The sequence below is a fragment of the Rhinatrema bivittatum genome, chromosome 5 (genome assembly GCF_901001135.1).
Source record: "Rhinatrema bivittatum chromosome 5, aRhiBiv1.1, whole genome shotgun sequence".
Classification (NCBI taxonomy): Eukaryota; Metazoa; Chordata; class Amphibia; order Gymnophiona; family Rhinatrematidae; genus Rhinatrema; species Rhinatrema bivittatum.
The window spans coordinates 118,887,147-118,959,235 of NC_042619.1; positions in this window are offsets into that span (position 1 = coordinate 118,887,147).

Genomic DNA, 72,089 nt, shown 5'->3' on the forward strand with positions numbered 1-72,089 from the left:
AGGCATGGGGGTAGTTTGCGGGAATTACAGCTACTACCTGGAGATTAATACCCTTATTCAATAAACATACTCACTGTCAATGCAACTCCAGCATTACTCTATGCTTCAACAGCAAGAGAAAATGTGGAAACAAAGGATTTGCATTCACAAAAAAACCAGGGAGTAGCTTGCTTGTTGCGGCGGTTACTACTCCAAATCAAATAAGTCTGATACTTCACTTCATTGCATATCCATCATAGCTCTCTGCTTCAATGGCAGAGGGGAAAGACTGATACTTCACTTCAACGACAGGGGGAATAAAGAAAAGAGAAATTATATTCAGACAACAACTAACAAGGACTGAATGGCACAGGCTGGGTAAACAAATAAGCATGGCAGTAACTTGCTTATTGCAGCAGTTGCTACCCCTGACCAATTGAGCTGGATGCTTCGCTTGGATGCAGCTTCAGCACTGCTCTCTACATCGATGGCGGGGGTAAAGGGAAACTGGAACCAGGGGGTTGCTGATGGGGCCAAGAGTAACAGATAAGTATGAGAAAAAAAAGTGTGAAAGCTTGCTGGGCAGACTGGATGGGCCGTTTGGTCTTCTTCTGCTATCATTTCTATGTTTCTATGTTACCGAACTTTAATGGTACTTTTATAGATAGTATTAATATATACAACCTCCATAATTTTATATGTGCCTTTCTGTAAACCGTTGTGATGATATATAACTTAATGACGGTATAGAAAAGATTTTAAATAAATAAATAAATAAATACTTCAGGGACCGAAACAATCAATTGTTAGTTGCTTCTGCCCCCACCACTGTCGCTTTTTCAAATGGCACCAGCAGACCGAGGCCAGCACCATTATTACTTTCTTCTGTACAAAATGGTGCGAGTTGGACTCAGGAAGAAAATGGATTCAATTTTAATTTGTTTAGCCTCATCCAGTTTGCTGTAAATGTCAGACAGTGATTTCGATTGTCTTGTTTTTTGTCCCAGATGCATGCAAAGCTGGATGACATCTGCATGCGTACTACATGAAAAAGTCCATACCCAGACTTCTTAGCAATGTAGCCGGAGGCAGCATATAAACAAAATAGTAAACAAGGCCCAGAGACAGTAAAGTCCTCTGCGGGATATCAGAAGATAGTGATTGGGGTGGGAGCAGAAGTAGCGGTTGCCATTTCTCGTTTCCTGTTCTCCAGGAAGGAGATAAATCTCAATTTTAACAAGTCATTGAAATCCCAATCTCTTGAAGTCTCCTGCTCAAAATGAGATGATCCACTGTACTGAATGCTGCAGGTAGGTCCAGTGGACCACAGCAACATCCACACCCTTTATTCAGATCTATGAGTTGAGCAGGGCTACAAAGGTTGATTCCATTCCGTGATTAGCATAGAGCCCTGACTGGGTCTTGCCCAGGGTTCTGCTAACTCCAGAAATTGAGTCAGCTGTGTAAGCACAGCTTTTTCACAAGCCTCTGACAAAAAAAAAAAAGGAGCATTTGACGCTAGCTAAAAAATTTGCCAGGATCAAAGGGCCTAATGTTGGCTTTTCTTAAGAGAAGATTTATTCATGCTTCTTTCAAAGAGTCAGGGACAGAGCCATTTTTTAAGAAAGTATTAATAACCTTCCTCAGGAGATCACTTAACTACAACCTGGACTGTTTTAATATCCAGAACGAACAAGGATTGAGTTTACAGACTGTCATATCAGCAGTTCTATTTCAGCCTGAGTTAAGTTGAATAAAAAAAAAAACTGCAGCAAATGATGAGGACAAGAAGCCCCTGGGCTGAACAAGTCAGTGTTCTGTTTCTAGTCTTTTCTCACTTGGCTAGTCTCTGGAACAACAGGATCCAATATAGTTTCTTTTTTCCAACTCCTTTGAATAGCTAAAAGGTTGTCTGTAAAATACTCCTCAAACCCCTCACATTTAGATATGGGGATAATCTGTGCTTGTTTTAGACTATTGCCAAATATGACATTTCTTGCAGGTGAATGTTTTCAGTAAAATATTTAACCACATAATGATCAAAACAAGAAAAAAAGACCAAGCACTCCAATACTATGCAAAACATACTTCTTCTGCTAATCATATTTATTTTGCATCAGACATAATATTGGCTCTTTAGCAATTAAAGGCACTACAATGGAATGCAAAGCATAGCATGAATCCTTCTGGAGCTGTCACAAGACAAAAAGATCTCCAGTATCTCATGCTGTTATCTCCTGAATTAATCTTCCTAAATTTGATAACTACTGAAGGCTCTATCAAGGCAATTTCTGTTCTAGAGTCATGTGTAAAACATGCCAAGAAGCACAGAGTCATGCATCTGGGATGTGGTAATCCAAAAGAGCTGTATGTGATGGCGGGGGGGGGGGGGGGGCATGGATCCAGAGAGGGATCTTGGGATGACAGTGCCGTGGATCTGAAGATGGCGAAGCAATGTGACAAGGCGATAGCTAAAGCCAGAAGAATTCTGGGCTGCATAGAGAGAGGAATAACCAGTAAGAGAAAGGAGGTGATGATGCCCTTGTACAGATCCTTGGTGAGGTCTCACCTGAAGTATTGTGTTCAGTTCTGGAGCCCGTATCTCAAAAAGGATAGAGACAGGATGGAGGCAATCCAGAGAAGGGCAATGAAAATGGTGTGGGGTCTGTATAGGAAGACCTATGAGGAGAGGCTGAAGGATCTGAATATGTATACCCTGGAAGAGAGGAGATGCAGGGGAAATATGATGCAGACCTTCAGATACCTAAAAGGTTTCAATGATGTATGGACTTCGAACTTTTTCCATTGGAAAGAAAACAATAGAACTAGGGGTCACGAAATGAAACTCCAGGGGGGATGACTCAGAACTAACAACAGGAAATATTTCTTCATGGAGAGGGTAGTGGAGGCCTGGAATGCCCTTCTGGAGGAGATGGTGAAGAAAAAAAACAGTCAAAGAATTCAAAGGGGCATGGAATAAACACTGTGGATCTCTGAAGGCTAGAGAACAGAAATGAGATAAGCGTGCAGGGGGGTAACTTGCTGGTATGGCGGTTACTACCCTTAGCAGAAGGCATAGAGATTAGGGGTGTGCATTCGTTTCCTCCGTATTGGTAATCCTCAACGTATAGGACCATATTCGTTGTATTCGTGGGGAAGCGAAACGTATCGCGATTCCCCAAGAATACAACGAATCTTCACTGAATTCTACAGCCGTCTAAAGGAGTGAATTTAAACAAACCCCCCACCCTCCTGACCCTACCAAGACTTACCAAAACTCCCTGGTGGTTCAGCTTGGGGTCCGGGAGCCATCTCCTGCACTCACGCCCTTGGCTGCCAGTATTTAAAATAGCGCCGATAGCCTTTGACCTTACTATGTCACAGGGGCTACCGGTGCCATTGGTCAGCCCCTGTCACATGGTAGGAGCAATGGATGGCCGGCACCATCTTGTGCTCCTACCATGTGATAGGGCACCAGTAGCCCCTGTGACATAGTGAGGGCAAAGGCTATCAGCACCATTTTGAATACTGGCAGCCAACGGCTTGAGTGCAGGAGGTTGCTCCCGGACCCCCGCTGGACCACCAGGGACTTTTGGCAAGTCTTGTGGGGGTCAGGAGGGTCCCCCAAGACTTGCCAAAAGTCCCTGGTGGTCCAGCGGGGGTCTGGGAGCGATCTCCTGCACTTGGGCCGTCGGCTGCCAGTAATCAAAATGGCGCCGATAGCTTTTGCCCTTACTAAGTCACAGGGGCTACCGGTGCCATTGGTCAGCCCCTGTCACATGGGAGGAGCACAAGATGGTGCCGGCCATCCATTGCTCCTACCATGTGACAGGGGCTGACCAATGGCACCGGTAGCCCCTGTGACATAGTAAGGTCAAAGGCTATCGGCACCATTTTGAATACCGGCAGCCGATGGTGTGAGTGCAGGAGATGTCTCCCGGACCCCCCGCTGGACCACCAGGGAGTTTTAGTAAGTCTTGGGAGGGTCAGGAGGGTTGTAGTTAATTCAATTTTAGCTGGGAAACAAATAAGAATTAACGCATGAACGTATCGGGGGCCCCCCTTACAGAATGCAACGTATCTGCCCACCGACGAATACGAATCCCGAATGCAACGTATGGCATCCCTCTGCACATCCCTAATGGAGATTACTACCCTTAACCAATATGCTTTGATGCTTTTAATGCAACACCAGGTATGGTGATTTATAACATTAATATGAAACGTTCCTGTCATTCACAAAAAACATTTTTCGTGTTTTGGTGAGAGTTTTGACCATTTTTGAATAGAATAAAAATGTTAGCACATCCGTTTAGGAGACATTTAGCTTTTCTTGATGGTTAAAGAGTTGTTGAAATAATTTCTATTAAGAGGTGATATTTTCTCTATTTTTGGTTTAATGCAACTACAACATTGTTCCCCATTTAAACGGGAGGGGGATAAGATGAATTTGATTCAGATGCCAACTGAAGGCCCCGACTTCCATGGTCTGGGATACTGTTATACGGACATAAGGGAAAAAGGACAGGACTGCTTCTATGGCCAAGTCCTAAAGGAAACGAAGAAAGTGTGTATGGGAATAACTTGCTGGTGCGGTGGTTGCTACCCTTAACCAAATAAACCTTGATACTTTTGATGCAACTCCAACATTGCTCTCTGCTTCAATGGCAGGGGAAAAGGGGAATTGGATTCAGACAGCGACCATCAAGGGCCCCGACTTTTACAGTCTGCGAAAGTGCTGAGCATGGGGGTAACCGGTACAGTGCTGCAGTTACTACCGTTAAAAGAAGCATGAGATTACTACCCTTAACCAATAAGCTTTAGTGCTTTTGATGCAACTGCAACATTGCTGTCTGCATCTAAGAAGTGGGGTGTGGGCTGAAAGGAAATAGAAATTTGGATTCAGAGACAACAATCAAGAACCATTATTTTTTTACAGTCTGGGGTCCTGATGCTCAGTCATTAAGAAAAAACATAGGACTGCTCCTCAGCCAAGTCAAATAAGCAAAGCATGTCAAGCAAAACTGACTAATACATGGGGGTAACCTGCACGGCATGGCAGATACTACCATGGGAAGCTTGCTGGGCGCACTGGATAGACCATCGGTCTATCCCCAGTGGAGGGGAATTAGGGCTGGAGGGTACTGGAAGCCAATAGTAACAGGTGGGAGAGAAAAAAAGGGGAAAAGAATGGATAAAGTGCTTAGCTTGCTGGGCAGACTGGATAGGCCGTTTGGTCTTCTTCTGCCGTCATTTCTATGTTTCTATGTTTTCTGCCATCATTTCTGTTTCTAGTTTTCTTCCTGCTTCTGTCCTTCAGCCTTGCAGTAACAGCTGCAAAACGGTCCTGGGTGATCTCAAAACCTGCAAAGAATTCAGTTTTCTTCAAGATCAATATGGCTTCCAGTATTCTGCACACCTGAAGATTAGTAACACATTTTACCATGGCTTAATTAATTAGTTTAAAAAAATCATTTTAATCAGAACATGAATAAATGTGACTGAGATGTCACATGAAGTGGAAAACGAAGAAAAGAAAACTGAAAATCTCTTGTTTGGAAAGTGATTTTTTAGCATTAGAGAACTACTGAAACAAACCCCTTCGCTTTTTAAAAAATAATTGTTCTTCTAGTCTCTTGTTTCAGGACTGTACAGACTACTTTATAACTCTAAAAGCCAAATCCAGCTTCAGAGAATGGGCTGCAGAAAATATGGAACTTGGTTTTTTCACAGTCAGTAAGCCTGACAGAGCGCTAAATTTAGAGCCATTTTTGCATGTGCTTGCATGACTAGTTGGACCTAGTCTGCCAAAACTCATTTCACTTCTGACCCTTTACAGCTAGCAGAGAAAGAGGTTCATTGTTTTCTTTGTATTAGGAAGATGAAAACAGTCTCAGAAACTGAACAGACAACCAATGGATGCATTATCTGAGACAGAAGAGAAGGCTCTTCCATTTTACACAAATACTGATCAGACTTTCTGCTTATTTCATGTAAGAGGCAAACCATAAAAAAAAAAAAGATTTTCCCATTTTTAGGTCCAAATTAAACAACTTATTTTTTTATACTAAGCTCTGTCAAATGTATGTGGGGAAAATCTATCACATCACAGCCTCAGAACAGCAGGTCTTAGTGACAAGGAAGTAGTGTGCACCATTAAAACATGTATTTGAACTGTTTTATGCTCTAATGCATCAGTATTTTATCTCAATTGCTCAGAACATCAGGGAACCTTTTTTACTGTTTGTTTCCTCTTTTTTAATTTCTATAATTGCTTTCCTTTTTGTCGTAATACATTTCATTTCATATCATTTAACAGATTTTGGGATAAAGGGTGCATGTGAAACTGGTTACCACATGCTCAAACCCCAAAATGAAGCAAACTGTTTTTGGGGGGAGGAAAGAAGATGGGCATCTGTCTTGCAAATGCCACAAAATAAAGCACCAAATGTCGTTGATGTTTTCGTGCCATTTTCTAGTAATAGCAGATCCCTAAAATTTACATCTAAAATATATTTCCTAAGTTTGGCAGATAAAAATAATTGCACCCCATGTGTACAGAACTAGGCTCCGGGTCCTTAAGTGTGTCGGAAAATAAACAAAAACCCCTTTGTACACCGTTTCTTGCTGGGGCGGACACACAGAATCACATGCTACACAGTTACCTTCATTATAATATGCATTAAACTTATTACTCCCAGTTATAAGTCACTTTCCTGACATCACCAACATCTGGAATTGGGCAACAAATTTATTTGGATGTGATCTCATCTTCATGCCCACTAAAGATAAAGGCAAGAAGTGATAGATGTTTGCCCACACTTTCAATCACCACATTGCGTCTTTTAAACACAATCCAAACTACTTCCATAGCTCAGCTCATTAAGAATCAAGTGAGGAATCAAAAAAGCATAGACAATAAAACAGATACCTAAGTGATAGGAAATTATGTAGAATTTATAGGAGTTAAACAAGCTCATATATAGGGGTAAATTTTCAAAATGTTCAGCACATGAAACTTAGCATGTACACGTGTAATTGGCCTCTAATCATGTATTCTGTATTTTCACTTTCGCTTGCACATATATGTGTGTACAGAGGGATGGGCTGGGGCATTCAAGGACAGGGCCAACAGTCGTGCACGTATGTTGCTATTTTAAAAGACACTTATGTGTGTACATTTGCCAACTTATTTACATATTTTTACACCTGCTAATTATCTATCATAAGTGATGTAAAATGTGTTTATTTATTTAATTCTTTATTGTAAATTACTTGCAGCCCACACCCTCCAAAGTTTGGAGCAGGTTATAGTTGAACATACATAATAAAAGGCATTAAAACAATTAACAAATAAACAACATAAAATACAAAAAACTTTGCAATCTGCATTTTGTTGGAACTTTTCATAATGAACTTTTTAAGGCTGCCTGGTCCTGTGAAGTACCAGGCAGTGAGAGGTCTGGGTGAACTGAGGGGAGTTCAGGCTGAAGAACCAAGAAGGACTGGGTGGACTAATTGGTAAACTAGTTAATTTCATTTATGCGCATGTTTTAAAATTGACCAATTTATATGCATAAATCAGAACTTATGTAAGTCGTATTTTACTTTTGCATGGAAAATATATGCATGTATATCTTTATAATAGGTAGAAAAAGTGCTTGTGTTCAATACATTGCTATCGCCATCTCCGACAACAAAGCCACCAGTAAATGTGAAGAACTTGCCCTAATTTTCCACAAAAAAATAGCAAACATCCTCCTAAGATTCCCCGTCACCTCACTTCCCATGCCCATCATCCCCAGCAATGCTAATACCAGTCTTAACTCCCTCGACCTTACCTCATCCAAAGAAATTGAATCCATCCTCAAAAAAATTAAACCAGCATCCCACCCCACAGACACCATCCCCACAAAAGCACTCCTAACCATTCCCAACACCATCGCTAAACCCATAGCTGATATCATCAACTGCTCCATATCCATTGGCATAATCCCTGACACCCTCAAGCATGCAGTTGTCAAACCCCTCATCAAAAAACCCTCCCTGGACCCAAAAGACACCGAGAATTACCGTCCCATTTCCAACCTTCCTTTTATCGCAAAAATCATGGAAAAGGTTATCAACACACAACTAACAGATTACCTAGACAACAACAACATACTCCACCCCGCTCAATTTGGTTTTCGTAAACACCTAAGTACAGAAAACCTCCTACTCACTCTCACTGACACCCTCCTCATAGGCCTTGATAAAGGTCACAGCTACATCCTCGCCCTCCTTGATATCTCCGCAGCGTTTGACACAATAAACCACAACCTCCTTCTATCTCGTCTCACCTACATTGGCATTTCTGACACAGCCCTCCTTTGGTTTACATCATACCTTGCCAACAGAAAATTCTCCATCAAAATAGACAACTCAGAATCCACGCACTACTCCCTCACCTAAGGAGTTCCGCAAGGCTCATCCCTCTCCTCCACCCTATTCAACATATACTTCCTGCCACTCTGCCACCTCCTAACCGACTTGGGCCTCAAATTTTACATCTCGCTGATGATGTCCAAATCATCATACCGATACAAGATTCTATTTCAGAATCACTAAAATTCTGGGAGAAATGTCTCACCTCCATAAACTCCTTACTCGCAAATCTCCACCTTGCCCTTAACTCATCCAAGACTGAGCTGCTTCTCATATCCAACCATCAAAGCCCTAAGCCCTCCCTCTCAAGCGACCTAGTCTTCAATTCTATTGCCTTTCATCCCTGCGTATGAGACCTGGTGTTCTGATTGACCAGTCACTAAACATGAAAAAACACATCAAGAAAGTCCTAAAGGAAGGCTTCTATAAGATCAAAGTTATAAAAAAGCTCAAACCTCTCCTCCACCCCCATGACCTTTGCACAGTCATTCAGGCGACCCTCTCATCCAAATTGGACTACTGCAACTCTCTTTTTCTTGGCCTCCCCTATTCCACTATAAAATCGCTCCAAATGCTACAGAATGCTGTAGCTAGAACCATCACATATGCCCGCAAATCCGACCATATCACCCCCATCCTCAAAGACCTTCATTGGCTCCCCATCCTCTCACGTATCCTCTTCAAATCACTTACCATTATTCAGTGGAGAGCGCCATTTTGTTATACAGCAGTTAATTGAACTGCCTAGTTAAATGAACTGCCACACAACAAATTGGCACCCTCCACTGAGGAGGATGCACCAGAATTAATTTACTATGGTGCATCCCCAGCAGACAGAGCCATTTTAAGAAAGAAGACAGAAGACCTAAGAGGCCTGGGCACTTGCAGCTAGGTCTGGGCATGGGTCTAACCCTAAGGTGAGGTCCAGGTGTTGGGAACAGGCCTCTGGGTCAGACCCTGGCATCATGCCCAGTTGTCAGGTCCTGGTCTCCGGACTGGACCCTGGCATCAGGCCATGGCCTAGGCCCAGGTGTCGGGACAAGGCTTCTAAGCCTGGGCCTTGTGTAGGCCCTAGGTTGAAGTCATAGCAATCTACCACGGCCTAGGCCTCATCGGATTCCGGCTCCAGCATTTTTTTTGGGTGGGAGGGATGTGTGGTGGGAACAGAAGACCTTGGTAGGCCCTGTTTATTCCCCCCCCCCTTTTTTATGTATATTTCATTATTTTAAACTAAATTAACAAAATAGACATTAAATGAAATGAACTTCATGAGGAAACCCCACACAAAATGAAACGAAAAACAAAACTAAATTTCAACTTTTTCACTCTCCTATTGTTCATGAATTTTTAAATATGTTGAAGTAAGTCAATTAGGGTGGACGTAATATCTACCACCTGCATTTCTTATGTTGACTGCCCTTCTATCCAGTCAAGACAACCTGATAACCAATCAGCTTTGTGAACTGATATATATTTCTCCAGGGTACAATCCTTGGTCCATAATATCGTTTTCCCCATTACTTGACTGGCCATGACAGAAGCTGTAGAACCACAAGTTCTTTCCCTTGTTTTACAGGTTTATCCATCTGGGGCAATACTCATACCAGTAGTAATATTTTTCTGTTACTTTTATGTGTGAATGAGATTTTACATTATACACATTTTTGATCTGACTTATTTTTGAAAGGAAGTAATTGTTATGATTCTCCATGAGGAGTTAGCAATCTGTTATTGATCTGCGTGAGGAGTTAGCAATCTGTTATTGATCTGATGCCTGATGGGAGGAGCAATCAGATAGTTGAGGGTGGATCCTTGGACCAGTGGCAGATGACTACGCCCCCAGGGAATGATCCCGAGAGGGACCCTCGGTCAGGCTCAGAGTTAGGAGACAAACACACACTAGTTCTTTATTAGACAGTATACTGAACCACCAGAGATGGCAGTAGTGAGCTGGCAAGCCCGGCTGGGCTGTAGTCCCTCAGATACTGGAACAGTGATGCCTGGAGGCTGAGCTGAAGAGAGACTGAGATATAGTGAGTAGGCAGGTAATGCAGATGTAACACTCACACAATGTCCCAATGAAGCCCAGGAGCTGGAAAGAATAGGGCCTCGAGAAGCGAGTACCTGGTTCCAGGGAAAGCTCAGAGAGAGAACTATGGTAACTCACTGATGTAGCTGAGATAGTTGGTAGTGAAGACTTTCAGACAGAAGAGTATATGAAGTAAGTCTGGGATGAGGGCCCTCGAGGAGCGAGTACCGGTTCTAGACTGTCACCTGAAAAAACGAGACAGTGAGGCCCCCAAGGAGCGGGTACCTCTGGTAAGTCCGAGGAGGCAGAGTAGCTTAGACAGACAAAGCGAGTCCGTTGTCAATCCGTGTCCTTGCTAACTCAATGTGTTAGCAGATTCCAAGACCTTAAATATCCGTTGCGGGTGACGTCATCTTCGGGGGACGCCCCCGAGGTTCGCGCCAATGCTGGTACTTCAATTGGGGCCATGCCACACGTGCGCCCCTAGGCCTCCAGGAAACATGGCAGTTGCAGCTTTGAGCCGGTCCAGGAACACTCGAGGTCAAGTGGCAGGAGAACGCCACGGTAGCCAGTCTTACCGCGGATGGAGAGGGAGGCGCCAGAGAGGTAAGGAGGGCGGAGAAAGGGCGTCGGGCACCGACGGACACAACAGTACTCCCCTTCAAAGGGCGACTTCCTCTTCGGGTACCAGGCTTAGGTTTTGAAGGATGCGCGAGATGGAACTGACGAAGCATTTCTTTGACCAGGATATTGGTCTGAGACTCCCAAGAGTTTTCTTCGGGGCCAAAGCCTTCCCATTTTAGAAGGTATTCAAAAGTTTTGCCTCTCTTACAAACATCGAGGACCTCTTCGACTTTGCATTCCAAGTTGTCTTCTGCATTGATCACAGGTGGATCTTGAGTCTTGGAAGAAAATTCACTAAGTATGAGTTGTTATAGATAGCAGCGATGGATGAGCTGCTGGGGACGTCACTGAGATCTTCAGTGGAAGTAGCGAAGTTGGGGAACGTCCAAAGCCCACTTCACGATGTAACACAATAGTGGATCTTCTAATTTGATGAGGGGACTCCTCAGGTCTTCTACTAGACATCTGAGAATGAAGTTGCCTCCTGCCCCTGAGTCCACTAGGGCAGGAGTCTGAACCGTGATTGGTCCGTAAGTCAACGAAACTGGGAGAGAGAGCAGAGGAGATGTCGCGGTATGGCCTAAGAATAGTCCTCCTGTAGGACTTAGGCCTATTCGTTTTCCAGACGAATGGATCATGTGGAGACATTGTGGCCGGGCTGACCACAGTACATGCAAAGGCTGCACTTCTTCCGAAATCTTCTCTCTTTGGAGATCAAGCGATCGTGACCCAGTTGCATAGGTTCATCTGTATCAGCAGCAAGGGTTACTGGAACCATCCGAGGTGTAGAGGCAGCACTGGCCTGTTTCAACCCGGGTACCACCCTAGGACAGAGTTCCTTCACCTTGTCCCAGAGTCGTAGATCAATCCGAGTAGCTAAGGCTATTAATTCATCCAGCGAGTCAGGTGTCTGGCGAGCGGCCAGCTCGTCCTTCAAACGGTTATCCAGGCCTCTGCAGAAGAGAGTCTTGAAACATTTGGGGTCCCAGCAAAGTTCTGCCGCAAGAGTTTTGAACTCTTTGGCAAATTCAGCCAATGATCTGCTGCCTTGCTTCAAATCCACTAAAGCAGAACCGGCTACAGACATTCGAGCAGGGTCATCAAAAACGGATTTAAATAAGTCCATAAATCCTTCTATGTCCTGCAAAATGGAGTCCTTGCGTTCCCACAAGGTAGATGCCCAAGACAAAGCCCTACCATCCAGGTATGAAAGGATGTAGGTAGTCTTGGAGAGAGCGGTAGGAAATAGAGACGGCTGTAAGGCAAAGTGCATGCAGCACTGGTTCAAAAAGCCCCGGGTCTTCTGGATTTCTCCGGAAAAGCGGATTGGAACCACCAGTGGTACAGCAGTCTTCAAAGTTACCTCCGGTGACTGACTTTTTTGGTTGGAGGTTGTTCCTTGAACCTTCTATGTGTGTAGTTGATGAAACGCTGAAGTAAGCTTCTCCAAAGTGTCTTGCTGCTCCACAATGCATTGGGCCTGGCACTGAGTTGTGCCAGATCCATGGAGTTAGCAATCTGTTATGATTCTCCGTGAGGAGTTAGCAATCTGTTATTGATCTCCGTGAGGAGTTAGCAATCTGTTATTGATCTGATGCCTGACGGGAGGAATAATCAGATAGTTGAGGGTGGATCCTTGGACCAGTGGCAGATGACCACACCCCCGGGGAATGATCCCGAGAGGGACCACCGGTCAGGCTCAGAGTTAGGAGACAAACACATACTAGTTCTTTATTAGACAGTATACTGAACCACCAGAGATGGCAGTAGTGAGCTGGCAAGCCCGGCTGGGCTGTAGTCCCTCAGATACTGGAACAGCGATCCCTGGAGGCTGAGCTGAAGAGAGACTGAGATATAGTGAGTAGGCAGGTTATGCAGATGTAACACTCACACAATGTCCCAATCAAGCCCAGGAGCTGGAAAGAATAGGGCCTTGAGGAGCGAGTACCTGGTTCCAGGGAAAGCTCAGAGAGAACGATGGTAACTCACTGATGTAGCTGAGATAGTTGGTAGTGAAGACTTCCAGACAGAAGAGTATACGAAGGAAGTCTGGGATGAGGGCCCTCAAGGAGCGAGTACCGGTTCCAGACTGTCACCTGAAAAAACAAGGAGAGAGCGAGGCCCCCGAGGAGCAGATACCTCTGGTAAGTCCGAGGAGGCAGAGTAGCTTAGACAGACAAAGCGAGTCCATTGTCAATCTGTGTTTTTGCTAACAAGATGTGTTAGCAAATTCCCTTAAATATCCGTCGCGGGGGACGTCATCTTCGGGGGTCGGCCCCGAGGTTCACGCCAATGCCGGTACATTAATCGGGGCTGCGCCGCGCGCGCGCGCCCCTAGGCCTCCAGGAAACATGGCAGTTGCAGCGTCGAGCCAGTCCGGGAACGCCCGAGGACAAGTGGCAGGAGAACGCCGCGGTAGCCAGTCTTCCCGCGGGTGGAGAGGGAGGCGCCAGAGAGGTAAGGAGGATGGAGAGAGGGCGTCAGGCACCGACGGACACAACAGTAATGAATGTATAGCTAATGGGTTTTTCATTTATTATGGCATAAATGTTACATTTCTTTCTTTCTTCTTTCCTTGTTTTTCCAACAGACACAAGTGAAGTAAACACCCTTATGCTGGATTGGAGTATTGGTGCAAGCTCCCTCCTATTCCAATGCAGGGTGAATCAATTATAAGATGGGAGTATACATCCATGCTACAAGAGTGGTTGGAAATACCCTGCCCTGGGTGCACACATATATCATGTCCTTTCCTTCGTCCATGTGAGCACTTTTTAATTCTTTTCTCTTCTTTTTCTTTCCTTATAGATAGGGTCCTCTGTTTTCAGTTTAAACTGATTTCCACCCTAATTTTAGGCTGATTAAAGGGCAGTTCCAGTGCTGCAGATGCAGCGTCTCAAGGCCTGCATCAACTGATAGAAGCCAGTGAGGGCCAAAGCACCTGCAGCATTTCAAGTCCTGTCCCCGTCACTGATGTGGTGTTTCAAGACCTGTCTCCCACTTCAGCCAGGCAGCCAAAGTGCCTGCTGCTTGGTGCCACCAATGCAGAATTTGAAATGGGCCACACCCACCAGAAGCACTTCCTGGCAGGCTCCCTGTCATTGTACAAAGGCAGAAGGACAGTGCTGCAGAGGTCCCTACTTATAGCCCAGCAGTTTTTCTCCTGCTCTTTTGGGCGTCCATCTCACTGAGGACTGGCCTTCATTGGGCTACAGTGCCATGAGCTTTCATTTGAAACTCTCTAGGGATTTTTAGCTCTGTTTTCTATTCCACTCCTGCTTAATAGCTCAGCAGTGACTTTCCTTGACTGGGAATTATGTACTCTTTTAGGAATACTGCAACTATGGTTCCTGAGTCTGACTGTTAGGTGTCACCATTAAGTGATAGCTGGGGATCCCTCCCTCCCGGGGGCTGTGAATGCTGCCTCCACAGCATCCTGGGGAATGGAAACCTTGCCTAGGAATTAAACTCAGGTCTTTTGCATAGCAGAAATTAACACTGGGACCAGCCTTGGTCTACCAACACCACTTACAATAGCCATACTGATAAGGCAGGAGCAACTGGGGATTGCTTCTGCCCCATAAAGAAAGAATAAGAAGGTAAGAAGGTCCTGAGCGGAAGGGGCTGAGGGTGATGGAGAAGGCAAGGAGAGCCAGAGTTGGATTGATTGATTGATTGATTGATTTATTTATTTATTTATTTGCTGCTGCTGCTGCTGCAGCAGCAGTAGGCCCCCAACATTTTGTTTTCTTTACTTTTTCATTTCTTTGTATTATTTCCTTTGTTGTTGTTTTTTTTATTTTTGTTTTAAAGAAATGAAAAGAAATGAAACAAACAACAAATCAAACCAAAAATGAGAAAACGAAAACAAAATGAAAAAGAAAAGAAAACAAAAATATTATCTGTGCACACCCCTATTTTTAACCTTTAGATATTTAGCAAGGGATGGAGCAGTTTATATTAAAGATCAGATAAATGGGTTTAACCCAGGTAGTGTCCTGAAATCCTTTCAAGGCACACCATTAGCTGTAGCCTCGATTTTGAAGGCTCAGTTGAAGAGCACTAGAGAGTGCACATTTAGGGGCAGATTTTAAAACCTGCGTGCGGGCGCAGATTTGTTCGCGCAACCTGGCATGTTATAAAATCCAGGGACGGCGCGCTCAAGGGGGTGCACAATTGTGCAACTTGCGCGCGCCGAGCCGCACAGGCTGATTCCATTCCCTCCGAGGCCACTCCAAAATCGGAGCGGCCTCAGAGGGAACTTTTCAACCGCTCCCCCCCACCTTCCCCTCCCTTCCCCTATCTAACCCACCCCCAGCCCTAACTAAATCCCCCTGCCTACCTTTGTTTCAAAAGTTACGCCTGCTGGCGTGTGAACTTCCGGCACGGCCACAGTGCCGGAGGACTCGGGAACACACCCGGCCCGCCTCCATGCCCCCAGCCCCCGCCACGCCCCCGCCCCCGCCACGACCCTGCCCCCGCCCCCGGACCACCCATTTTTTTAAGCCCCGGGACATACGCGCCGCTGAGCCTATGCAAGATAGGCTCGGTGCGCGCAGGGGCAGCTTTTTAGGGGTTACAGAACAGGATTAATTGGTTTTCAGGAAGCTGGTAAAGACCATGTTATTTAGGAAAGCTTTTCACTGAAGATGCTACAATCCCATGAGGCTGTGTGATAGAGAAGGATAGTGGAAATCATATTATTTTGGCAGATTTTAATTTAGGAGGTAATTTTCAAAAGGATTTATTTATTTTATTTTTATTTCATAATTTTCTATATTGACGTTCGAAGCAGACATCACATCGGTTTACAAAGTATCATCAAATGCAATGAAAACATTCGACTTCCAAAAAGCTAAGAAAAATAAATTACATAAGATACTTAATAAAACATTTAAGATAAAAATACTTGCAGTCAATACAGTAAGAAAAAAAATGTTTTTTAAGGAATAAAACATCTAAAACATCTAAGAGCACCTATTAAATGAATTTAAGACTTAGAAAGGCATCTAAAGCTGTACTTAAAAATAATAAGATTTCTGCTGGGGGCTTATAGATTATGGCTCTGGAAAAGCTTCTTTAAATAATAACCAGGTTTTAAGTCCTTTTTTGAAGATTCTGGTTTCTGGTTCCAATCTTAAGTTTTAAGGTAGGGAGTTCCAGAGTTGTGGACTGGCAATAGAAAGTGATCTCTCTCTTACTGTATTAAGGTGAGCGGATTTTGGAGAAGGAATTGGCAGTGTTCCATTATTTGCTGATCTAGTAGATCTTTGAGGAGTATGAACGTGTAGGGCAGCAGAGAGCCATTCCATTTTCTCATTATACAGGGTTCTGTTAATTAGGGATAGTGCCTTAAATTGGATTTGAAAATTAATTGGTAGCCAGTGAAGTTCTTTTAATATTGGGGTAATGTGTTCCGATTTTTTTTGTATTGGTTAAGATTCTGGCTGCTGAATTTTGTAGAAGCTGTAGGGGTCTAGTTGAGGAGGTAGGTAGTCCTAGTAATAAGGCGTTACAATAATCAGTTTTTGAAAAAATTAGTGCTTGGAGGACTGTTCTGCGGTCTTGTTGATGTAACAGAGGTTTCAATCTCTTCAGGACATGAAGTTTGAAGTACCCGTCTTTGATTGTATTATTGATCCATCGCTTTAAGTTCATTTCGCTGTCCAACAGCACTCCAAGGTCTTTTACTTCATGTGTAATAGGATATCCTTTGGTATTGTTCAATATTTCCATTTCAATTTTCTTGTTCATTTTATGACAAATAATTATAATTTCTGTTTTATTCAGGTTTATTCAGATTTACGCAAATAAACTCAGGTTGTATGGAGAAAAGTACACGTGGAACACAATTTTGTGCATACTTTTCCCTGGACTAACAGCAGGCATTCTGGGAAGAGAGCGGAACAGAGTTGTGTGTGGGGGGGGGGGGGGTGGAGGTGTATCTTCCACATGTATATCCATATGCACACTTGAACAACCTGCAAATTTTCAAAGCGGACTTATGCGCATAAGTCCATTCTGAGAATGTGGGTAGTGGTTTAGCTCTATGTGGCCTGCTGACTATTAGCCTCCCTAAGTGTTATGTTTTTATGGAAGGAGAGAGGTTTAGGGGAGGATCTGCAGTTTTTATGGATGTCGGGGTTGTTGGTTTTAGAGGGTAGTGGAAATAAGGGGTGTTTGCAAATGTGGGATTGTAGTGTATGAGGTACTATTTTGTGACTATATTGAGGTGTATGTTTGGGTAGCGGATGTTCTGTCTGTATTTTGGATTGTATATTTTTAATCATGTATGTAATTTTATCCCTTGCTTAGAATGCTTTGTAAGTAGGTAATAGGAAAAATAAATAAATAGATGAGTTATTAATTTCAGGCTTTTGAGACTAGGTGTGCTCTCCACCATTCTTCAATAATAACTAAGGGGGTCATTTTCTAACGGGATCGCACGCGACACCTAAATCGGGGCGGAGTCGGGTCAGAGTCAGCGCTATTGGGTGTGAAAGCCGGCAGCGATAACACTGCGGTGGTGCGATCGCTGCCGGATTTCGCAGGCCCGCCCCCTGCTTCGCCCCCATTACAGCCGGATTCTCTAAAGTCTGCGACTTTAGAAAATCCAGGCCTAAATTTGAGAACAAATAATTATGCTAATTTCGGCTTCAGACCTATTCTAGAACTTCTGCTTGAAACAGCATGACCATCACAGGTGTTCGTCCTTCCTTTCTCAACTGCTTGCATGGCTGTATATGTATTTGGATGACATTTTGTTTTCATACTATAGGTAATTTCTGAGTTGATCATATGGAAGAATGAGTACTGTAATTAATTTCTGTGCATGTGTTTGTGCTACTTTTATGCTATTTAATGTATGTCATCTATGCTGTAGTTATAATAAGGTCTTTTTTTTTTTTTTTAATCGATTGATTTATTTGTAGTCATGGCATTTCATTTGTTCTCCTCCAGCACTATCTGTAGTAGCAATACAATTGCATTTTTTTTTTTTTTTGAAAGGGTAGCAATCAATTTGGCCTTGGCTTCAGGGTCTAATGCAGTTAGTATTCTTCTGTGTGTTCAGCTTCTCGTGTTATTACATGCCATTCTCTGTCTCTTACTCTACACTCATCTGATTACATTGTATGACCTGATGTAGAAATTGTTCAATCTGTAGACTCTGTAGGCTATTTTGTAAAAATGTAATATTCTTCTTTAGTAAATTATTTTTTTCCTTTCTCATATCACCTCATAATCAGAAGGGCAAAAGCAGAAGCAGAGCAAAAGTCCATCACACCAAAAGAAGACAGGTAGACAGTTTATATGTCCTTTTTTCTGCCTGCAAAGTCATTGGTTTAAAAATATTTTCTTCAGTCAGGTTTTTGTTATTCAGTTTAGTTATACCAACACAAAAGTAATGTAATGCATGGGCTCTTGAGCCCCATTCATAGAAAGTCCATACTGATGTATGTGTAAATTAATCTATGAGAACTAGAGTGTAACAGTTGGTATTGATCATGGTGATTGAAAGAGAAGTATATTTGAAAGTAAAATCTTATCTGAGGATATCGTTTTTAATTGTGAGGGTGGAGGTGCCTAGAATAGCCTACCAATAGAGGTGGCAGTTGTCAAAACCATGGTCTTGGAACTCATGGCTCGTGGGATGGCAATGTGAGCCACTGCACTCACTCCCAAAGCTGCCGGACCCGTCTCATAGCAGACATCCAGCCTCCTTCCTCGAAATGCCGCCAGCGCAACCCGAAACACAGCCAGCCGCTGCTCCCTCTGGTCTCTCTTAGGTGCATGCACACATGCCCTACGGCCCGTCCTTTAAAGGGTCCATGGCGGGAACTTAGCTACAGTGCCCATGGATGATGTCATTGGCTGCCCTCTATTAAAAGCTCCCTCTGAGGAGCAGACCTCACCTTATAATAGGTCTCCTGCCTTGCAGTGAGTGTTGCCAGTGCTCTTGATTTCTGTGCTCCTGTGCCTTGTTTTCTCTTGCTTTCTATCCACATGTCATCCTGCCTTGCCTTCCATCCGTACCTGGTCCAGCCTTGTCCTATCCAGCCTTCCCTTTTTCAGCCTTCCCTGTTCTGCCATCTCATCCAGTGTCTTTTGTGTTTCTACGTCCACCCTTGGCCTGATTCGCTGGATCTTGACCATTTGCTTGGACCTCACCACAATTGCCTGTTGCCTGGACTTTACCCCTTGCCTGGACCTGCCCGTGCCTGCACCTGACCACTCTTGACCTGTTCCTGATACCGTTAGTCTGCTGCCTGCCCTGACCCCATTGTGCCTCTGGACTTTAGTTATCTTCACTGCACTAGGGACTCACCTAAGTCCTACTGGCCACCAGAAACCAAGGGCTCAATCTGCGGGGGATGTGGCTGGTAAAGGTGAAGCTCTCGATAGTCCCACTACAGGGCGCATTCGCCAGCTGCCAGTGTAGGCCTCGTGGGTTCATCCTCAAGGCTGCATTAACTACACCACAGAACAAAGGGATAACATAACTGCTACCCTTCATACATAGCAAAATTTAAGTATGCTTAAGAGAGATACAGTGGGCAAAGGAGCACGGATGAGAGGGTAGCAGGATAAAAAAAAATGGAGGCTTGGATATTGGACTAGGTATGCAATTTATTTGCTTTTCTATCCAGAAAAGTAAAGGACATGACAGAGCTGACTTACAGAAAGCAGCAGTACAACATGCAAAGGTCAACCAACATGCAAAGGTGGTATGGCTTTGCTACTGTATCCCCTGGGCTGGGGTCACCTTCAGGTATCCAAGGACACCCCACATAAACTGGGGTTTAATCTGTCTTCCAAGTCCCGTTTTCTCACTAAACTCCAACCTCCTCCAGGATTTCCTGTAGGCAGGGAGACTTCTCTCCAAGGCCTTGGGTGTTGTGTCAAAATCCATAAATAATAAAATAAATAGTACTGAATCATGCCAGAAGCCAAAGTATAGTCCCAACAAAACTTTACCAATAGTCGAATTATGGAGAATTGTGAAATTATGTTACAGGTCCATTCTGCATGCAGATCTTTACATAAAGTACTACTTTAGGTAAATCTGTGACTCTGTATTGCTGGTACTTTATGATTGTCCTCTTCAAATCTCTTTCCAATTTCAGAGGCAGTTTTAAGCTTCCTCTCAAAATTTGGTTATGATTCTTTGGTGGGCCCAGTGACATACCTCAATTCCCAATTTATCGTACCTTAGTCAAGATGTCTTGGTTAGACTTCTTACAGTTTCTCCAGCCCCTTCCATGTCTTCTTAATATCTGGATGGCACCTCCCAATTCCTCTCCAGAATATCTGTGATATTTTCAAGTGGTTGTATAGCCAATGGGTGCCACTGTTCCTCTCTTTTCCTTCTCACTTCTTCAGGGACATTATCAGATGTCCCAGTCTCCTCAGAACTTCCGTATAGGAAGGGCCTGAATTCCTATGGCAAGGGGTGTGCAGATGGCAACAAAAATAGAAATTGGTTTCTAAACCCAAATTAAATGAGAGAAAGAAAAAGAAACAGGAAATAAAACATTCCTGCCTCCTCAAATGCTTAACTAAAAACCCACAACTTTTATAGGGGGCTCAGCTTTTTATAGCCAAAGGTAGCAGCCCACATGGGGCAAATGAAAACTACATGACATACTTCCCTCTACCTATCATACAGGCCGATGCAATATCGGATGTGGGGCAAATGAAAACTAAATGACATACTTCACTCTACCTAACATAGAGGCTGATACAATATTGACGCACGTTAAACAGGCACTCATGACTGAGCACCCACTCCATTAACGTGCGCCAATCCACCTTTTCGGGGTGCCCAATGCAAAATGCTAATCGGCTGCCGTGGTAAAAAGGAGGCGCTAGGGAAAATTTCACACCCCTAGTGCCTCCTCGGCAGCGAGCGCCCGGAAGAGGTGGCTGTCAGCCGATTAGAAAACGGACGCTCAATTTTAGAGCATCCATTTTCCTAACCTTTGCACAGCCACAGGTTAGGAAAATGGACGCTCGATAAGTGAGTGTCCCTTTTCCTAACCTGACTGCCGGCACCCTTTCATTAAAACATTTTTTTTCTCCAGGAAATGCTAATTTTTTAGTTCCTCCAACTAATGTTGCTTGGGGCAGGCATTTATTTTGGCGAGTAAAAATGTGAGTGTTGGGCACCCATTTTTTTTTTTTACATCGGGGGGAGTAGATAATCGCTTCATCAACATGCATTTGCATGTGATGAGTGCTATTACCTACACACGCGATTGGATGCACGTTTTGGATGCGCTAACCCCCGTTTTGCATTGAGTGTTATGGACACCCGTCCAATCGAGAGTTGAGTCGTGTGCTGCAGCCAGCACACGATATTGCATAGGACTGATAATGGGCTAATCCTTTTAGTACAGACCCAGTAGGGCGCTTCACTAAATTTTCAGATATTATCAGGGACAGGTATCAAGTTTCTTAATATGAGCAGCAGGCTGGCTTCGCTATACATCCCAGCCAAGGACTAAAATGAGGAGGAGCAAGCTCCTATAGGTGGTATAGGCTTGTACTGTATAACTGACAGATGGGAATTACCCTTAGTACATTGAGTGGTATAGTAAGGGCAAGGAGAGGCGATAACCAGACCTAGAGCAATATGGGCAGGGACAAATTGTCTCATCTGCTGAAATCTGCTACGTTACCATGTTGCTGTGTTAGCTTAATAAATATATTATAGTACTGCCTATTAATGTAACATATGTCTGAGAAAGCCTTTGTGATATTTTTTTAATAACTGTACAGTAAGTACAGATAGTGATCTTACTATATTAACTAAAGTACTGAGGATGCATATATCTTTTAGATTCTCCACTATTTATCATTATTTGAGATGTTGCTATAATATTCTGAGTTGGTATGCAATTTAGAAACTGTGCAAAGTGCAAGTATGAATGTGTGAGGTGTGACCGAATAGGTATGAGAGAGAGAGAGAGAAGGATGGAAATGTAAGGAAAAGTAGAATTAAACTGGGATAAAAAACACAAACAACAAAGAAACTAATCTTCCACAAAGAACATCCAAGTTAAAGAGCATGGATGGGATGGCACTGTGGCAATTAGCCCATGTCAGGAAAAAAAGAATCAGTTCCAAATAAAAAGAGAAGGCAGTATTTGAGCATGATCTCCGACAGCAGGAAGATAACCACATCATTGTAATCTTGAACTCCCCTAACTATATTTTTTAAGTTTGGCCCAGCAGTTTCTTTCAGATCCTTTGGACTTAAGCTCAATCAGAACCAGCCTCTATTGGACTATAGTACCATGACCTTTCCTTTGCAAATATCTAGGATTTTACCCCAGTTTTATTATTCTCCCATTCTCCCATCTCCCCTTTCCTCTAACTATCACAGCCACAGCCTTTGCAATGACAGTCCTTGGCCGGGGACCATGGACTGTGGCTTCCTCAGGGAACTGGTCTGCATGCATCCTGTCTGTCCACTAGGTGTCACCATTTTAACAGCATTGCAAATTTTGTGACCTAGCTGGCCAGTGTAAGCTTGGCTGAGTTTCTGAGTCTGTTTGCATTATAATAGTCTGCCCCTGAGGCAGGTGGATGCCAGAATATTAGTTGATGTTAGGATGAGACCCCGAATGCCAGAAGTAGACTTATACCCCCAGCTACTCTTAGACATGTGGACGGATGTAGGTACTCTCCACCCTCCACCCTGGACCCCTCTAAAGACGCAGTTACATAGGAGTAGCTGCTGGATCTTACTACTGCCCACTCATAATCATTTGCCTCCTCTGCAGTAAGGGCAGTAATCCCAGTTTCATTTTTATTCGGGACACTGCTTGTAACTTTGTGCACTATTTTCACAGTTTTTGTAAGCATAACTAAAAAAAATATAAGGTCAGAGGGGTTCATGATTACAATGATATGACTATCTCCCCAGTGTCAAGGAGGTCATAGTCTGATGTCCCTATCTCCTTTTATTTGGGACTAGTTTAAAAAAAAAACATCAATTCTTTATTTTTCTGACACTGGGTTAATTGCACAGTACCAGCCCACAAACTGGTCTATTGCTTAGATTTGGAAGACGGATGACATGTTTATATAGATGAGATTCTACTTACTGGTGAATGTCAAGGAATTTTTTTAAAAGACAAGTGTGGAGATCCCTAATATGTGTAACTGAGAGCCATTCTTCTGTCACCATTTTGCCCAGGAAGATGCTAGCTAGAGTAAGTTAGTGAATGGGGGAGGACTCATTCAAATTCCAGTCCCTCCCTTTGAGGGGCCTGGTAACGGCTGTCCCCATGGGAGGCTTTATTAGCTCTTTCCTGAGAGTCTGGAGACAGTCTTGCATAATTTTTGTTGTGTTTTCAGGCCCAGTCAGAGGGAACAGGCTAACCCAGCCTGGGAATCCTGACCAGGGTCGGGAGGATGGTCCTGCCAGTCTACTCCCTAGCTGGTTTGGATACCCCTCCAGGTTGTTTTCGGGATTTTGACCTTTTCTTGATAGGAGCCTGGCTGGTCACCAGAGCTTTTCCTGGATTCAAGAAATGGGGACCCCCTGTGTTTGGGACAGCAGGGATAGGGAAAATCTGCCCATCCAAGATAGTGACCCACTGCAAGGGATAACTCCGATGTTATCCTTAGTTAAGGGAAAGACTATTAAGTTAGACATCCAGGAGGAAGATTGTTGGCTGCCCCGTCCTACCTGCAGTGGAGCAGGGTAAGAAAAGCTGTTCCCGGTAATCCCCCATTGGGTTCTCGAGGAGAATCGGAGACTGAAATAAATCTAAAGAAGTGAAGGAACCTGCTAACTGTGAGTAACAGAACTGTAAAGATTCTAAAGGACGCCCATCAGAAGTCTTCAGCTCTTGGGGAGAGAAAAAGTTTACTCTCTGTGCGAGGACAAGATTTTTGGCCTTCCAGGGATGGGGTTTTTCCTGCCCACCGGGCCCTCCATCTCACCTAAGCCAGGAGGGTGGATGAATCCCTGCCCTTTGAAAGATTCCTGCACAGATAGAGGTGAATACTGTAAACCATAGAAGAGAGACTGTGGTACTGGAAACATATTTATTTTGCCATCCCCAACTATTTTATTACGTAAACTTGGGTTTGGACACTAATCCAGTGCGTCCAGTGTATTCATTTGGCACACAGCCAGCACACGCGAGAAGAGAAGTGACCCTGCTCCCAGGGGATACGAAAAGGATGCAGGCCAGCCCTGCACCGGGACCTGAAAGGACCCTTTTCCCCCAAGTCAAAGGATCCACTCCCTGGGGAAAGGGGCAGAGAAAAGAGCTAGTCAGGGTTCCTGCCCCAAAGAACTTACAAATTCTTTTATGACTCCACCCGTGCAGGACACGCATATCGGGGTGGGGGTCACGGTCAGTGCTAGCTCTTTTGCTGCCCTGTGTGAACAATTACTGTGCTGTCCCCCCCTCCCCCCCCCCTACACACCCACACACACACACACACACTCATTCAGTCTCTGTCCAGAGCCCAACAAAAAAATCCCAGCTCCTTCCAGCAATCTCAATTTTAAAAACTGACACCTTCCCCCAATTAGAACCCATGGTCAAGGGAAGAGTATTAGGTAGGTACCCTAGGCAAACTTTACAGCCTTGCACAAACACACACCCTCTACAGATACACACGCACAATTCAATTATGCATTTATAATAGATTTTACATGAAAAAAGAACATTTGAAAAGTGCAGTTTTCTGAAGCAAAAATATCACAACATGCATATTATATATATTTTTTTTTAATTTTATTTTTATTGAAATTTCAATTCAAATTACATTGAAAAACATTCTCACAGAAAAAAAAGAAATAAACAGGTATTTGCCCTTCATAATTACATCCCCAAAGAAAAACCATCCAGTTATATTAAAGGCAATATGGGGGGGAAACATATTAAGCGGATAAAGGAAATATCTTATCAAATCAGTTTAACTGTATCACCGTGTATGCTCCAGGTTACATTAACAAACACCACTTGGATTATTCAGGAGTGCGAGTCTAGGTAAACGCGCAATTGTTCCGGCTCTGAAAAAATATATCTATCATTATGAAACACTAAAATGCATCTACAGGGGAACCTTAAATAAAATTTGGCTCCCCGAGATATAACTTCATCCTTCATCATCAAGAAACTTTTTCTTTTCTCCTGCATTCTCTTAGTTATATCTGGGAATATCCTTATTTGTTGACCATAAAATAACAAAGGCTGCTTGCGAAAGGAGAGTCTTAGGATATTGTCTCTATCTGACTGTTGTACAAAGGTCACCATCAGTGTAGCTCTGGAATCTATTTTGCATTCAAATGTCTTTTCCAATATCTCAGTGAGATTATCAGGAGAAATATTATGATTTTCCAATTTTTGTGAATTTTTCTCCTCTTCTTCCCTTCTTCCTGGTAAGTAGAATATTTTAGAAATCGATGGTAATAATGTCTCTGAGAGACCCAAAATATTTATAAAATAACTCTTGAGCAAATCTTTCGATGTCATCCATCTAGTTCTGGGGAAATTAAGTAATCTTAGATTGTTTCTTCTTAAATCATTTTCTATTAGATCCATTTTTCTCAACATCATATTCTCAGATTTAATCAGGTTCACTTGAACCTCCTTTACTTTATTTATTTCAGTCTCTGCCTTTTTCACTGAGCTTTCCACCAGTTGAATCTTACTGTCCAGCCTATATGTATTTTCCAGATTCTGTTTTACAGCATTTGTTAAATCATTAATAGCACTGTTCATATTCTTTAGCACCTTCCAGACCTCTTCTAAGGTGATCTTATCAGGAGTTTCCAATACCGGATTCAAAATTACACGTACCTCAGACTCTTTTTCTCCCTTCTCCAAGGAACCAGCCTCACCAGTTACCAAACGTTGAGCCTCCTCTTGCTTACCCTTGGAGCCTGAACTCAACAGGCTCACCGAAGACGACGGCTGCATTCCGTCTCCTCTCGGGGTTTCGCAAGCCATTAAGGCAGCTGGTATCGGAGGCATTAACGAAGGCTGTTGTCCCGGTCCCTCGATTTCAGAGGGCTTGTATTGGAAGGCTGGTACTATCGGTGCGCCGGGGCTGAGGGATGTCTCCTCGGCCATGGCGTCTGGCGACCGCTCTCCACCATTAATGCCAGCAGTTCCTCCCTCCGGCCTCTGGGGCATATTCCCAAAAGCTTCGTCGATCCGTGGTTGGCGATTCGGAGTAGAAGTAAGATTTTCACGGATTCGCGCCTTCCTTTTAGTGTGAGGCATCGAAGCAAAAATATTATTCAAGGAATTTAAGAATATTAGAAGGGCTACAAAGCGTTCACCACGGAGCCGAGTTGCTTTCGGTACTCACGGTGTGGCAGCCATCTTGTTTCCCCATGCATATTATATTTACATGCATTGCTGTGCTGCCAACTAGGAAAAAAAAAAAAAGACATTGGAACTCCTATGGAATTAGACTTTTTGTGTGTGGGTGTGGGCTTGGGCCTCAGAAAGCCATGAATAAATGGAATTTATCATTACAATACAGTAAACCTCCCAATCCAAAACAATTCTAACTGCCAGCACCCAAACAATAGCAAACTTATCAATGAAAAGGCAACGCTGCACATATTACACCAGGCCCTATAACACCAATACACCTTCTATTAGGAAAACGGAACAAATCAGACTGCTATAGATCCCTACAGATAAATTATATGGTAGCAGAATCCTTCACCTCGGTCTCACAGGAAGAACACAGACAGACCCTGACCAAATACAGAATAAAGAGACCAGAAAGTATAAACAGAAACATGCTGAGAAGAACCGAACTGGAACCCACAACAAGCCAGCCTCAATAAACAGAGCAACAATGGAAAAACAGAACCATTACCATTCTTCATAAAACATTTAATAATAAAATCAAGAAATCATCAATCATAATAGTAAGATCATAGTCATAAAAAGAATAAATATTTCAAACCAGTTTAACAAATGGAATATCTAAAATTTCCCAAACACCAATAAATTATTTCAAAAAACAGCTGATGAATAAAAAAATCCAATAAATAAAATATGTCCTAATATTTCCCAAAAGCACAATAAAATATTCAAAACAGCAGAAACATCAAATTACACTCAATAATTAAAACTAATATTTATTTATTTATTTATTTTTAATTTTTATATACCGAAGTTCTTGTAGGGACTACAAATCACTCCGGTTTACATAAAACGAAGAACTGCTCAACAGAGAGCTGAGCTTTACATGGAACAGTACACCCCCCAAGTGTACACTTGGGGGGTGGCTGTCGCCACCCCCCAAGTGTTCTCACACAGACACATAATAAGGATTAAAAAATCTCCTGCTCTCCATATCTGGGATCTTTTGATTTCCAGTCATCCTAACATTGTCGTGCATTGTGGGAGGTAGAGCCACACAAACTTTATCTTCTCACACCCCCACCCCCACCCCCACATCCACACATATACTTGTACACATATTCATCCTCTCACACACTCCATCTTTCATATACATACATATGATCTCACACACACTCCCCTTCTTCTCTCTCACAGAACATTATGTGTGTGTGTGTGTGTGTGTATGCATGCCAGTGAGAACCTATATGAGATACATAGGCTCTCATAGGTACACATGCACACAGGCATTCACACACAGGCTCTCACACAGATACTCACACTTGCACAAAGGTTCTCACACAGACACACACACACATGCACACAGGCTCTCACACAGACACACATAGATATGAACACAAGCTCTGACACAGACACATGCACACAGATTCTCACACACACATACACACACGGTCTCCATTCTCCAGACCATGGTGGGATAAGCTCCACCGTGGCCCCCTCTATCCTCCTCTTCACTTTGGGCCAGGATAGAATCAGCTCCACCATGACCCCACGGGCTAGTCTTTCCTTTGGCCCCACCAGCCTTCTTGCGATTGGAAGGGCGGTGAAAAGCTGTGAGCGCACACACTCAGCTAAGAGGGAAAACTGCTGCTGCTGCCGGGTTGAGCTCTGCCAGCAGCCCCACATCCTCTCCTGCTGTCGCCACCCCCCAAGTGTACCACCCCATGCAAATACATGGTGTACACACCCAATCACACTGGAGCTGGGTGGGGTTACATATGAAAGGCACTTTTTGCATGGTAAGCTTTAATCAATGTTTAGGGTAAGGTTCCTAAATTTTTTGAAGTGGGGCTATTCTGGTGGCTCAATGGCAGTGCTATGCACTTCCATGAGGAAGACTCGGCTTGATTCCTGGACTGGACAGGGCTGGAGATGCTACAGATGAATCCCTGGGGAAAAGAATAATCAGCCATTGTTGAATGGTGACACCTAGTAGCTAGATTTAGGGTGCATGCACACCAGTTTCCTGAGGGAGCCACAGTCTGTGATTACTGTAATGCTGGGTTAGTTAGGGGGTTATAAAACTGAGGTAAAATCCTGGATACTTGTTAACAAAAGCTCATAAGAACATAACATATGCCATACTGGGTCAGACCAAAGATCCATCAAGCCAGTATCCTGTCTCCAACAGTGGCCAATCCAAGTCACAATTACCCAAACATTAAATAGATCCCATGCTACTAATGCTGACAACAAGCAGTGGCTATTCCCTATTGATTAATAGCAGTTTATGAAACAGCTGATAATCTGTAGTCCGATGGAGGCCAGTTTTAATTTAACTGGAAGCTCATAGGAGCAGGAAAAAACTGCTGAGCCAAAAAAAATGTTTTTGAAGTGTTATGGGATGAGAAAAGTAATCAATTTTGTTGCAGCTAGCTTTCTTATCTTAAAAGTCTCAAAATAAGTCTCATAGACATGAATGGAAACTGCATGAGCATGGCAACATATTGGCCTGACTCTCTTTCCCTCAGGCAGGAGAGGTTCCCTCCTGAAAATGGGATCAAGTCCAAAATAAAACAAAAAACAGCTGGATAAATATTTATCTGGCCAAGTAATTAGCCAGTTGAGTGGTGGGTGGGGTGGGGTGTAACTGGAAGGAGCTACTTATCAGGCTAACGTAGCCGGATAAGTAGCAATATTTAGACTTAGCCAGCTAAGTGCTGCGCCAGGAGGTAGACCCTTGGCCTAGTACAGGATTAGTAGGCTCCCTGGTCAGACCCAGAGAGCGCCTGCCACCAGGAGGCGGAGCACAAGAGGAGACAGAGGCTAGCTGGAGCTTTGCCACTAGCAACCCTAGGTACCACCAGGTTGAGCCCTTGAGTACCTGGGCCGCCTGGTCTTAGGTGGGCCTCGCAGGATCTCCTTGACAGGAAGTTCAGAGGTCTGCCCACCACAAACAAGGGTGCGCGGTCGACCCTTAGGTCAGAAGTCCTTGGTTTCTGTGAAGGCCAGAAGAGTGTCTCTGAATGGATAGCTAAGATCGGTGCCAGGTTCAAGGAAGTGTGGTCAGCCAATGCAAAGTCAGTGCCAATAATCAGTCTGTGGAAAGTCAGGCAAGGCAGCAGTCGGTTACCAGGAGTCAGTCCGTGGAATGGTCAGTCAAAGCAGGGGTCAAGTTCCAGGAGGCAGACAGACGTGGTCGAGTTCAGGCAGAGGTCAGTTCCAGGCAGCATGCAGACGAGGTCATGGAAACAGGCAGAAGGTCAAAGGCCGGCAGCATGCAGACGTAGTTAGGAACAAGCCAAGGTTGCTGCAGGCGGTGGTCAGGTCCCAGCAAGAAGACAGATGTAGTCAGCGGACAAACAGGCCAATGGGCAACCAACGCAAAGAAGGGAGAAGTTGCTAAGGCGACTCCTGAGCACCTGGAATCGCTTTATATACTGATCTGGGGCTGACTTCATGGAGTAGGGCCGGCAATCTTTTCGCACCGCGGGCCCTTTTAAAGGTGGGCCGGATCGCGCACGCCTAAGGCTCTGCCCTGGGAGAATCGATGGCAGCGTCTCTGTCGCAAAGGAAAGGCCTGCAGAGGAAGAGCTGGCCAGAGGCGCCTGGAGGCCTTCCAGAATGCCTCCCCCGTCCTGCCCCGGAGCAGGGCTAGCTCTGGGATGGCACGGGGGAGAGGTAAGATTTGCTGGTCACGGGTCCTGCGACCGGCCATCGCAACAGTACCCCCTCCTCAAGGGCCCACTCTGGAGGGTTTGAGAAGACTGGATGCACGTCAAGTTGGGGTTCCTGTATATGTGGAAAATGATCCTGACTGGAGTACTGAGTTACTTTCCTTTCAGAGTGGTCCAGAGGGACGACTGGAGTTTTTGGCTGACGGAGCTATGGAGACATTTCTCTTCTGTTCTTCCAAATGTATCTTAGTGTGCAGATTCAGGACCTCCTCTTCCTTATAAGCCAGGAGAGACACAAAGCCTTTTATGGTCTGCTTGTGTCCCCTTTTGAGCATCTCAATCTCGGACGTCTTCTGAGTTAGTTGTACTCTCAAATGGTCGAAAACGGTGCCCAAGACATTTCCTTTGAAGGGAGGAGGATTGGGTTTGAGTATCCTGTGAGGTTTTCCCAATAAGGGGTGGGTTTGGAAGAACAGTAGCCACGGTTAAGGTCTGGGGTGGTACCACAGACTTCAGACGAGACTCTGAACATTGTGGTCCCCAAAGAACCGGACTACCGGTGGTCCAGTCAAAGTATGGTTGATGTGTCTGTGTTGCGATCCCCCCTGCTGCTGCACTACAGGAGGTCTCTTACCTTCCTCCAGAGGCCGCTCTGAAGCCAGGGCCTCGCCTACGTTCCATCCGGGACTTGCTCCAGGGCCTGAGAGGCCTAGCTGTGCCTGTGGCTTGCATGCCAGCGTTTGGACTTCCTGTTTGGCGACGCCCTTTCCTAGGGGCTGGCCCGCAGCTCTCCACCTGACTTATAGGCCCAGCGGTGGGCGGTCCTGGCAAGCTCCTCCCAGGGAGTTGCCTTCTACCTCCAGTATTTAAGGACTTTCTGTTCACTTGCAATGGGCCTCCGGATCGGGCTCTACAGTTGTCTGTAACCTTGCCGATCCAGGTCCCCCGGTTTCGCCTATGCCTTGATGGGTTCCTGTCCTGTGTCCCTGCCTAGATGTATGCTCCTGTTCCTGCCAGCCGTAGGGCTTCGGATGTCAGTATCCCAGCATCGGAGTTCCTGTTCGCCTGGGTCTTCCCCGCACCCTCCTTCTCAGCGTGGTCCGCGACCAGCCTTCCTGGGCTGTGTAGGGCGCGTCTGGGACAGGGTGGTCCGCGACTCAGTCCCACGGGTGGGCTGAGTAGGGCGCCCTGATGGACAGTGCAATGTTTCAGTCCAGCCTTGTCTACAGTGTCTTGCTTCAGCCCTTGCCCGGATGTCTTCCTGTCTCTGCCTTGACCTACGTCCTCGTCTGGTTCCTGAGCCTTCTGTCCTGTTGGGCCCTGGAGTGGCCAACAGGAGGGATTCGTCCCACGGGCTCTTGAGCTTCTGCCAGCCGAGGGGGCTTCGGATGTGAGTATCCCAGCATCGGAGTTCCTGCTCGCCTGGGTCTTTCCTGTGTCTCGCTTCAGCCCTTGTCCTGATGTCTCCGTCTTGCTTCAGCCTGCTTCTGCCCCATCTGATGTCTTCTGTTTAAGGACTCTGTCTGCCCTCGCCTCTGTCCGGCCTGCTGCCCATTGCCGTTCCCTGCGGCAGGTCCGAAAGGGCCGGGAACAGTCGGAGGACCGTTCATTAGTCAACTTCCCCGTGTTGGCTACCATGGGCATGCAGGTCCGGCTGAGGGTCAGACTCCCTGCTTCTGTTCCTGCCTGCCTGGCTCACCATGCCTGCGCAGCTCACCTCCCACGGTGTGGCTTGGGGCTCCTCCTTGAGTCCTGCCGTGGCCCAAGGGCTCACCACCCGCTTACGACGACCGTGCCCGCGCGCGCTCGTAACAGACTGCAGCCAAGGTAAACCCAGAATTATGGGACTTATTGCTATAGGTAGGACGTGGAAGGAGATTTGCTCCATGTGATCTGGTCCAATCTTCATAGTAAGAGGAGTCATGATCTGAGTCACCAAACCTGGAAGGCTATCCCCATGAACCGAGGAGAGTGTTATAGGAGAAGTCAGTGGACATGTAGGGATCACGTACCTGTCAATGAGATCCTGCTGAATGAAGTTTGCACTGGCACCGGAGTCCACTAATACTTGGGTGGAAAAGCTGGTAGTGGAAAGTTCCAAGAAGGCGGGTAAATGGAGCAAAGATGTTGTCGGTGTAGTAAGGCCAAGTGTTAACTTTGTGGATGTTTTCTGAGGTGAACTTCGCTCCTTCCTCTCAGGGCACTGGGACAAGAAGTGTGTGGAGTTCCCACAATACAGGCATAAGCCACTCTGAAGGTGACGAGATCTCTCAGCTGCCGTGAGATGGCCATAGTCCAGTTGCATCGGTTCTTCCACTGTTAAGTTGGTCTCAGCCACCGGAAAGAGTAGTTATTTAGCGTGGATCCACTGGGAGGAACCCCTCTCCTGTGCTCGCTCTTGAAGCCGGCGATCAATCTTCCCAGTGAGGTCGATAAGCCCTTCTAGGGAGGTAGGCAGCTCTCGGGCTGCTAGCTCATCCTTTATTCGGGGTGCAAGTTCTTCCAAAAAAATGGCATGTAAACTGGCCCCCTACCAGTTTAGCTCTGATGCCAGGGTTTGGAACTCTATACCGTAATCATTCAGGGACCGGGAGCCTTGACGCAGGTGGAAGAGGTCAGCCCCCATGGTAGGAAGTCTTCCTGGTTCTTTGAAAACTTTCTTGAAGGCAAACATGAACTGTGGAAGATTTGACAATAAGGGATCGGTGCGCTCCCACAGGGGGGGAGGCCCGTGCCAGGGCCTTGCTGACCAATAGGGATAAGATAAATGTCGTCTTGACGTGGTCGTCAGGAAAAAGCGCTGGCTGTAGGGTGAAGTGCATTTGGCATTGGTTGAGAAAGCCCCGGCATTGTTTAGGGTTTCCCGAATAGCAAGGCGGTGCTGGCAAAGGAATGACCGGCCGTATAGGGCTGGAAGTCGGGGGTACAGAATCCGCTGATGTGGGTAGTGGAACGTTAAGTCGATGAAAGAAGTCTTGTCGGGTAGCAAGGCGGTGCACGTCTGTTACTACCTGTTCCAGGGTTGACTGGAGCTTCTGGATGGTCCCGGGGTAGGAATCTAGTTGGCTCTGCAGACACTCCACGGAGGAAGCTAGGGTCTCGAGGCCTCGCTGTTGCTCTAGTATCTTGGACGCCAAACCAGGAATGGCCTGTAGCGGGGCGGACTCCGCCGAGTCCATAGCCTTAGCAACCTGTTGCACCAGGAGGTGGACCCTTGGCCTAGTGCAGGATTGGTAGGCTCCCTGGTCAGACCCAGAGAGCGCCTGCTACCAGGAGGCGGAGCACAAGGTGAGACAGAGGCTAGCTGGAGCTTCGCCACTAGCAACCCTAGGTACCCCCGGGTTGAGCCCTTGAGTACCTGGGCAGCCTGGTCTTAGGTGGATCTCACAGGATCTCCTTGACAGGAAGTTCAGAGGTGTGCCCACCACAAGCAAAGGTGCGCAGTCAACCCTTAGGTCGGAAGTCCTTGGTGTCTGTGAAGGCCAGAAGAGTGTCTCTGAATGGATAGCTAAGATCAGTGGCAGGTTCAAGGAAGCGTGGTCAGCCAATGCAAAGTCAGTGCCAATAATCAGTCTGTGGAAAGTCAAGCAAGGCAGCAGTTGGTTACCAGGAGTCAGTCCGTGAAGTGGTCAGTCAAAGCAGGGGTCAAGTTCCAGGAGGCAGATAGACGTGGTTGAGTTCAGGCAGAGGTCAGTTCCAGGCAGCATGCAGACGAGGTCATGGAAACAGGCAGAAGGTCAAAGGCCGGCAGCGGTCAGACGTAGTTAGGAACAAGCCGAGGCTACTGCAGTCGGTGGTCAGGTCCCAGCAAGAAGACAGATGAGGTCAACGGACGAACAAGCCAATGGCCAACCAACCCAAGGAAGGGAGAAGTTACTAAGGCGATTCCCGGGAGAATCAACAGCGGTGTCTCTGCCGCAAAGGAAAGGCCTGCAGAGGAAGAGCTGGCTGGAGGTGCCAGGAGGCCCTCCGGAACGCCTCCCCCATCCTGCCCCGGAGCAGGGCTAGCTCCGGGACGGCGCAGGGGGAGAGGTAAGATGAGCCGGTCGCAGGTCCTGCAACCGGCCGTCGCAACACTAAGGTCCTTATTTATTAAGCTTTTTTTCCCATAGACATAGGACATAAGTTACCTGAATAAGTTAGACCTACTATTCAGCAGGTCTAAAGTTAGCTAAATAAACTTATCTACTAACTAAAAAGTTATCTGGGTCTTGTAAGGGATACTCTGATCCCTTACCAATGGGTTTTTCCTTTATGTACGAGCACTAGGACTTGCATTTTTTAGACCATCCCTAAAAGTTTCCTTCTCCCAAGCCTGGGATTGGTCAGCTAGGCTCCATAAATTGGGGCTGAGCAGGTGCAAAAGACAGAGGGAGTTGGAGTTGAGTAGAAGCCGAAAGGAGTGTTTTGGATATGGTCCCTTGCTAGGCCCTACTTGGACTGGAAAAGATAGAGGATTTTGTGGCGAGGTTAACTTTTTGGAAGAGAGATTTTTATTGACTCTGGGGTTTTTTTTTTTGGACTTGATCCCATTTTCAGGAGGCAACCTCCCCTGCCTGAGGGAAAGAGAGTCTGGCTGCGTTGCTTACCCTAGGCCCAGCTGAAGTGAGATGGCTTCTGAATCTGCCTGGAAAAAGAAGTTTTTTGAGAGACACAGTTTTGTTACAAGTTTGGGAAGTTTTGGGACTTTGCCATTCAAGGTTCAAAGTTTGATGACTATCAGAAAGATCAAGACCTGGCCTTTATGCCAGGAGCCCACTTTCGGTCATCCAGGTGTGTGAGTGTTAAGTTTGTCCCTACCCCATAGGGATTTCTGGCTCAGAGAACAAGAAAGTGAGACCAGGCACTGTGAACTTTTGTGTTTTTGTGAAAACAACTTTATCTTTTGAACGGACTGTGCAGTTATTTTTGTTACAATAAATTTTATTTGAGCACCACTTCCGGGGTCCTGCCTGTTTTTTCACCTTGAAGGAAGAAACCATTCCTGTGAGCCAGTGGATAGAGAGTATTAACTGTGGGGAAGTGGAGGAACTAAAAGTGAGTTGCCTGTCCCTCTGCACGCCTTAGGTCCAAGAGGTTAAGTCTCCCCCCCGTTGAGAGAATCCATGCCCTGGGATTGAAAAGACTGGTGCCCAAGAACTGGAACTAAGCCCTGGGACTGAGTATGTCCCCTGCACCAATTCAGCCCGAACAGAAGAAGGGGGCTATTGTATATTTACCAGCACAACTGTGCCACTGAATATCCCTGCTAAGTTAGCTAAATAAGTTTATCTGGCTAACTTCTCTAGCCAGCTAGCATTTAAATATCTACCTCACATTGTTTATCTGGGTGAATCAATATTTCTGATCATGTTGTCTAAGTGTGGAGTGGAGGAGGTTAGTGGAGAGTCTTATAGATGAACTATCTTAACAGTCAAAAATGTGTGCTTGATGAGTGAGCAGATGGATACATGTGCCACATTGTACCTTCTCTTTGCTAGGACACTATAGAAGTGAGGAACTAGCCTCAACATTCATTTCCTGCATCATATAAGAAAAGCAGACACGCAGACATCACAGAGATTATTCAGGGTGTCCAAAGGCTTTCTGAGGTGTGCTAGATGTGGCAGTGTGAGCTCTCGCTGATCTGAGAAGGAGAGTGCATAGGTATCATTAAATCAATGTGAGAATAAAAGTGTACTCACCCAGCAGTCATCCATCTCTATAGCAGCCTTCCTCATAGTGCAGTAAGAGGGCAGGGTGACACAGGATGAGTCATGGCAGAACCCAAGATACTTGGCCACTACATTCAGAATGAACATGTTGGAGTCAAAAAATACCTGCATGTTCTGGATATGTTAGAGCTGCAACTGCTTCCCTTTCACTGGGTAATATCAGAGCCATTTGTGTGCAATCAATTGCCCCCATTAAATTACATTGGCCAGTGATGTCATGAAAGCTTCTTTTAAGGTCCTGCCATTATAGCCTCTGATTTGGAAAAGTGATATAATTCTTAACGTCTTTTCATGGCTGGTCGTTACATCTTGAGAAAGTGGGTTGCCCCATTCCACCAGATATAGCCACGGAGATTTAAAAAGACCCAGAGGCGGGAAAAGAATGAGCTCAGGAAATGGATAAGGCTAGGTAGGTATGACATGAATCCTGGCCCTGCCTTTCAGAGGATCAAAGTGTCTCCTCATATAGCACTCTACTGGGTATTGAGCTCTGCTAGTCCCTGTAGGTTACCTTTGCACAGACTGTAGATTGGTCTGGGTTAGCGAAGAGGCTATGTAGGTTGAACTCTGCAGATTGGTTTGTTGGTTGGTGAAGGTTTTAGGGCCTGAGGGCTCTTCTTTACTTAAGTGGGTGGGCAGGCTTCCTTGTCCTGCTGCTACACTTCTTCCCACAGTTGCTTCTACAGCCTTTCCCTGGCTTCACTGCATGCATCTCTCTCTCCACAAATGTTCTAGACTCTGCCTCCTCTAGCCTCCAGCATCCAGAATACATCCATGGTGTACAAACCCTGGTGGGAGCAGGCTCCTCTCAGATGTAGAAGTGTCAAAAAGAGTTTCCCACAGACAGCTGACCAGAAGACAGAGGCATTTCCCTTCTAACGTGAGATCCTAAGGTGAAGCAAAATTTTGGGAATCAAAATATGCACATAAGTGTTTGCACAGATTTACAATATATGCTTTTGTGAATGGTGCATAATGTTTTGCAGCATGCAAAATTGGGCATTTGCACAATGAATTCATCTTTAACTTTCATGATGTATAGTACTTTGATGCTTCTGCATCAATCCATATTTAATCGGCAAAAGTGCCGCATAAGGGAATAATTTCTTCTGGTTCCCCTAAAAGGAAATAACACTGGAGCTGTCCCTTGCAATGGGTCACCATCACTTCAGGGACATGTCTTCCCTATCCTTGGATGTCCCAGACACCAGGTTCCACGTGGCCCTAAATCCAGGAAAGGCCCAGGTGTCCAGCAAGGATCCTACCACTTAAAAGTCCAAAACCACTCTACATCTTGGAAGAAGAGTACAGCAGTGAAGCCCTTGCCCTGTCCTAAAGGAACCCAGGCAGTCTAGAGCCCAGGCCCCAGGTAGGCCAAAAATATAACTAAGGCCAAAGTCTCCAACCTTCCTCCTGAACTGCAAACATAGACTCCCCTCCAGAGCCCTTGGTGGAGCTCTGCTATAAAACCTCTGATGTGGGATGTCCATTCCAGCACTCTCAGGGGGAGGGGCTGCAGATGAATGGATCCTCCCCTAATTATCGCTCTCACTAAGGGGGTCATTTATCAAAGTGCTATTTGGAGTTTTTCGCATGCGAAAAACGCCTTTAACACATGTGAAAACACCATAACGTATGGTGCGATGCAAATTAGGAAAAGGGGAGGAGTTTGGCACAGGATTTGTGGCCAAGTGGGCCGGCTTCGCAATTTGCAAAGCCATATTGCACGGCTTTAACACAGATTTTAACTACACCTTTTTCATTTGCGTTAAGCCGTGCGATATGGCTTTATCGCACTTAGAAATGTTTTCACAAATAGCGTTTTCGGTATTTTAAGCTGAAAAATAAATACCTATCTAGTTTGAGGGCCTTATAGCTAGTCTCTCTCCTCTCTCTCTCTCTCTCTCTCTGTTGTAGGTAGGAATTGCAACAATTTGGGTACTTACCGCAAAGTGCGAAAAAGTTATCGCAGTCTAAGGTAATAGCTAAGCTAAGATAGCACACTTTGCGATAAACAGCCTATTACCATAAAACACATCCCTTTATCTATCGCATGTGCTGTTTAGTGCATTTTGATACATCCAAGCCTAAGTGCATTAACACTCTTTCCCAGGGTTTACTGGTAGCATGAACGAAGGGTCCGCTACACATTTTTTGAGTGTGCACTGTAGTAAATATAAAGGGTGCAGCACCATCAGCATCAGTTCTTCTTCCAATATTTTCCCTCAGCGTGAGGAATACTATTACATGTATGCTGGTCCTGAAAGTTTGATTCAGGTCCTTAGTGCCTATTGCTTAAACAAAAAAAATTAAAAGTAGATCAAACCAGCCAGGACTCACCCAGATTCATCATGGCCTCTGCAGGGTGAATAGAACAACAAAGCAAATAGCAACTGTTAGCAGATATTCAAAAGAAATTTGGCAAAAACTCAAGCATTCATCATAGCGTAGGAGAAGGAGCCACTATAGATGCTCCATTAATGCCCTCCAATCCCCTCACAGACATGCCAACAAACATGATTCACCAAAGCACATAAGCTTCTTTTATATATTTCCAGGATCGCTCAGACCCGAATGTAGTTACTCTAGCCAGATGCATGATTATGTCCAAGTCAGTGTACGTCTGCAGCTGTGAAACTCCTATTGCTTCCAATGGAAGCACTTTTGATATTTTTTAAAATATTTCTTTATGTTTTGAGAAATATTGGAAAAGCAGTTAGAACAAACTCTCTTCTTTTACTCAACAACATGAAACATCAAAGTATGTAACAACCATCCCTTATTGTTAAATAACAACAAACGTTTCTATGCAGAAGCCTTTTAAAAAGCCAATCACACTTTCAATGCTCATCCTAGCAGAGTTTTGGCATATCCTAACACCTGTGCTGGCCCTTATAACACTCAAGTTATCTCTCCTAGACTATTCTAGGGTCAATTTTATATGAACATAAGATATGCCATGCTGGGTCGGACGAAAGGTTCATCAAGCCCAGCATCTTATCACCTACTAGTGGTACCCGGCCACGCGTTGCAGTGGCAGTCAGGTTCTTTACCCTCCCTCCCCCTTCCCTTTGCTCATTTACCCCAGTCACTCATCCTCCTCCCCCTTGGTCACTCACCCCCCCTTCCCTCCCCTGTCCCCACTCCAACTCTCTCCCCTCACACTCAACTCTCCCCTCATTCTCCCTCCCCTGACACTCACCTCCCCCCTCATTCTCCCTCCCCTCACTGTCAACTCCCCTGCCTACTGCCTACCCTTCAGATCAGAAAACCTTTGTCTTTCTATTTCTGTGGGAACCCCCCCACCCCCAAAAACAAACCCCAGTCCCAACCCTTTAAATCAAATAATAACCCCCCACCCTCCTGCCCCCTCCCAAGACCTGGGAAATTAAAATTGTTGGTGCTACATGTGGTCTGTCCCTGGGCGTCTGTGCGCATTATGTAGCCAAATAGGGGAGTGCCTAACCAAATTTGCACTTCCAAATTTGCTTTGTGGTCTGGGGAGGGCTATTTTGGTGCATTCCCGAGATCGTGCAAGTTTAGTGTATGTATTTGTGTGTGAACCTCCCCCTTCCCCCAAAAAACAACCCTATGAGAAAAGTTCTCTTAAACTAACCACCCCACACTCTCCTGCCCCCCTCCGCCAGCCCTGTGAAAAACAGTAGCCCCCCCTGCCCCCCCGAGAGTTGCTGAATGAATGAAACCTGCCCCCCCCTCGTGACCCCTCCCCAAGATGTTCGCAATAAATTCATTACCACCCCCCACCCTCCAGACCCCCCGAAACCTGATAAAAATGTCAGTCGGTGGAGCGGGCGTTCAAGAGCAGTCCAGGAGTGATGTATTGGCGTTGGTCCATCGCCTGCGAGCACTGAAACGGGTTCCGACAGCCCTTTGCCCTTACTATGTCAGTGGGTGGACCAATGGCAGCGGTAGGTCCTCTGACATAGTAAGGGCAAAGGTCCGCCGGCTGCCAGTCCTGAAAATGGCGCCGAGGGGCCCTCGCTCTTACTATGTCACATGGGCTACTGCCGCCATTGGTGTCCCCGAGAGGCATAGTAAGGGAAAGGGCCGTTGGCGCCATGTTGATTGCTGGCAGCCGACGGCCATAGTGCAGGAGATGTGTCCCGGACCGGTCCTGGACTTCTGTCAGGTTTTGTGTGTGTTGTGAGGGCCTGGGAAGTAAATAAATTTGGCATGTGTGTGGGGGGTGTGAGGAGGGTGGTTTTGTGTGTGTTGGGAGGCTGTGGGAAGTAAATCAATTTGGCATGTGTGTGGGGTGTGTGAGGAGGGTGGTGGGTGGTGGGTGTATTTTATCTGTAAAGGAAATAGTTATCTTCTGGCGAAAAAAGTGCACGAATGTGTTAAAATGGAAGTGAAACGTGGACCTGGACTGGCGAAATGATTAGTGTAGCGTGTGTTAGTGTAAGGTGTAACAGATGGCACTTATGTCTAGCAGATGTCGCTGTTTTCTCAAAAAATATTTTTAAACCTATTTTACCTGTCACAGGTGTGACATATCTGTAATGTAAGTACAGAAGAACCTTCCTGTATGCAAAATGAAGGTTGTGTCCAAATTTGAAAGCAATTGGTTCAGTGGTTTCTGAGATTAGCAATTTTGTCCAAACTATTTAACATTTTCATTTATATAGATAATGGCCAATCTGGCTCACAAGTACGAAGCTGATCCCTAAAAGTAAACCCGTTTCTTGTTGCTGATTCCCATGGATAAACAGTAGCTTTTCCAAGCCTGCCTGGCTAGTAAGGCTTTATGGGCTTCTTCAGAAACTTGTCTAAACCCCTTTTAAACTTGGCTTTGCTAGATTTTATACCAACATTTGATCTGAGATATCACATTGGTTTACATTCAGGTACTGTAGGTATTTCCCTATCCCCAGAGGGTTTACAATCTAAATTTGTACCTCAGGCAATGGAGGGTAAAGTGACTTGCCCAAGGGACTCAAACCCTGGTCTCCTGCTTCATAGCCCACTGCTCTAACCACTAGGCTATTCCTCCTCTCTCCTTAACTGTATCTTCCTGCAACAAATTCCACAGCTTGAGTGCTCATTCGGCAAAAAAATGTTTTCTTCAATTTGTTTTGAAACTTCTACTAGTTAGTTTCATGGCATGACCACTTGTCTTAGTATTATTTGAAAGGGTAATTGTCTCCTATTTATCTGCTCTGCCCCACGCATGTCAACTGTTCTCCAAGCTGTGGTTTTCATTGTACTTACATCAGCAGTGTTACCTCTCTCTCTTTTTCTTTCTCCATCACTCATATGCATACAGGCATGTACGCACGCATACACATACACATATACATATATACACACAGGAATACCTTTGGGGTAATGAGGCCAGATTCTGATTCCATACTCACTGGGTTCTTTTCCTGATTGGGGGAAAAGAGTTAGCCTTTCAAAGCCCTAAGACTTCCTGTGGAGGTCTTCTGCTTCTTACCACGAATGCTGCACAAAGTAGCTGTTGATCAAACAAACTCTTTCACTGAATTCTTAATTGCAGATGAAAAATCACAAAGAAATACATTTTGGAATAGTTCATATCAATACAGAAATACAATTCCAGTAGAAAAATCACATATACAATCAATTGGCAAATCTGCACTCCCTGGCACTTCCCCAAAGATATCTGCAAACTGGATTCAGAGTCCTTACCAATAGAAAACTGGAAGTCTTGCTGATACACTTCAGAAACTCATGGGCTGATGCTTCCCTTAGGCAGCAGCTCTGTGGAAATGTTTCCCTGCAAAGCGGTCTTCCCTCTAAATTCCCACAAAGAAAATTCTCCATCTCCAAAGCATCAAAGAAATCGCTCTCAGACAGATGAAGAGTATGGGACTTACTCCCCCTTTTCCTTAAGACTTCTCTGGTTCCACAGAAAAATCTCAGAAGTCCAATATTGGACCCCAAGACAAATCTCCCTGATCCTAATGCCCTGGGAACCCTACCCTTGGGTCCACCTGCCACCCTTTCAGGACAGGAAGGAGCTCGCTCCTTGACCGAACCCCAACAGAAGAACTCAGAGCCAAAAGCCTCAATAGTTTTGTTAAACCACTCACAGCAGAAAGACACGTCGCTATACTCCTATTTCCTATGACTTCATGCAGACACCGAAGTCAATGGTAAAGGAGGCTTTGATGACCCTTTTACAGCCATCCCACAGAGATAAAGCTTTGCATACAGACATGAATGAAAGCTTTCAAAATACAAAAGAAAATAAATGGGTTAGCACAGTAACAATGGATGCCATCTTAACATAACACCGTACATTAGGATAGATGTCTGACACTATCTTGTGTGCACAGCAATACCATTAGCATAGAAAATGCTCCTCCTTCAAGGTGCTGCAGGGGGAGCAATTTGACTCAATTGTTAAACAACTTATTGCATTCCAATTCAAAATACTTTATGTGTGAACCACAAAATTAGTCATAGATTAGGAGCCCAGGCAAAATTCCACTTCCTCTAAAACACAAAAAACATCCTCCTGGACAAGTGCCTGGATGACAGTCTTCCACTCCCCTGATAGAATGATGACCACCAGGATGACCATTCTTCTGGTTCTTCCTTCTTCCTTTCAATCTCCAGGAAAGAGATCTAGCTCCTGGAAAAAATGAAAAACACACATTTCAATGGACTAACAAAAATACACAATCTTATAGAATGTGACTGCAGTTCTGGATTCTACAAAGGAATATTACAGTTAGAGCAAGGTGCCACTTTCCTTGTGGTAAACTGTATATCAGAAACAAAATGTCAAAGTAAATAGAAAATTGTTAAAGAAAAAATGCAAATGAGACCAAATGTTTCAGTCATTTTTTGTTTTTTATGATTTTTTTCAAGATATTTTCTGGAATTTTATTTTTCTTAAAAAGTCCTTATAGAACAGAAGTCATGTCTTCTGGCCCTCTTGACTGGGTAGATCATCAGCTTCTTAAATAGTCCATAGTCCAAGTAGAATTAGGTCTGGAATTAATAGTCCAGATGAAAATTATCAGGATGCAGCTCCCAACACAGATGACATCAATCAACAAGTCCACAGTGATTTCTACAATTAGGACCATCTGGAAATATCCATTCTGCTTTTTTTTTTTTTTTTGCAAGGATCTGTACATAAGCACCATCTGAAACAATACACAAATGAACCAAAAAACCTCAAATAGCAACAAGGCACTCTTTGATCAAAGTCCTTTGTCTTCAGGTCTCCTTCAAATGATAATGAGAACAATGAATAGGCACAGAGAGGCTTCAGCCTAGAAACAGTCCAAGTTCTGTTAGGATTAGTTATACCAATTTAGTGATTTAAGTATCTCTAGGAGAAATCCAAATAACAAAATACCTATGAGCTATTCCATCTTCTTGTGGAGTAATTATCACTGCATGCTGTCTAATGTTGCAGCCCCATCACCACATTTACATCTGCTCATGCAAAGTGTCCAAGACCAGTAAGTGATACTGCATATAGTCCCAGTAAATAGGATCCTGGTACATCCCATGCAAAATGTATAACTTGATCCCCTCATCCCTGTTTGTTTCAATATGATATATTAAATCCAGGAGAAAATTATAGATATCAGTAATCCCACCATTCTTCACATATTGGTGGAGTAAATATTCCTCTTGTGATCATGCAGATAATTATTGTGCCTTTCCAATACTTAACTCACAATAGTAACAAATGTGGAGCTCTGTGAGTAAGGCCAACTGGTTTAGATCATATTTTCCAGATCCTATCCTCCCAGAGAAATCAATCAGGCTGTGGCAACTTCAAGACCCTCAGCGTGACACCAACTCAGGTGCCTTGAAACCTTTAGGGGTAGATTTTTAAACATACATGCGTGCGCATCCATGTACGGGTGCTATCTTGCGCGCGCACATAAACGTGTGATTTTATAACATGCGTGCACCAACGTGCACATGTTATAAAATCCTGGGTGGTGCATGCAAAGGGGGGTAGAATTTTGCAAGGCGCGGACTAGGAGGAAACTTCCCTACCCCCTACCCTAACCTCCCTTCCCCTTCCCCTTCCCCTTATCCTGTATACCTTTGTTTTTTTATTTTATCTGTTGCTCCTCCAAAGAAGCAGTAGCAAGTTGCGCGCGCTGGCAAATGGCTGCTGTACTGGCGCCTCAAGCCCTGCCCCTCCCTGCCCCCCGGACCACCCCATTTCTTTGGCCTGGCTCTTGTGTGCGCAACGAGTGTTATGCGTGTGGCCGGGCCCCTTCCAAAATGCATGCGGTGCGCGCAAGGCCCAGCTGCGCACGTAACCCCCATTCTTTACACACACCGGACATTTAAAATCGGGCCAAAAGTCAGTTGTGACTGGCTACAAAAAAATCCACTAGTGGAGAACTCATCCTCATTCCCCTCATTTGTCAGCTTCAAATAATCTCCCATGGTCTTCGCTATTGACCAACCAATATTAAGATCAAGAAGCAGACTAGGATTGACTAGACTATAGGGACATTGTTTCTCTCTGAACAGTTTCCAGATTACCACTTTCTTTGACCAAGAAAGGTGAGTAGGGCTCTCAGTCTACAATAATAGATTGAAACTTACGGCATTCTCATAGGTCTCCCTTAAAGTCCAGTTTAGGCCTATTGATCTAGGAGTGATCCAGGCTGGGTGGCAATATTATTTAACCTCTCTCTATATGGCTTAACCCCATTCCTGGAGTAGTTTTCTTACCCAAGGCAGGAGAAAAATCAGTGAAACTAAAGGCCTCAGCCTTCTGAGTAGACAACTTCTCGGATCCATTCACGTATTTATTTATTTATTTATAAATTTATGCATCACTTATCAACATTTCTAAGCAATTTACAAAGTACATTCATAAATTAATAAACAAACCTCAGGCGTCGACATCTTTTCAATCTTCAGTACAGTCCCTGATCCAGACCTACCTCAGCAGCTATGTCACCCTCAATGGGCTCATTTTGAACAATATCAGAAACAATCAGCATGACTATGAAAGATTCCCCTACATCACGAGGTAGGGCTGATTTTAGGAGGGTGCAGGACGCATGGAGAATCAACTGCAGTGAAGCTCTGGAATGCTGAGGTGCATGGCTCTACCCCCAAGATGACAGGAAAAAATTATGTTGGGGATGGGGCTACCATGTTTGTGAGGAGCCCCCTAAATGTGGGGTCCACAGCTGTCACCCCTATTTATTCTCTTTTAAAGAGGGTCCTGCCTCTGGGTTCCAATTTTGGTTCTTCTACATGCCTATTCTCAACTGGAAGATTTTCATTCACTCACTTGGGTGCATTACACCTGTCCCCTGATACCTCACTATTTGCCAGCAGCTCTGAATGTCAAACCATGTTTACTACAGGCAACTCTGAACCAGAATAAATGGTATGCCTGGTAGCTATCTGAAGTTCTTTAGAACTTGACAAGATTTCTACAATGGACTCCAGCACAGACTCTGATCTCTCTCCCTAATTCTTTAGCTGGGTCAACCGGTGTATCACTTGTTATGGCTTGGCAGTAAATGCAGCAGAAGTCATTAATACCTCCAGGACCTCTGATTCATAGATGGGTCATCTGCATGAGAAACAATGTAACTGCATTCACATAGGATTCTGAAGCAGATGGAAGTGCAGGCACTCATTTTTGCTTACAATCTCCAGTCCCTCCAGTGCATCCAAGTCCTTCAAAACCAGGGGCAGTATCATATCCTGGGTTGGTAGACTGCACCATTGCATCTCTCTTCTTTAGGAAAAATGTCCTTCATCACTGAGAAAAAATTCATTTAGCTTTCTATAGGCCTCTGCTTAGTTCGCTCCTTCAGATACCAACCATACTCTCCACCTGGTGTACTGAGCACAATTTTTTCATGCTACCCAGTAGGGATGTTCATTCATTTTAAATAGTTGGCATATCTGAACCAAAAATGGTCTGGTACAAAAAATACCTGAAAAATTTGAGTTATTTTCATTTTATTAAAAAAAAAAAAATGGCCTCCTTGAGGTTCTCAAAGCTCCCTCTCACCCTGCAAAGATAGTCATGGACCTAAGCCTAACTGGCTGGGTTGAACCAAGCCCAGGCTGGTCCTCCCCTGGTCCCTCGGACCCCCTTCCTGCCATCAAATAATTTGCTTCTCTCTTCCATAAGGATTACATGTATTAATGTGACTTTATTGTTTTCTGGTAAACATAACTTTTTCAATACAACTCAACAAATCTTCCACATAACATATTTAAATTGATTTTATTATTATGTAATTTTTATTCATGCTTTTGTTACTTGTAATTGCCACTATTTTCCTTCATTATTTGCTTGCATTAGTTCCTCCAAATTATTAACTGGAAGTTTCAGGGAATATATTTTAAATTTTGTTTCATATAATTTTTAAATTATATTTTTAGTTTTAGAGATAAAAGTATTACCATTAATTACCAAGAATAAATACATTAAATTCTTTCTGAAGATCCAAACACACTATTTCAACTGGCTCTCCCTTATCTACATATTTATTCATACCTTTAAAAAAATTCTATTAAATTAGTAAGGCAAGACTTACCAATTGCTGAGTTCAAGTTGGCCAGGTCGTGTTAAGCTTGCCTATCCATATGACCAGTATTTCTGGGCTCCTTTTGAAAGGGAAATAAAGTCCATACATGTAAACATGCAAAGTGCATGAAAATTAATTCAATGAATAAAACAGATATTGTAAATGATAGGATTCTCTTTTGACCAAGTTTTTTGTCTAAAATTAGACTGCCTTTCTGGATCTACAGCTATTATTAAGTAAATATAATTTTGACAGTAAAAATGTGCTTGGATTTAGAGAGTGTTGGGAAGAATATGATAAAGTGTTCTGTGATGCATGAGTTTGATTGACTCTAGGGGCTTTACTCTTTCAGTACTGTGGGTCTGTTCTTTGTTAAATAGATGAAGACTTTGGGATCATTTTATATATAATGCAGGACCAGGCCTTGGAGAATGATGTCTGTAAAGATGTAGAAGTAGCTTGTTTCTGCCATGCAAGCATGATGAATTGCAGTGATTTAAGGAAGTGTTCACACATGTGGGAATATTCTCTCAACAAGTTTGCCAGTAATTAAGGTGCATTGTATCTAAATTCACTAAAAAGGTGGAGGATCGCACTTTGTAACATGGACTTTTTTGCCAACTGGTGTTATTCACTCTTGGATGAAAATACTTGTAATCTTCAAAATCTATGCAGTTCAGAGACTGCCTAAGTGGAAGAGGGAAAGAGGGAAAGGGAGAAGCATATTTTAGTGTAAACATCAAAAGGTAAACTTTCAAAGATCTCCGGGCAGCTCCATATTGTGTATATGAGCGCGTGGAGATCTATTACAGTAGTGTATAACCTGCACATATCTGGTCCACACAGATTATAAAATACACATATATCTGCCCCTGAAATACATTTATATGTTTCAGTACACATGAATATTTTTCAATGTAATGAAAGTGTGCACTTTATTTTATGCTGACGAAATAAATATAAGTTGTACACATAAAACCTTGATTTACATGCAGAAGTAGGCATATTTTAAAATATGCATGCGTACTTGAAATCACCAGTTTGCTGGTACCTCCACTAGTTCACCCAGTCCATCTCCAGTTCACCGAGACCCTTCTACTACTTCACCTTGAACTCCCCCAGTTCACCCAGACCTCCCACCCAAAAGCAGAAGACAACAGATGAGTCTGATATACATGCATAACCAAGCATTAGCTGCTGATGATCTAAAAAAAATCCAACAGGGTTCATTCAACAAGTATTTGTTTAAAGTGCAAGGGAAGGTGAATTGTGAAGGAACAAAAAATTAATCTAACGTGACTAATATACCCTTTTACCCTGGCAACCCTTGCTAGGGGCACATAAAAAGAGTCCCAATGCTGGGTTTTTGTGGTACTGGTATCAGTTCTGTGAGTTCAAAAACAATGGATTGAACCTGGCTCAAAGGGACTAGGATGTATTATTCTGCAGGACAGAGAAAAGAAAAAACAAAAAGCTTTTCCCCTCTGTGGCCATCTAAATTTCTTTCCAGTGGAACTTCAACACTCCTTCTTAGACCCTGTTGAGAGTTCCTCTTCTCTGTCACATTCACACCCTAGGATTCACAAAGGCAGTCTCACACAATAAAGTATAGTTCCAACTAATACACTTTATTTTATCTTCTGGGAGTTGCCAGCAGTAAAAATCAGGAATGAGTCACAGACAATCAAACAGTTTCAAGTAAAAATCCCATCAACCTACGGCAGCACAGCCATTAGAATGTCAGACAGTTCCAGTAATCAAAAAGAAGGAAAACGCAATCTCCAACTTAGCCAATGATAAAAGCAAACATTCACTCATAGCCCTTGGTCCATCAGCAAAAAGTGTCCTTCTTGCAAGAAACCACTCTGACAGCTGGTTATGTTCATAAACCCCCTAAGACCATGGATAAGTCACTAGGCTTTAGTGGCTAGGAGTAATGCTCTTTTGTACTAGAAGGGATCTTGCTGGATTGGCAGAACCAGCAGGCCTTAAATCCTCAGAATCCAGGCCAGCTCCTGTCCCTCTGGACTCCCAACATAGACTCCCAAAATCTATCCTCTCAAGTCAGAACTCAGACTTATGTATACACAAGACATACTCCCTCTAGAGGTCATTTCTCCACACACTTACTTAAAGGAATAGGCAATCAGTTCTGCACAACTATTCTCCTGTAAACCTGTCTGGGGTTCACTGGAAAGGAGCTATTATTAAAGTGTGGAACTTTCCAGTGGTGGGAGATTCATGGGAGGTGTTTATTGGACAGCAATTGGTGGGTGCCTTCTCCCAAGGATAATGAGTTTAAAGCAGTACATAAAAGTGCTTCCCACAAGGCAAAGGTTAGAGTTGAAAGAGATCGCTGAAGATAGTCTATGAGAGAGTCTGCAGAGTTCTGCTGGAGTGGGTGAAGGGAGTTCATTTCAACACAGCTGGGACCAACTGGGAAAATAAGGACCCCCTTAGTCTAGGAGGACACCTCTTCTGCATGAGAAAACCCCAGTTTGAGAGCCAACTAAGAGAGAAAAACTCTTTTTCTTTCACATGTTTTCTTCTCTAAAAACCTGAAGAATAACTGAGGCCTCAGTGGAAGATCATGTGGGAGAGTAGGAGTTTACTTTGAATGCAAGAGAACTGGAAATACTTGTGATATAATCAAACAACTGTGAGAATACTGAGTACTGTGAACACTGAATTTCTTCCTATTTTCTTAAACTTTTGCCTTTTGGACTATTTTGTTGTCAATAAATTTTTACTGCTGCTTGGAACACAATGTTGGGTGTGGACTGAATTTTTTGAACAAGTGATGCCCCTTGGGCCCCATAACAGAAGCTGTTCTCCACTGGAAGAACATGGTTTCAGGGCTGCAGACAGGTTTTCTCACCCCTGCAATGCCCGAAGGTGAGGCCCTGTGACAGGAGGATCATACTCCCATGAAAAATAAAGGTAGAAGTTAAGTAAGAATTTGGAGAAAAGTTTAAGGATACAACTACTAGTAACATAGGGAAAAGAATTTAGGACCTGGGCCATCCACGCTCACCAAATCTCTATGCGTCCCCACCCATGCACTTCTTCACAAAGGGGCCAGCTCCAATGTTATGCTCCCTTCTGCTAACTTCTCAATCTCCAGTAAGCTTGGCTGCAACTTGAGAGGGCCTGGCAAGTAGAAAAGTAGGTGGAGAGACAGGGCAACATATTAGATGCACAGCAGCAGCAGCAGCAGATAGGGGGGCCAGCTGCTGTGTCAGCACTTGCATGGATGAGGTCATTGTGCCCAGAGGTTGTGCATTCATCTCTTGTGTGATCCTCATTCCCTGCACTTAGTGTACCAGTTGATGAGTGTAAGCCAGCATTTGCATATTGGTCCTTATCAAGGCATCCTTCTGAAAGTGCTTCCTCCTCTTGAGCATCTTCTGCCAGCTCCTTCTCCTGTAACCTTGCTGCTTCTACAGCTGGAGGCTCTGCAGGCTGCTGCTGGTCCTGTACTGCTGGCTAGGGATGTGAATCGTTTTAGGACGATTAAAATTATCGTCCGATAATTTTAATATCGTCTTAAACCTTTATGGAACACAATACAATAGAGATTCTAACGATTTATCGTTATAAATCGTTAGAATCGTGAGCCGGCACACTAAAACCCCCTAAAACCCACCCCCGACCCTTTAAATTAAATCCCCCACCCTCCCGAACCCCCCCCCCCCAATGACTTAAATAACCTGCTGGTCCAGCGGCGGTCCGGAACGGCAGCGGTCCGGAACGGGCTCCTGCTACTGAATCTTGTTGTCTTCAGCCGGCGCCATTTTCCAAAATGGCGCCGAAAAATGGCGGCGGCCATAGACGAACACGATTGGACGGCAGGAGGTCCTTCTGGACCCCCGCTGGACTTTTGGCAAGTCTTGTGGGGGTCAGGAGGCCCCCCCCAAGCTGGCCAAAAGTTCCTGGAGGTCCAGCGGGGGTCAGGGAGCGATTTCCCGCCGCGAATCGTTTTCGTACGGAAAATGGCGCCGGCAGGAGATCGACTGCAGGAGGTCGTTCAGCGAGGGTTCCGGCGCCTCGCTGAACGACCTCCTGCAGTCGATCTCCTGCCGGCGCCATTTTCCGTACGAAAACGATTCGCGGCAGGAAATCGCTCCCTGACCCCCGCTGGACCTCCAGGAACTTTTGGCCAGCTTGGGGGGGGCCTCCTGACCCCCACAAGACTTGCCAAAAGTCCAGCGGGGGTCCGGAAGGACCTCCTGCCGTCCAATCGTGTTCGTCTATGGCCGCCGCCATTTTTCGGCGCCATTTTGGAAAATGGCGCCGGCTGAAGACAACAAGATTCAGTAGCAGGAGCCCGTTCCGGACCGCTGCCGTTCCGGACCGCCGCTGGACCCGCAGGTTATTTAAGTCATTTGGGGGGGGGTTCGGGAGGGTGGGGGATTTAATTTAAAGGGTCGGGGGTGGGTTTTAGGGGGTTTTAATGTGCCGGTTTTGCGATTTTACGTTTTTTCGATTTTTCACGATTTTTCATGATATTTTACCCCCCCAAACGGCAACAATACGATTTCCTCCCCCTCCCAGCCGAAATCGATCGTTAAGACGATCGAGGACACGATTCATATCCCTACTGCTGGCTACTGTGATGGGCCTGGCTGGGTGTCAGCATGCTTGGCATCTTCTGAAACAGAGGAGAGAACAGAAACAAGTGATTAGTTCATGTGTCACATTTATTAACCAAAGGGCTGAAATGTTACAGCTTTCATAAAAATCTTATTCTAGGGAGAGAAAGACTAGGATATTAGGGTCAGAGGTAGGTCTCAGTTCCATAGCATGAAGCCTTGAATAGATTTGTAAAGAAAAGCAGCCAAACAAGGCCTAGGCACAATGCCTGAATAATCCTCTTCCTAAAGAGATATTTCAGGACTGTACTGCATATCCAATCACCTTTTAAGGATGCTTTATGGTCCCAGCTGCAATGATTTCAATGCATTTAAGCTGGCATATCAAATATCTGGCATGCACAAACTGTTTCCTTGAGCTGTTATTTTGTGGGTATGACTTTTAGCTGTATGTTTTAGCACGTCGAAAGCATAATGGCAAAATTATTCATGTAATTTTGTACCTGCTAAATTTGTTTGAGCAGTACCTTGCCTTAAGCTTTTATCTTTAGCTAGTAATGAATTTGTATATATATATATATACTTTAAAAAATCACATACAAAAGGAAATGTTTCAGATATATGGCTACATTTGATTTTAGGGGCTTAGTTGAATATCTCAGATATTCAGATACATGTGACTATTATGACTTAACCAGAATCTGAGATATCCAGCTAATCTGTAAAATTCAGATTTAGCTGGTCATACAGATATTCAAATACCCAGTTAAGATAGTTTAGTTGTATATCTTTCCATCTGCATATATATAAATACATTATTTAGACTTAGCAAGTTAAGTAGTAGGTTATTTGAAAATTCCCACATGTTTTATCCGTTTTTATTTATCTGACTATATGGGTGCTCAGTGGCTTACTCAATATTGACCTATCTGAGTTTTATAGTCCTAGTTTCCCCCTCCTTCCACCCCGCTGGAGATCAAGATTTTCTGGACTCCCTGTAGAAAAGGTAGGCCTTTCCATGGCATTTTCCTTAAAAAATTAGCTGCATAATAGGAATATCATTACCATTGATTTACTTTTTTTAAATTTCACAATGGGTACTGCCTTTTGAGCCTTATAATAGACCAGCAGCAACAGGAAGGGATTTGGCACTTTGGGCTTCCCATCTCCTCCTCCTAATAACTGCAGTCTTTTCCCAGTCTAAACACTTCTCCAGCAATTCTGTCAACTTGGATATCCTCTTGCAGGCCACATCTACTGATGTCTACTTGCACATTCTGTAATGTATAGAACTGCATATGTTCTAGAGATGTGAATCGGGTGCCGGAATTGGTTCCGGTTTCGGTTTCGTGGACCTACAGGAAATTCCGTTTCCTGCAGTCTGGACGTTTTTCTTTTTCGGCTGCCCCGAGCCGAAACCCCCACCCCAACCCTTTAGATCTAATTATTTACAATCCCCCACCCTCCTGGCCCCCCACAAAACTTGCCTATAGTCCCTGGTGGTCCAGCGGGGGTCCCGGGAGTGATCTCCTGCTCTCGGGCCGTTGGCTGCCAGTAAACAAAATGGCGCCGGTGGCCCTTTGCCCTTACCATGTGACAGAGGCTATCGGTGCCATTGGCCGGCCCCTATCACATGGTAGGAGCAATGGACGGCTGGCGCCATCTTAAAAAATGATGCCGGCCATCCATTGCTCCTACCATGTGACAGGGGCCGGCCAATGGCACTGATAGCCCCTGTCACATGGTAAGGGCAAAGGGCCATCGGTGCCATTTTGATTAGTGGCAGCCGACAGCCCAAGAGGGGGACAATGCTCCCAGGACCCCCGCTGGACCACCAGGGACTTTAGGCAAGTTTTGGGGGGGGTCGGGAGGGTGGGGGATTGTAAATAATTAGATCTAAAAGGTCGGATGGGTTTGGGGTTTTTTTTTTCTGTGTGCCCTTTCTCTCCTTCCCCCACCCCCAAACGATAAGAAAACCACATAAAATTTCCTGGGATTTTCCTATCATTTTCGGGGACCCCGATACATGACGGATTAGAAAATATCATACGATATTTTCATCCGTCAAAAAAACGATGCACATCCCTAATATGTTCAGGTTTCCAAGATCCACTCATGATGTCTACACTCTCTTGCAGTCAGGAATTCATCACCACTTCCAGGAAGGCTGTATCACTGGGGGATAGCTTCTAAGTAGGAATGCACATTACTACCACCACACACCAATTAACCTCTTTTTATTGTCTCATTTATATCTAGGTGGACTGAAAACTTTAGCCTAGCAGGGCTGCTCTAACCCTGCCCTGTGAACTACCCTTCTGCCCATCCCAAAGGCATTTCTAGCTGCTCTTCTCTTTCGTCTCCCCTACAGGAGACAGAGGATACCCACTCAAAACCTGGCTCTGATCCTGCTTGCTAAACCATAGACCACTGCAGGGGTTCACTACAACAGTGCCCTCTGGCAGACCAGCGCAGTCATCAAGAGAACTTTCAGCCTACTCAAAACATATTTCTGCTGCCTGGACAGATCTGGGGGATTCCTTCTCTACAACCCACCTAAGGTCTGTAAGATCTTTCTAGCCTACTGCTTGCTTCATAACCTGGCCAGAACCAGAGGCTTGCCTCCTCCAGATGGACTGGAAGTTCATCTAGATGAAGAGGAGAAGGAGCAAGAAGAGTGGAATTAAGAGGAATTGCAGGAGATACATCACCATGGTCATCGGAAGGCTATAGAGAAAATGAACACTCTGATACAAAATTTATAAACCCAAACAATATAACATGAAAAAATTATGAATTCAAAAAGAGACCTGTTATATGGATGTCAATAATCTGAGTGTACCTTCATACGATGCTGTAAAAAAATACAGCTATCGTGACTGTGAAGCCTATGTGTAGGCTTTAAAAATCATTAGGTACCCCAGTGTTGGAATGCAAACTTTTGTAGTGCTCACTGTCCACTGTGCAATTGTTGCTGAAATGATCACGTGGATACTGTTGCAATATTGCAACAGTATCCACGTGATCATTTCAGCAACAATTGCACAGTTACAATATTGCAACAGTATCCACGTGATCATTTCAGCAACAATTGCACAGTGGACAGTGAGCACCTCAAAAGTTTGCATTCCAACACTGGGGTACCTAATGATTTTTAAAGCCTACACATAGGCTTCACAGTCACGATAGCTGTATTTTTTTACAGCATTGTATGAAGGTACACTCAGATTATTGACATCCATATAACAGGTCTCTTTTTGAATTCACTCTGATACAAAGGCATTTTAGAAGGTGATTGTGCATTTGTTTACAGGCTGTATTCAATGTGATGAATAATACATTAAATGAAACTAGTTCTTCCTTGGCCATCCTCTTTTTTGGGGCTTTGATTATCCAATTCTGGCACTCCACCGCAGCGATGACCTGTCGCAACTGAAGCTGCCTTCGGAAGGAATGGGACCTGAGGGCAATGGCACATCAATTGAACTGCAGAGCTCAGAGTCAGCTGAGAAGATGGGCCAGCAGCTGTGGTGAGCCTTTCCTCCTAAGCTACCTGTTCCTCGGAGAGGTGAGAGCATCTCTCTGTGGTGGTGGTGATAGTGATGCTGTAGGCTGCATGGACAGAGTTAGTGGTGGTGATGATGGTGGCATTAGAGGAGGTGGCACCATGATGGGTGGTGGTAGAGGCATAAGTGGGGCAGCCAAGGGGGCAGGTAGAACTCCAGCCTGGGGAGGTACCATCTAGTCTGATGGTGCTGAATATGCTGATGGTGGATACATCCAAGGAGCCATAACATAATATGGAACTTGAGGGGGATGTGGCTGGCAGGGGTTATATTCTGCAGCATCTCCTTCCATGCTACAGTTTGGGCCTCAATTGCATAACAAATGTCCACTAGCTTCTGCCAAGCACCCTGCATTTCCTGCCGCATGCCCTGCACCTCAGTCCTGAGGCCTGCCGTTTCCTCTACCAGTCTGGCATTCAGGGCTATTAAGCAACTCTCTGCCAGCATGGCCTTCATTTCCAATTCTTGAGGAAAAATGAGGTCCTCTTCTGTAGAGCTGGACTCCTCCCAGCCATCTGCAAGCTGCTGGAGATCTGGCATGTGTGAGTGTTGCAGACGCCTGGGTATCAGTTGATTCCTCCTCCTCCTCCATCATGAGCGAATTCCATAAAGACTCTGTGTCTTTTCTGGGCGAGTCACAGACAAGTAGATACAGGCTGGGTCAATAATGTGACTGGGTTCTTCGGGAATATCTTCAGGTTGGAAGGAGCAAGATAAGGCATCTGCCCGGAGATTCTTGTCAGCTGGGTGGTACCAGAGTTCAAAATTGAACCTGGAAAAGAACAGAGCCCATCAGGCTTGACGGGCATTGAGACGCTGGGCATGACTCAAGTATTCAAGGTTCTTATGGTTGGTAAATATCGTAAATTTGTGTTGAGCGCCCTCTAATCAAGGGCGCCATTCCTCCTAGGCTAATTTAATAGTGAGTTCTCGGTCTCCAATACTATAGTTTTGTTCTGCAGGGGAGAACTTGTGAGAGTAGAAGGAACAAGGAACTAAAGATCCAGACGTGGAACGTTGGCTCAGGACCACCCCAGCCCCAATAGCAGAGGCATCCAGTTTGACCTGAAAGGGGTGGTTTGGGTCAGGATGATGAAGGCAGGGTCCAGCAAGGAAGACCTTTTTGAGGCGCTGAAAAGCTGTAATGGCTTCTGGAGTCCAGTTCCGGGTATCTTGGCCCTTATGTGTCATCGTAGTGAGAGGAGCCGTCAAGGTCAAATATTGGGAAATGAAATGGCGGTAATAGTTTGTAAATCCAAGGAATCATTGCAATGCTCTGTGGCCTACAGGCTGGGGCCAATCCCAGATTCCTTTAAGTTTTTCAGGATCTATGGAAAATCCATGCTGTGAGATTATATACCCTAGGAAGGGCAAACTAGACTGTTCAAAAAGACACTTGTCCATCTTTGCGAACAGATGGTTCTCACAGAGGCATTGGAGGACCCTGTGCATGTCCGCATGGTGCTTAGTAAGATCCTTGGAAAAGACAAGGATATCATTGAGGTAAGCCACGACCTTGATGTTTAAGAGGTCTCTGAAGATCTCATTAATCATCCGTCGAAATACAGCTGGAGCATTACAAAGGCCGAAGGGCATCACCAAATATTCGTAATGCCCGTCCCTGGTATTAAAGGCAGTTTTCCAGATATCCTCGGGACGGATGCGTATCAAGTTGTAGGCTCCACGTAGATCTAGTTTGGTAAAGATGGAGGCTTATTGTAAACGATCAAACAGTTCTGAGATCAAGGGCAATGGATACTTATCCTTACGAGTGATGGCATTCAAGCCACGATAACCGATACTCGGCCTCAGGGATCCGTCTTTCTTCGTGTCAAAGAAAAATCCCGCTCCAGCAGGAGAGGTTGAAGGCTGAATGAATCCTTTAGTTAGGTTCTCTCGGATATACTCCGTCATAGCTTTAGTCTCCGGTAGTGACAGAGAGTAAGTCCACCCTCGAGGAGGCATAGTTCCAGGCAAGAGCTCAATGGGACAGTCAAACCTCCATAGAGGTGGAAGGATGTCTGCTTTCTGCTTTGAGAAGACATCTTCGAAGTCTAAGTAAGGAGCTGGAATACCAGAAGAGATGGTAGCCAAGGAAATAGTGGGAGGCGGTACTACCTTTTACAAACAGGTCTGGTGGCAAGTTGGACTCCATTAAACTAGCTGGAGCGACCCCTAGTCAAACTGGGGGGAATGAAGTTGAAGCCAAGGTAGTCTCAAAACTACCGGGTGGATCGATTTCTCCAGAACTAGAAGTTCAATTTTTTCAACATGGAGGGCGCCAGTGAGCAGACGAACTGACTCAGTAGTCAGGGAGATCCGGCCAGGTAATGGCTCTCCATATATCAACCCAAATAAATCTCAAAAACCACCACCACTAGATCAAGGCAATACACAAGGAAGTTTCCAAGGGACGGGTATCAATACCCAATAACTGAACTAGATCCTTGAGAATAAAATTTCCTCCTGCTCCGGAATTTACCAGAGCGAAGACTGGGAAGGACCGGGAGTCCCAGGTCAGAGTAACAGATAAGGACAACTGAGGGGCCAGTGAGGTAGCGCCCAAGTTCAGGACCCCTACTGAACTAGGCCAGGTAGTTTCCCGGACGAACTGGGCAAGTCTGAAGATGGTGGCCTGGTGCTCTGCAATACAAACACAGGCCTGATTGTCTCTGCCAGAGATGCTCTTCTGGGGACAGCCACCCACGACCCAACTGCATGGGTTCTTCCACTTTGGCCACAAAAGGGACCCTACAGATGGTAGGGCTGGTGGTCGGTGGAGAGCGGGAGCGTACCTGAGTAGGCCTTCTAGGCATTCGACTCTTTCGATGGCACTCTTGGAGACAATGATCAATTCGGCCCGTTAGATCAATAAGATCCTCAAGTGAGGGAGGGAGCTCCCAATCTGCCAATTCATCCTTGAGCTGAGGAGAAAGCCCATCCAGGTAAATAGCTTGTAGGCAATCTTCCTGCCAAAAGAGCTCAGTAGCTAAAGTCCGAAATTCAATGGTATAGTCAAACAGGCTTCTTTGGCTTTGTGGTAGGTGAAGCAAATTAGTACGTGCCACGGCATGCCGTCTGGGGTCATCGAAGGACTAATTAAATATGGCCACAAAGTGAGATAGTTCTTGCAGGAGCTAATCCAAGCGCTGCCATAAGGATGAGGCCCAGGCCAACGCCTTCCCCTCCAGACAAGACAGGATAAAGGTGACCTTCATGAGTTCATCTTGGAAGATGGAGAGCTGCAGAGCAAACTGCATGTAGCATTGGTTAATAAACCCTCTGCAGAGCTTGGACTCACCATTGAAACGAGGCGGAGCTGGTAGGGTCAGCAAGGCTGTTGGTGGGAGGAACCCGGTGCTGGAACTGGAGTATTGGATTGGGCATCAGGCTGGGCGTGCAGACACTCGATGGAAGAGGCCAGTGCCTCAAGGAATCGTTGCTGTTCTTGTACCTTTGAAGCCAGGCCCAGGATAGCCTGGAGGGCACACAGCTCCACCGAGTCCATGGCCTTTGCAACCTGTTATGTGAGAGGTGGACGCTTGGGCCAAGGTGGGGTTGACACTACCTGAAGGAAGGATCCTAGGGGTCCCCACCATCAGCAGGTGGAGTGGGCTGATGGACAGAGGCTGGCTGGAGCTTCGCCAATACCAGCCCTCATTCCCCGTGGGTTGAGCCTTTGGATACCGGGGCCAGCTGGAGTTAGGTGGGCCTCCATATGCAGTCGTCGAGGAGAAGATGAAGAGGTCATCCCAGAGACAGCAACTGTAGAACTGAGGAGTCTGTGCTGGATAAGGTGGAGTCTCAGAGACCCGGGTGCCAAAAGTAACCAAAGACTGACAGGGGGCGCCTGAGCAAGAACAGGCCTAAGCCTGAGAGGCCATGTCCAGGACCAAGACTAGAGGAGTTTCATGGAACAAGCTGAAGTCAGGGCACGTGGCAATCCAGGAGCAGTGGCAAGGAGGAAGTCTGGGCTAGGAGAAGATCAGAAGTGTGGTCAGGCAAAGCAGAGGTCGGGTCCAGGAGAAGATCAATGGTGTGGTCAGGCAAAGCACTGGTCAGGTCCAAGAGGTCAGTCTGAAGGAAATCTTGGAAACAGGAATGACGAAGGCAATCAGAAACAGGAACTCACAGGGATCAGGAACCAGGAACACGGAGGAATCACCAGGAGGCAACGAAGTACACGACCAGCATGGAGACCTGTTGCAAAGTCGACTAACAGGAGCTGAGCCCGGCCTTAAGTACTGGAGCTTCAGCGACGTCATCATCCAGGGCCGCAGCCAAGTTCCTGCTGTGGGCCCTTTAAAAGACAGAGGTGTGTGCATGCCTAGGGAGGGGTATAGTGCTGGATGTTGGCATCTCTCCGCGGACCACGTGGAGAAGCCCGCCGTGGAGCACAGGAATCCGTCATAGTACCAGGAGTGCCAGGGATGGCCCAAGGACAGAGCTGGTGGCCTACTGGTATGAGGGAAGTGGAACCAGCTGCTGGATTGGGCAGCTGAAGGTAAGAGGGCCGGGCCACGAGCCTGCCGCGGCTGGCACACGCAACAACTCCTTTGGGACATGGTGCAAGTAGGAAGACATGCATTAGTAGCCAGCACTTTATACCCACATACATGCATCAATTGCATGTATTTTTGTGTGTAAAGGGGTGGAGTATACACAAGTAAATATTAGATGTGTAAATAATAAAAATAGATAGAAAATATAGACATTTGTTATTTCCAGTATAAATACATGTACCTTACATGTGTATTTTCTATTTAAACAAGTGAGATATCTATATTTTGGGACAACAGCTGGATCAATCAGCTAAGGGGCTTTTAGATCTGGTCCAGTGTTTTTCCTTAGAATTTGTATTGTGGGAAAAACATGGACCAGACCTACCTAGCTCTGATACCATGGAGCCTGCTGCTATTCCACATACACAAGATACATATTGGATGTAAAAAAAAGCATGGCAGGTGTGGTTGTATACCTAATTGTCAGGATCCTGGATGAATATTAATTAGTCTAATCCTTTGGTTATAAAATAAAGTTTTTCTCTCTATATGGAACATCACTTTTTTTCCTACTTCCTATCTCTAAATTATTTCAATATATGCTGTGTCTTACAATATATCTCACCCATAGTTTCTAATAATTCTCTGCAGCTTCTTTCTATCCTATCTAACCCTTTGTCCTGTGAAATATCCAATTAAATTAACAATTCTAAACCATCTTCAAGTGGTAGACAATCTCTAATGAGTGAGGGTGATTACAGATTACTGGTGGTGGAGATGGATGAGGAGGTGAAATCATCGAAACACCAAGGAGTCCCCAATAGCTCTCAGGTGGTACCTTTTGCGTGAAAGTATTTAAATAGCAAAGGATCCTTGCTGTGTATTAGAACATAAGGTAATGCTGTCTTTTTGCTGGCAGATCTGCATTTCAGGGTAGGTCTGAGAGAGATCTATGTGTGTTAAACTCTATGCAGGATTTGGCAGATGGAACTAGGCAGATTTCTGGAAAGATACAGGGCCATACAAACCAGGTTAGCTAGTATGAGCATGGAGAGGGGTAGGCCTGTTGCTATATATTTCTCAGACACCTGTATTAAGGATGGTAGGCCTTCAATCTCTGTAGTTAAGGAAAAATTGAATTGCTTTTCAGTAATATCTGAAGCCTTTGGGACTTGAAGGTAACTTAGCTGACTTTTCAGCAGAAGTCTGTTTCTGGTGAATGCAACTCCTGCTAGTATATCTATTTGATACCTTTTCTCTGTTGTAAAGTGAACTGATTCAAAAAGGGCCATCTCATGTGTACTTATCGCCATATGCTGTGATTTTTTTTTTTTAAGAGGATACATAATTGTTTCTTTTTATATTAATCCCCTGCTTGTGCCTTAGCAGCACTCACATCTGGTGCCCTTTGGGGAAAAAGTGGTACATATAGATATTGTAGCTTTAAGTTTGCATTAAAAGCTTTATTCTACCTGCTGGAACATCTTATACACACACAAAAGAGTTTGTATGTGACACTACAGAGTAATACTTTGTTTCGGAGATCAATGGAACTTTGAAGTTTCATGCACTATTGGTGATTAAGTTGGTTCCTTATATTTAATTTCATTTTTATCACTAAGAGGATGGAAGGTGGTTTTTGCCAGTAATGATTAAAACTTCTAAGCTAGCATATGGGCAGTTTTAGGGTCATATGAACTGGCTTTTTTCCACAAATTTATGAGTTTAAGGTAACATGTTTAAGGTAATCATGTAGGTAAACAGCTATATCACACATTAAAGGTAAATGCTTCTGCCCTGTAAATCACTGGTACCAAGCTGCAGTGTCATCAAATAGCATTGGCGTTTTTGTCCTGCAAAGTATTTATTGGAAAGTACTTGATTTGTTAGGAATTTATGTAGAGGTGTTTTTACATATATTTTTTTGACTACATGTAGATTTTAACCTCAGATTTGAGGTCTCCCTAACTGGTAGCTGTTTTAGGGGTACAAGGTTAACATAACTGAACCAATTCTAAATGCTGTTGTAAGGGTAGATAAAAGGGGTTAACAATGAGTGGACAAATCTGCATGACAAGTGACATGCAGGGTTATGTGTGGGTCAGATATTTATGGCTATAGGATGGCCTTAAAGGGACTTTACTGTTTTAGAAAATAAACCATAGTAATAAATAACTTTTAAAACATTTTTAAAATTATTTAAATATTTGAAAATTATTTAAAATAATTTACAATGCACATAAAATATAATGAGACGGAGTGGGAAAAGCTAGGTATCAAACTATATACTTTAAAAAAAAAAGTGCCAGGGATCTGGGGAGACCAGGTCCTGAAAGCTTAGAAATCAGGTCACTGTGGTGATGGCCTCATGCCAATGAGCTCAAGAACTTCCATTAGGCACTCACCGAGACTCTTGAGTCTTGGTGAGTTACCCCACCATAACCAATAGACTTCTGATTTCAGCTCAGACCCCTCTCATCTATGCCCTCACCAAAAGCACCCTGAGACAGTGGCTCATCATCTAGAGCACGTGCTCCAGATACTGATCCAGGCTTAGAAGCCACTGGTAGGGCAGCATATGTTAGTGAGAGGGGTAGTGGAGGTTTAGGCTTCCCTCAGCCAGAAAAGGCTGGACACCCTGTGTCCCTACATTCCTAAATCCCAGGGCATAAATGGAAAGATGCCCTCCTGGAGTGAGAAGAGGGATGTTGGGTGCCATTAGCTTGGGGCCTCCCATGTGAGTGGGGAGGGATTGGACTGCCATTGCTGGGTCCCCTCCTGGTGGTGGCGGAGGGGTTCTTGCTGGCTGCTGTTGCTACTTCCCAGTGGTGGCATCGGCTGCAGTAGTGTCAGGAAAGGCTGGACCCTCATCATCATCGTCATCATCTTTAGCATCTTCATCAAGACAGAAATCCTTCTTATCTCCCCTGAACACTCGACCAACACCGATATTACAGCTCTGGACCCACAGATTTCTCAAACAAGAGATTTAGGAGTTATACTAGACAATCATCTGAATTTAAAGAAATCAATTAATAATATCACCAAGGACTGATCTATAAGCTTCAAGTTCTAAAAAGAATCAAACCCCTTTTCCACTTCCAGGACTTCAGAACCATCCTTCAATCCACGTTATTCTCGAAAACTGACTTTACTACTGGGGCTCCCCATCTCAGCCACAAAACCTCTACAAATGCTCCAGAACGCAGCAGCCAGAATCTTAACCAACACCAACCGACGTGCTCACATCACCCCCATCCTCCGAAACCTACATTGGCTGCAAATAAAATACAGAATTCTACATAAAACACTCACTATAATCCACAAATCCATCCACAAACAGCTCACACTAGACCTTCAGACCCCTTTCAAACACCGCTCTTTGGAAAGACCCATCAGAGAAGCATATAAAGGAACCTTTCAAGTCCCACCTACTAAATCCACCCGTCTAAAATCCACCAAAGAACATTCCTTCTCCACAGCAGGCCTTGTCCTCTGGAACAGACTACCGACTGACCTAAGACTGGAATCCTGCCTTCATACCTTTCGAAGAAAACTTAAGACGTGACTTTTCCTCCAAGCCTTCCCCTAAGTCAAAATGTCACGTCGGACTCAGCCCAAGGAATGGGATGTTTACTAATCTCTTAACCCGTCATATATTATTTATATGTTGTTAATTCCGCTCTGCCTACTTCCTGGCTACTATAGCCCCCAAGTTCAATGCCCTTGTTATATGTAACTTTGCTTGTTTCGGCCTTCTTGTTTGGTTACACTTGTTAATCCCCTAAGTTCCATGTAAACCGGCCTGATGTGAATTCCATTCGTGAAGTCCGGTATAGAAATATATATTAAATAAATAAATAAATAAATCATCCTCCTCAGATGACAATAAGGAATTGTCATCTGTGACAAGAATGCAAAATGTTTGTCATGTCATGCTCATATGCTCTAGGTTGTGATGTACATGATCATACAGGCATTCCTTTTCCAGGAGAGATATAGGTAAAGAGAAATTCTCCTAGTTACGGGGCACCCAAGTAATATAGGTGATGGCACGGCCATAGAATAGTTACTTGAAATACAGAAGCTTCAGTTCAGTAGTATTTTACTAGATGTGCCTCGCTTGTGATATGGGCTTTGAGGTAGATTTTGTTTGGTCAGGTTTGAGTTGTGGTCAAGGGCCATGATGCAGCAAATACTGTATGGGTGTTTCTAGGATAGGGGACATATACTATAAATGGCAAGACCTTTAGAAGTGGATTCAAACAGCCTGCAGAGTTTCCAACTAGGCATGAGGGTGCCTTTCATGTAATGCTTCATGACAGGGCTGCTCATCACCTAAAGAAATGCCAAGGTCACGGTATGTTTGCATGAGGGTTTGTTAAAGCTCAGGGCAGAGACTGGGTCTTGCTGAGTAGTAGGCCAATAATGTGGTTGGTGATGGAAACAGGACATAGACAGACATGTGAAAATCTTATAGATGGCCATATCATGAACAGGGCTGGCTCTAGGGCAACCCTGGGCAAAAATTATCAATGTTACCCCCTCCCCAGTCTTTGGCATGGATTAGCAGAGATGAGAGTATGTGTAAGCTTTCTTTACAAGTGAGAAATGGGGAAGGTTTTCTTTTGACCCCTGCCTCCTTAACCCTGTTCTCTAGCATACTTACCTCTGCCTCTTATTCTCCATCCCTGGTATCCTTTCCCCACCTCCTCCTTCCCCACCTTCTCTTCCTCCACCCCAGCAACCATGTCCCTATTTCTTAACCTCCCTCTCCAGCATCTGCATCCTGCCTTTATTTATTTATTAAATATATATGCCGCATATCCTGTCAAACACTTCCTCCTCCTCTGCATCTTGCTCTTGCCTCTCCCAAACTCATGCTGATGCTACCAACACATCTGCTTATTCCTCCTGCCTCCTTTCCTAGGCAAAATACCTGTTTAGAGGCAGAGCTACTGCCACTATTCTTCACTATGCTGGTCCTATGAGCATGTTCATAATTCATAATTCATGAACTTATGAACTTCTGCCCCATCCTGCCTGGCACGTTGCAGGTCCAGCAACATCCAGTTTTTCTGCTGCATCTCCTGGGCCTTCTTCTTCAGGTCCTCAATCTGTACAGAGAAATAGGAATACAAAGTTGAGTGTGCATTGTAGCTATTAATGTAACCCACATACGGTATGCATCTATGTTTTCTACTGATGTCTGGAGTGAATAGCATGGCTCTTTTTTACTCCCTTAATACATCTAGAAATGGTATGCTGCCACCAGGCCTAAAAGTCCCCCAGAACAGGGACAATCTGTGAACTGCCCTGGCACCCCTTTTCATGAGGGAGCAAGCTAGGCTGTATCCTTTTCCAGAGACCTCACAGCTTTAGGGAGAAACAAGAACTATAGGACAAGGTCAAATCTCTCCCTTCTCAAAGAAGGACATTGGTTTACTCTGCTATTAGGGGCCACCATTAAGTCTATTACATGTCCCAGATGAAGTTCTAGCTTGTAATTGCACCTGTACTATACTTGTGACTATTGGTTTAAGTCATCCCTTTTATCCTTGTCTACAATTTAACTCTTGCATTATATTATACTGGCAACAGATGTATATTGATCATGCTATTAATGGAATGTACATCTGTTACTGTATAAATACCTACCTATTTACTCTTGCCCTACCTGTAGGCCACATTGGGTTACCTCCTAGATACACTCCATATGTATCCTAACCTGCCCCACATTCCATAGCTCTTCTAGTGACCCTCCAATGCACACCTTCACCTGCCACAACCCCATCCCCACACCCCTATAGCCCCCTCCAGTGATCTCTCATGCAGACCATAACCTGCCCCTACCCCTACTACTGCCAGAGGCATACTGAGGTTCTCCAGCATCCGGACACAATGCATTTGTGTGCTTCCCCCTCATACCCCCCCTCCCCCACCACCACCACCACCAAATCCTTCTTGTAGTAATGCTTACGGTCACAGAAAGTCAGTGGCATCTCTAGACAGAAATATTTTGGGAGGCAACAGGAGAGCAAGCTAAGTATGTAGGAGGGCAAGCCAAAGTGACATTTCCACATCAAGCCCACCTTCATAGCATAGCCCCCTGCCTTACAATTGGCTATAAAAAATAAAAAGACACAATTTTAAAAAAGTGCAAGGGACCTTCTGTGTAATTTTTAAAAAGTTGGCCAGTTTCAACCTTCTAGTAAAACTACTATTAAAATTATTTGATAGCCTCATTCAACCAATTCTATATGGATATGAGAATGAAGTATGCATTGGCAACTCAAGGCAACCTGCTGACTGAGGCAAAGAACAAGATAGTGCCCCCACCCCCATCCTGACAAGCAAAGGGGACTACATTCAAAAGAGTTATTTATTCTTTGATTTATTACACCACCTTTCACTTTACTAAAGAATTCAAGGGCAATAAATAACAAGAAACAAATTCTATTATTTTAAAAAAACAACAAATGGAAAACATACAATGAAAGAGTTAATATACTATGATCTGCCTCAAACAGGTTATGCATAAGTGCAGAATAGAAATTCTTAAAATAAATAATAAATAACTATATAAATAATATTACCCAAAAATATAATAAAACACAGTGCCTTGCAAAAGTGCTCACATGCATGAACATTTTTCATATTCTGCCATTAAAAAAAAAAAGTCAAGTAGAAGTTTATTTCACTGATCTACACAACATACTCTACACTTTCACATGAAAAAACAATTAGAAATAGTATAAAAGTAATTTAGGATAAAAAAAAACAGGGTGATGTGCTTTGTTTTATGCCACATGTATTGCTTACCATTGAGACCAAGAAGTTCATCTGGGGTATTTGATGCAGCTCAAGTACTGTGACTGGACACAAGTGCGATATATTTAAATTATGAGCCTTGTTAAGGCAGTTGTTTGAAAGAAGCAAATTTGAGTCTCATAGCAATCAGGATGTTTTGTTATTTTTAATTACTTTTGGAATATTTCTACAATAGTTTTGTCACAATGAAAGTTCCAACACACAAAACAGCTTTCTTTCCACTTTCTGAATGGATAAACTATGGCACATCCTCGCTGATCAGATGCGTGCTTTCCATGCCTTCTCAGTTGCAAAGATCCAAACTGATTCCTTAAGATCTAATGTTTTGTATGGTTCATAGAGATGTGCTTTGGGTAAAAATTTCATGTCGGGCTTCGATTCGGGGGGGGGGGGGGGGTTCGGGGGCCCCGATTTTCCGGTTAGTGCACACTAACCTGGCAGAGTTAGCGCACGCTATTGAGAGCCTGCAATAACTCCCGTTAGCGCGAACTATCTCAAAACAAATTTTTTCTGAAATTTCAGAAAAAATCAATCATTTTTCAGTTCTCCCGAACGATTCCGAATTAGGCAATTTTGTTGACATTGCCTAATTTGGGAAAAACAATTGCACATCCCTAATAGGTCATGCTCTATTGATATAGTTGCAAGCCTAAGTAGCCATTCCTGGGACAGATATATTTTTATCAGCTTTAATTTAGAGAAAATGTATTCCCCACTTTCAAGTGTAACTGGAAGAGTGAAAAGTATTCACAGAGCAATGGAAGTATTTGAAAAGATGGTAGATAGCCTTTTTTGCTCTATGTAATCTAGAACATCCTTTGTTGAAGTTAACTCTGCCTATTCATTGATTTATTTATTTTATTTATTTATTTAGAGGTTTTTATATACCGGTATTAGTTGTGGACATCATATCAGTTTACATTAAACAAATTAGGCTTGGAAATTACATGATAACAGGGAAAAATGAACTGGGAGGGGGTAACAAGGAGCAGTTATGAAGAAAAGATTAATAAAACAACTGGTACCTCAATATGAGGAATGCATAAAACACCATGTAGTGATACCAAGGATGGGGATACATGTCTGGAAAGTGTCCTCAATTCATCATACAGACACTAGCTTCAGTATCATGCTGTTCACCACTGGAGAGCACTTTGTCAAGTTCACCACACTTTTGTTGAAGGACTCGAGGTGCAATATTTTGAAGTTTTGGAATGTTGTATAGTTTCTCAAATATCCTGCAGTGCTTTCTGAGCTGGAAGAATCGTTCATCAACTGACACAACTGTAGCATCAAGAACTTTGAAAAAAAAACCCCAAAAACGTTGAATTGTTCTTTAGTGTCTGTGATAGGGGCATCTTGTGCCTCATAATCAAAGTAAATCTTTTTATGGCATAACCTTACTGGTTCAGCTGAGAAATCAACATCAATATTAAGTTCATCTGCCAGCATCTGTTCTTTTTTTTCAGGACATTTTCAAATTCTTCATCTGAATGGTAATTATGGAGGAATGATTTTGCAGATTCCAGTTGTGTTCTTGCTAAAGAAATGTCAATTTCAACCATCAGGAGGGTTTTGCTTACCAGATTTATTTCCAATAGGATTTCATGCCACAATACAAATTTGAATTTGCAGATATTGCTTACAATTCCTGTTCCTTCTGCAATTGTTGTTGCCCAAGTGGTTCCTGTCAAAACATCATCTTCCATAACTGCAGTTAAGGCATCATCCACCTTCCCAGTTTGGTTGTGAATAGCCTTTACTGCCACCACACGACGTTCCCATCTTGTGGTGCGCAGTGGTTCCAATGTAAGGTATGAAAGTTCCAGATGTTGCTTTAAAATTTGCCATCAATGAGTGGATGCAGAGAAAAATGTATACATGCTTTGAACAGTGCTGAAGAATGTAAAAGCTTCAACAGAAGCAGAGGCTGCATTACTCACTAGTCACTACCAAGTTCAATGAATGGGAATGCAAGGGATAAAAAAAAAAAGCTCCTTCACCCAAGTCTATATGCCACTCGTTTTTCCTTTCATGTTTGCTCCATTATCATAGCCCTGTCCTCTCATATCTGCAATGTTAATGTCCATTTCCTTTGACTTCTGAAGCAGCACATCTGTCAACCCAGCTCCTGTACTGTCATCTATGTAGATGAATTCCAGGAAATGTTCTCTGGCACTTACTACAGAAGTTTAATTTTATAAAGGTTCTTCAGCTCTTATAAAATGCACCATTACAGTCATTTCTTCAGTGTGGCTGATGCCAGGAGTACAATCCAGAATGATGGAGTAATATTTTGCAGACTTCAGGTGTTCCAAAATCTTCTTTTTGATTTGTGTGGCCAGTAACTGGATGATCTCATTTTGAATTATTTTTCCCAGATAGGTAAAGTGAGTTTCTTTGAAGGTTATTTTTCTTAGATGCTCCTTAAGTACAGAATCAAATTCTACCATCAACTCCACTATTTTTAGAAAGTTACCATTGTTTGGCACAAATAACTGATCTGACGTCCCACACAGAGCGAGGTTCTGTGTAGTGAGTGCTCTCACTGTAATTAATTAATTAATTGCAATTAATCTTTTTAGAGCATTTCTCCAGTGACGAATCTCAGAATCAATTTTCTGTTGACTGCTTTCATCTATAGTTGCCTGTAACTTTAGTCTTGTCTCTAGTTCTTTCCAGCTATGGAATGCTCTGCAGTGATGCGCTGCCTTATCATGACTTGCCAAAGTCCTATCCAGGTTTCTCCAATCCCTTGTCCCACTAGAACTAAAAGCAGATGTAGTCGTGTCAGCCTGGCATAGATTGCTAGAGATGGCCTGCTACCCAGACTTTGCCTTGGCTACTCCTGGCTCCAGTTCCTGTGTGGTTCGTCCTCTGCCTTGTTCCTGGTACCTGTCTTTCATCTGTTTCACCTGCCAAGACCCTTGCCTGCCTGACTATGAGATACGCCGCCTGCCAAGACCCTTGCCTGCCTGACCTCGAGCTTCATCAACTCCCTGAAACCCCATGTAAGTCCATCCAGCCCCGGTACCCAAGGGCTCAACACACGGAGAACGAGGGCTGGTAGTGATGAAGGTCATGCAGGGTCTCAGGTTTCCTACAGTGTCGCCTGCCATTGGAAGAACCATCTGGGGCTCCTCCCCATTGGCCCCCACTTCCACCAGTCCAAGGATCCACTCCCGTAATAGCAAGCCAAGGCCATGGATCCAGCTGAGGCTCCTGCCTTGCAGGCAATTCCAGGACTGTCCCAAAGAATCCTGGAACAGCAGAAGGCCCTGGAATCCGTATGCTCAGTGAAGCGCTACAGCATGAGGCAGGACAATCTGGTACGCCTGCGTGCCATGATGATGTGGGATGCTGCATCTCTCTAAATGTGTGGTGTGTGTGTGTGTTCTGATATCTGTTTCATGTGATACACTGAGTCAGAAACCACAGGGGCGTTTTGGGGGGAATATTCTGCCACCTGAAGCGAACGCCTCACCCTGCCTCATTATCAAACTTCCCCTGGAAGTCTGGAATCTATACAGGAAGGCACAGAATCTCAATATAAATCTTACAACTCCAGATCTGTAACTCTGAGCATCCACAGAAATTCTCCCAACAATGGAACGTGGATGTTTCCCTTTACAATTCACCATACAAAAATAAATGTAAAATTCTGATGTCATCTCAGTAACAGCCAAATCACCATCTCACTTTGAATGAAGTATAGAGGTCAAAATTAGACTCACAAATTTATGATCTTTGTAAATGTGACCTTCATACAGCACTGGGCATATACGGAAAGATTCGTGTTTCTAAACCCAACTCACGTGCTAACAATTGTAATCATCGGTCACTGAGTTTTAAAGTGAGTCTCTGTATATGGAGCAAGAATTCATATATATTTTTTAGAGCATTTTTTATTTATGCATTTTAAAACATTTCTCCAACCAAAAATGTTGCACTTATCTAGAATAATAATCTGGGAACAAAAATAGGTTCTCTGGAGCACAAGTATGTAACTCTTCTGCTGTTTCTTCCTGCATAAAATCTATCTTATTTGGCTAACTTACATGGGATACACAGAAGCACAGCAATGCCTCTGAATATACCCAGATAAGTATTAAAGTTAGCAGGATAATCTTAGCCAACTAACTTTAGACCTGCTATGAAGCATATCTAACTTATCCATCTAAGTTAGACGGATAAGTTCAAAGATCAGCACTTATCTATCTAACTTAGGGGCCGATGCAATACAGTGCGCTAAGCCGAGCGCACTGTTTAACCTGCTGTCGGATGCGTGTTAAATAGGCGCTAATCCACCCCCTAATGCAATAGGGGGATTAGCGCCTATTTACTGCACGTCTGAAACGGAGTGAATGAGTTAGCGTTCATCACATACAAATGCATGTGAATGAGGCTATTACTCATTCACTACAAATGCAAAAAGATAAATGTGCATCTCAGATGCACATTTATCTTTGTGCACAGATATATGTGCATCTCAGATGCACATTTATCTTTGTGCACAGATGCACAGATATTAACGCCTGCCTGGAGGAGGCGTTAATAGCTGAACACATTGAAAATAAACTCTGCAGCCATTTTCATTACTGGCAGAAGGCAGGTTATGAAAACCGAGGCCAAGTTTACCGGCGTCGGTCTTCATAACCGGCAGCCGCGGCAGATCGCGCTAGCAGGGAGGCGCTAAGGTCATGCAAGCGACACTAGCGCCTCCTTCCTAGCACGACCCCCTAATGGTGCCCCCTTGTGCCCCCTTGTGGGCACCATGCGTTCGTTAAGAAAGATGGGGGTTGAAAAGTCAGCGCCAGCTTTCCGTGAAGATTATTGCTTCGGCCCTTTAAACCAATAAGTAGTTCTACCCTGTTACTCCTATTCCCCACCTCTTACTTATCTGGCTAACAACTAATTTCTAACATAGCCGGAAATTCAGCAGCTGGTATCTGAATTCATGAAAACATGGGGTAAATACGGGGGATCTCTGAGAGAATGATGGGAATTATAAGGGCTAAATAAATTGGATGGATGGGCAGACTAGATGGGCTAAATAAGTCTTTTTCTTTCGTCATGTTTCTGTTTCTATGCTACTTAGACAGGTAAGTCCTACTTAGGCCTGAATTTATCACAATGCGATAGCAAAAGGGACATGTTTTATGCTAATATACAGTTTATTGCAATTTGTGCTAATTACCTATGTGAAGAGCTAAGTTAGCGCAACTGGCGATAACATTTTCAGACTTTGCAATAAGTCTGAGACCTGTTGTATTTCCTGCATTCAACCACTGTTAATGATCTCAGGGAGCTCAGAGGAGGGGGAGAGAGAGAGACTAGCCATGGTGTCCTCTCCCTAGATAGGTATTTGTATCCCCATGGTAGGCCCACCTAGTAACTTGAGGTGAGGGTTAGGTATTAGTGTAGGGGGTTAGGGACCACTTTGACATTCAATGTGAGACGTACGAACAGAACAGTCATCTCTTGTGAAGATCTGAGGACCGACGGAGAGAGGAGACTCACCTAAAGTTGATATTTGTGCAATGTTCTCTCAACCTAGCTTGATGGGCTCTCTACCTGGGTAACATCAAGCTAGGTGGAGAGAACATTGCACAAATCTCATCTTGGAGTGAGTTTCCTCCCCAAAACAGAATTCATGATATTTATTGCGAATCCTATTTCGGGCATATTGCATAGCTTAACTTCAGGAAAAAAGGTGTAGTTATTTCTGGCATTGATAAAGTGCTTTACGCTATTACAAGCTGCGTTAATGCCCCTCATTTTCATAGACCTCTTCCCCTTTGAATAAATTTTCAAAATTTGTATTCGCATGGGGCGACGCAATAAATAACATATTTTGATGACTGATCGTTAGTTTGTACCTAATGCAAAGGACATCCTCTCCCTTACAAACCAGCTCTCACTCCTACAGGCTCTCTTACACACACACATGCAGGCTCGCTCTCTCTCTCTCACAGGCTGTCTATCACAAACAGGCCACTCCCCCACAAACAGAGGCTTCCTCATTCCTACATGCTCTCTCATAAACTGACTCTCACAGGCTCCCTCAGACACACACGCAAGTTGTCACTCTTACAAGCTCTCTTTCACAGGCTTCTTCATATATACATGCTTTCACTCTCACATGCTCTCTCTCTTTTTTTTTTTTTTGCAAAATCACATGCTCTCTCTTAAAGGCTTCCACACACACACACACTCACAGGCTCTCTCTCTCAAGTTCCTTCAGACACCTACATATAAGCCCT